Genomic DNA, 72,089 nt, shown 5'->3' with positions numbered 1-72,089 from the left:
CAGGGTAATGTTACAAGAAGGGATATGAACTTGGTCCTTATTAATGAGAAATGCACATTGGTGGCATCTGCCACATGCAAAAGTCCCTTTTCTTTTGACTACCAAGCCCCCTTGTTTTTCTATTTTATTCATGTTTTGTTCAAATATACCCTTTAAATTGATATTTCTTTTTCTAATAAAAGAAATTTGATCTGGAAAAATTTTTGTGAATTCATCCTGTATGGAAACCAAGGGCCATAAATTCTTAAAAGTATTCTCAATAAATACGGCATCCTGAGAATATGTATACACAAAATTGCTATGTCTGTTAACATTTATAGATTCTTGTCTCTTAATTGTTGCTGACCCTGTTCCCAGTATAGGTGGGAAATCCTGTTCTCTTTTATGTATGATTTCATTCAAAATTGTTCGAAACAATGTAGGTGGGTATCCCCTGCTTAAAAATGCATTTCTTAAAAATTCAACTTCATCCAAAAATAATTTATTTGTACTACACATTCTGGGCGCTCTCACAAGCTGTCCTTTAATAATGCCCTTCTTGATGTGCCAAGGGTGCCCACTGTCAAAATGCAAGTATGAATTACAATATGTGTCCTTCCTAAATATTTGTGAGGTGAACGGCATTCCTAAAGTGCACAAGGGCCTTACTCCTTTGAAATTTCACCCTATTGTAGCAGGAGCAGGCAGTGTGACCAAACCACTTAGTAAATTTGTTGATTTTCATCTAAAAAGCTACGTAGCACAATTAAATTTTGTTTGTAAGGATTCCTGGGAATTTTTAGCCAGCGTGAATGAGGAAATTGATAATTCAAATTTATGTATGATTACAATAGACATTGTAGAATTATTTCCCAGTATACCACATGAGCAAGGGCTTGATTGGTTCGGACAATCAATCTGTAAGGAATCGGGATTAAACAGTGATTTAATTAACACTATACTGGAGTTTATGAGAATTGTGCTTTATAACAATTTCATATATTTCAATGAAGAGTTCTTTAGACGGAAGAGTGGGGTGGCTATGGGGGCCCCCTGCACCACTGCTTATGCAAACATAGTTCTACACAAGTGTGAAATGGAATTTATTCATTCTACAAGTTGGAAAGAATACATAATTTTCTACAGGAGGTTCTTGGATGATATTTGCATCTTGTGGTCGGGCACTGAACAACAATTTTTAAACTTTATGGACTACTTAGCAAATACGACCAATTTTCTTAAATTTACATACAATCTAAGTAACAAGTCTTTAAATTATTTAGATATTAAGTTAACTAAAAGATCAAACCAAATGGTTTCACCTCACAAATATTTAGGAAGGACACATATTGTAATTCATACTTGCATTTTGACAGTGGGCACCCTTGGCACATCAAGAAGGGCATTATTAAAGGACAGCTTGTGAGAGCGTCCAGAATGTGTAGTACAAATAAATTATTTTTGGATGAAGTTGAATTTTTAAGAAATGCATTTTTAAGCAGGGGATACCCACCTACATTGTTTCAAACAATTTTGAATGAAATCATACATAAAAGAGAACAGGATTTCCCACCTATACTGGGAACAGGGTCAGCAACAATTAAGAGACAAGAAGCTATAAATGTTAACAGACATAGCAATTTTGTGTATACATATTCTCAGGATGCCGTATTTATTGAGAATACTTTTAAGAATTTATGGCCCTTGGATTCCATACAGGATGAATTCACAAAAATTTTTCCAGATCAAATTTCTTTTATTAGAAAAAGAAATATCAATTTAAAGGGTATATTTGAACAAAACATGAATAAAATAGAAAAACAAGGGGGCTTGGTAGTCAAAAGAAAAGGGACTTTTGCATGTGGCAGATGCCACCAATGTGCATTTCTCATTAATAAGGACCAAGTTCATATCCCTTCTTGTAACATTACCCTGCATGCTAAACATAATTTTAACTGTAATTCATCGGGTGTTGTTTATATTGGACTTTGCCAGAACTGCCCATCATTCTATGTGGGCAAAACAGAAAGGCAATTAAAACGTAGGATATATGAACACATAAATGATATCAAGACAAGGAAAGTAACAAATGCCTTCTATAAGTACTCCCTGAATTGTAAGAATATGTCAATAAAATTTTTTGTAGTTGACAGAGTGTTGCAAGACCTGAGAGGTGGAGACTGGGAGACGGCTCTTGGAATAAAAGAATTAATCTGGCAGCTGAAGCTTAATGCGACAAAAAGTCCAGGATTAAATGATGGGATCAGTGTTAGTGACATTCTCAAAGCTAAAAGAAATAGGTTAAAATAGAATTTTAAATTAAACTATATTACATTATTAAATATTTTTACGTGATATATTAATGATATCATGTGACAGATTTGAATTTTGTAGCGCTACATTTAATTTATGTATGAATTTTAATTAAATTGATGCACGTATTTTTATTATACATGTCCAAGTATTTTTATAAATTTAATTAATTATTTTATTTTCACAAAGTTAATTACCAGAAAAATTAACATAAAACTTATTGCTAAGTGAAAATAGATACACACCAGCAGTGTATGAAAAAATGGCTATCACATTTTCATTCAACTACATGGTTACAGTTATTAATATCATTTTTAAGCAACCAATAAGTTGAACATAAGTTATTTCATATTAATGTTTTCAACACATCGGTTATGAAATAGAATTACTTGTATTGTGCTGAATTATAATTTTAAAACGATGTCTTGCATCAATTATGTAGCAAGTATTATAAGCTTAGCAACTGCATTTGATGGTTTGCAAAGTTGTTTGATATATTTTTATAATGATTCTATCTTAATTAATTGATTGTAATTGTTTAATTACTTGAATCACATGGCAGGGCTGTTTTATTTAAAAGTAGAGTCTTACAGTAACCTAGCACACTTGAAAAAGCCCGTTACAAACGGGCGAAAGCGCTTGTGTTTATCGTGGTGTTTTGTTCGTTGAACTGTGGATTAAAGCTTTTTACATCTACCTTTTCGGCTTTCTTGGTGGATTTATACTATTTTGGAAGTGCATGCCAAAGTACTACAGTGTGATTACTCTATGGTCTGGTCTTACCAGTGAGGGATACACTTCTCATCTTGACATCCAGTACACATATTTCTGATTATCACATCCAGTATGCTTACCCCTCTTGTGGAAGTGTTACATTTTGCATGTCCATTTTGTTTGATGGATTCTGGGAAATTTTCTACAAATGTGTCGGTGCTAGTATAATACAAAGAGTATAGTGACAAACTTCTCAAAAGCTGACTTCACACTTCTTCAGACTGAGATGGTATCCTTTAAGCCCACTGGGCCAGTGGAAACCACAACACACAATGGTGACTCCTTCACAAACGCTTTCTATGGACATCTCCAAGAAAGCATGGGCCATGCAATCACAAATAAAACCAAGACCCTCTCCACCAAGGGAAAGTGGCCTGTCTGGTGGACCCCAGTCATAAACGAACTGTATCACAAAAGAAGGATACTAATGCAAAACAGAGCTAAATCTCCTAAAGGGAAGGCAGCTGTGATCAGCACTAGTAAAAAGCTACATTCTCTCATAAAGACATCCAAGGTCAACTTTGAGACAAAAATCACCAAAGACAATAAAGATAACCACAATGCCTTCTTCAGTTATGTCATAAACCTGGGTGGGAACCCTCAGATATGTTCAGAGTTGGTACACAACAACATAAATTTCAGTGACCCAACAGATATTGGCAACATTCTGGCAGACAGGTTCAGTGCAATTTTCTCCCTCCCTCACCCCCAAAAGACGATAGTTATCACAGCTGAATGTAACCTCACTGTCATCTCAGATGTCCATGTGAGAGCCGCACTCAGCAAAGACAAAAACACAGCATCAATGGGACCTGATGGTATCCCCAGTTGCGTGCTACATGAACTCCAAGAGGAGCTAAACCCGTATATAAAAATGATATTTAACCTTAGCCTTGCTACAGGATATGTACCTGAACACTGGCGTACAGCAACAGTGGTCCCACTCCACAAAGGAGATGCCTCCACAGACCCTGGAAACTACCACCACACAAGCTTAACCAGCCTTGTCTGCAAAGCTATGGAAAGAGTCATTATGGAGCACTTAAACAGAGACATTGGTGACCTACAGACTCTTGATCCCACCCAGTTCAGCTTTGTAAAGGGCAGATCCTGCCTTTTGAACCTAGTTGACTATTTTGAAACTGTCAGTAGGGCCATTGATGAGGGCTAAGTGGTCCACACAGCCTACCTGCACTTGACTAAGGCCTTTGACACAATACCCCGCTCAGGCATCATAGACAAGCTCAACAGCTGAAATATAAATCCATATGTCACAGGATAGGTTGCAAAATGGCTAAAAAACAGAACCCATAAAGTCGACATTGCAGGTGCCTTGTCAGATTCAAAGCCAGTCACAAGTGGTGTCCCACAGGGATCTGTTCTGGGACCCCTCTTATTTGGCATTTACTTTTCAGATGTGAAAGCAAACATAGGAGGGTTGTGGCTGACACAGTTTGCAGATGACTGCAACCTAGGCACCATAGTGAATACATCAGCCGGGACACACATCCTACAGAATGCCCTCACAAAAACAGATAGCTGGTGCCGGAATCATGGCCTGAAACTGAATGCAACTGATGTGTAGTCATCCCCTTTGGGAGGAACAAAGTACCCACAAATTAACACATAGACAGCAACCCACTGAGCACAGAAAAAAAAATCAGACACCTGGGGACCCATGTAGATAGTGACCTCTCGTTTGACACCCATGTTGCCAAAGTGGTTAGAAAGACTTTCTATCTTGCCCACCTTATCATGAAGGGTTTTCCATCCAGATCAAAGGAGGTCATTGTACCCCTATACTTCTCCCTTATCAGGCCCATGATTGAATACAAAGCCCCAAGGTATGTACCTCACCCAGCACTTGCAACAGCTGGAGAGACCCCAAAAGTACCTTACCAAGAGGATCAAGGGTCTACAACACATGTCATATGCTTCCAGACTAAAGAAAATCCAGCTCTATTCAGTAGCATACCGCCTACTTAGAGGTGACCTATGCCTGACATACAAGACCATGTCCAATCAGGATTTGGTGGACATGCTCCATTGCAAGCAATCCAAATCCACCAGAACCATAAGACCTAAAGATTTGAACCTCACCACATACATGTATAGGACATGCTGGAGGGACAGATTCATAACTCAGAGGCTTCTCACACTCTAGCACAGAATCCCAGTTCATATTAGACAGAGTCCCTCACTGACTCTCTTCAAGAGAAATCTGGACAAGTGGATGTGAGATCGTAGGTTTACCCCAGGGGTCCTCCCTGTGTCACTACTAGACAGAGGCACAGTCAATTAATTCGATTAAGTAAAGGGGTCATAATGTGTCACTACTAAGTCAGAGGCACAATATTCGGAATCTATTCTGTACACTTATTACCACTATAAGGGGTGGCAATAGCCACATCACTATGGCTAGGCTTATAAATGCACTAGGGCAGATAGCCTAGTAGTAAACTATGAAACTATGAAACTATGGTGTATGAGTAGGTATTTTCAGTCAAGCAATATAATGTGGTTTGGAGGGCTTGATATCTTCATGTATTCCAACATAGGCCTGGTGCAGTTCCTGCTATTAGGACAGTGGTCTGCAGCAAGCTATATAGTGGTAGGCAGTTTTATCCATTGGTATTTGACCATGGCTAATCCATGCTGCTTCTTGTTGTGGTACCAACATGGGGGTGTGGTTATCCATAACATTTATTGCTAGTCACCCTCGTTTTGTAGCTTGTTCCATGTTTTGCAGCTGTACATCACTGTATGAGGTGTGACCTGGTAGTGTTAGGGTGCTGATGTGGGCTTTGACCCAGTTTTCTATTACAGCACTAATATCTACATTCTCTATACTGTGTGCGTTTACACTGCACGCATCTTGCTGTTTATACTTCTGGCATTGGGTAGCATTACATCTAGGTTCCTATCCCTTGTGGTACCTATGAAGGTGGGTTTGTGTTTTTGTGGTTCAACACCGGAAGTATACCCCTCACTGGTGAGATCAGATCATAAACTAATCTCGCTGGAGGTCCTCATCCCACTCCCACCTGAAATAAAAAAGACCACAGTGAAAAACTTCTCAAAAGCCGACTTCACACTTCTAAAAACTAGTGTGGTCTCCTTTAAGGCCCCTGAGCCAGTGGTAAACATTACTCAAACCGCTGAATCACTTACAAATGCCTTCTACCAGCACCTACAGGACTGCATGGATCAGGCAATCCCAAACAAAACTAAGACTCTTTGTACCAAAGGCAAGCGTCCAGTCTGGTGGACCCCAGCCATAAAAAGCTCTACAACAAAGGAGGAAGCTACTACAAGATAGAGCAAAATCCTTGAAAGGTAAGACACCTTTGATCATTATAAGTAAAAACTAAGAGCTCTCATAAAATCATCCAAGGCAAATTTTGAGAGAAAAATCGCCAAGGACTCAAAAGACAATCATAAGGCCTTCTTTAGCTATGTTAGAAACCTAGGAGGAAACTCCCAGATATGCTCAGAATTAGTTCACAATGATGTGAAGATTACTGAACCTACACACATTGCCAACATACTGGCTGACAGGTTCAGTGCAAACTTCTCCCCCAAAAGGAGAGATATCTATACCAGAGGATTGTAGCCCCCCAAACATCTCCAACGCCCAGGTGAGAACTGCTCTCTCCAAGGCAAAAAACACAGCATCCATGGGACAGAATGGTGTCCCCGGCTGTGTGCTCCATGAACTCAATGAGGAATTAAACCCGCAGTTAGGACAGCTGTTTAATCTTAGCCTCACCTCAGGATACGTCCAAGGAGTGGCGACGGCACTGTGGTCCCACTTCACAAGGGTGGTGCCTCCACCGACCCTGGAAATTACCGTCCCATTAGCTTGACAAGCCTTATCTGCAAAGCCATGGAGAGAATCATAATGGAACTCATAAATAAAGACATAGGGAACTTGCAGACTTTGGATCCAACCCAGTTTGGCTTTGTCAAAGGCAGATCATGCCTTTTAAACTTGGTTGACTTTTTCGAGACAGTCACCAAGGCCATTGATGAGGAAAGGCAGTCCATACAGCCTACCTCGACCTGGCAAAGGCCTTCGACACAATACCCCACTCAGGTATCATCGAAAAACTCATCAGCTTGAATGTAAACCCATAAATCACAAGATGGGTTGCAAACTGGCTAAGTGACAGAACCCACAGGGTCAGAGTTGCTGGAGCCTTGTCAGACTCAAAGCCTGTCACAAGTGGTGTCCCACAGGGCTCAGTCCTGGGTCCACTCTTGTTCGGCATCTACTTTTCTGAAGTACAAGCAAACACAGGAGGGTTATGGCTGACAAAGTTTGCAGATGACTGCAAACTGGCCATAGTCGAAAACACATCTGACACAGATATCCTTCAGAAGGGCCTCACAGAAACGGATAACTGGTGCCAGAGCCATGGCCTAAAGTTAAACGCCAAGAAATGCATAGTCATACCCTTTGGGAAAAACAAGGTTACCCCTAGCTACCATATAGGTGGCAATCCACTGAGCACAGAAGAAGTCATCAGGGATCTGGGAACCCAGGTTGACAGTAGCCTTTCGTTTGATACTCATGTTGCTAAAGTAGTTAGGAAAACCTTCTACATTGCACACCTGATCATGAAGGGATTCACATCTAGATCAAGGGAGGTCATCGTTCCCCTGTACTCATCACTCATTAGACCTATGATTGAGTAAAATGCCCCATTCGGAATGTATCTGACCTGACACCTGCAGCAGCTGGAAAGGCCCCAAAAGTTCCTCACCAAAAGGATAAAGGGTCTCAAAAATATGTCTTATGCTGCCCGACTGAAAGAACTCCAGCTCTATTCAGTCTCATACCGCTTGCTCAGAGGTGACCTGTGCCTGACATATAAGGCCATGTCAAACCCAGATTTGATGAATATGCTTCACCTCAAAAAATCTAGATCCCTCAGAACCACAAGGGTGGGAGACTTAAACCTTGACACGGTTATTAATAGAATGTGCTGGAGGGACAGATTCATCACCCAGAGACTCCCTATGCTGTGGAACAAAATCCCGGTACATGTGAGGCAGAGCACCTCGCTGGCCTTGTTCAAGAGGAATCTTGACCAATGGATGGGAGATCGCAGATATACCCCAGGGATTACTTCAGTGTCACTGCTTGACAGAGGCACAACAAAATAATAGGCCTAGTTTTATTCAAACTAAAAGGGTGGCGAAAGCCACATAACTATGGGCTAGGCTTATAAATGCCCTTGGGCAGATAGCCTAGTATGAACCTATGAACCTATGATTGGTGAGGGTGGATGTTAGTCAGGGTCCTCAGGTGTGCATATGGTACATGGTGTTACATTACTTAACACATGGCATTCATGCCTCAGGTGGTGCTGCAGGGCTGCCTCTGTCGGATGCACATACTTCACTCCCTGTACATGTTTGGAAGCAGGTTGTGTCATGTTAGGCGTCCCTGCTACTATATGAGTGAGTCGGAGGGGGTATCAGTCCCAGTGTTCCTACTGAGCCAGTGTATGTGCTATGCGTTGCCTCTTTGCCAAGGCCAAGGCATACTGGGCACGCCTCCTTCTGCCTACTGGGGCAAGGTCAGGTTGTTCCTCCTCCGAGTCACCCTCTGCCTGTGGTGGCCTTGGCAATGGTGGGGGTATGTTTGGCCCATCCCTATGCTGGTCCTGCTGCAGCTGTTTCCGCAGGATCATATTATGTAGCATAGCACATATCATGATCATTTGGGTACATGTAGTTGGTGTGTAGTGCAAGGCTCCACCAGATATGTCCAGACACCGGAACCGTGACTTGAGCAGCCCAAACACACGCTCTATGACATTACGTGTTTGTGCGTGTGCCTCATTATGGCATTCCTGTTCAGGTGTGTGTGTGCATTTCTGATGGGTGTCATCAGCCTCGGCTCAAGTGCATAACCTGCATCCCCCACTAGGTGTCCGTGTGGGAAGTCCCCACTGGCAAATGATTGGTACAGCTGCGTCAGATGCCAGATGTGGGAATTGTGGTAGCTCCCAGGGCAGCCAGCACACACATTCATTATTATGCCCTGGGCATCACACACGACCTGGCAGTTGATGGAGGGGAATCCCTTGCGGTTAATATAGGCTCTACCCTGCTCACCGGCTGGTGCTTTGATGCTTATGTGCGTGCAGTCTATTGCACCCAGTACCTCAGGGTATCCCGCTATTTGCTGGAAGAGACGCATATTGCTGGCCACAACCTCACGGGCATTAGGGAAATATACATGATCACTGACATGTGCTGACATGTCATCCAGGAACTGGTGCAGTACCCTGGAGGCTGATGCCTGTGATATCCCCATCATATCACCAGTTGGTCTCTGGAAGGTACCTGTTGCTAGTATTCTTAGGCCAACACATACCTTGGTTTCCACTGGGATGGGTTCCCCTCTGTTGGTTCTGTGTGTGAGACGTGGCCTGCACAGCTCAACAATTTGCTGCAGAAGGTCTCTGTCCACTCTGTAGCACTCTACTATCTCCAGCTCATGTAACCCATGGCAGGTGACCCTGGGCCTGTATACTCTTCTCCTTCTCCTCACTCTGGGTTGTCTGTCAGCATCTGCATTGTCACCACCCTCAGCAATTCGCCTATGCCTGATTATAACAGCTATGGCAGTCCCTAGCATTTCTGCTCTGAGTTCAGCTTTTTCAGTTTTCAATTCTGATAGCTTACTCCTTTCTTGCAGTATCTCTTGAGAAAAACACCCTGCACTGCTGTTTGCAGTGTTTTAAGTGCTGGGTTGGGCTTCTAGTCTGCCTGTGTAATTGTCTGCTTCTAATTGTTGTCACCAATTAACTCCAGCAGTATTCTCTGACAGCTTCCTTGTAATCTGGTTGTTTCCTTTTTCCTCTCTGTTTCCTCAGGGGGAGCAATGTGCACACCAGCATAAGCACGCTCACAGTGACTTAAACGCATGCACACATACTTACACGGTTTGGACTTGGCTGATTCATGGTAAAACGCGTGCACACAGCCTTATACATCAGGCAACAGGCTTCCTGATGTTTACACTGCCTTACACACGTGCACGCCCGCGCAAACCGTTTTAAACGGTTTGCGACACGCTCCCACATGGTGAACCTGCCTTACACGCATGCACACGCACGGATGCACATATATCAAGAAAGTTTGAGTGTAGGGATAGTGTACACCCTCTATTTCTTGACTTTCCTAGTGTTCTGTTGGGACACACCTCTCTCCCTGATGTCTGTCTGTCATCTGTCATGTTACACTGCTCTCCAATGTGATACATTTACTTCTATCATTCCCCCCGTGATGTCACCTACCTCTTACTCTATTCCTCCCCCTTCTGTAACTCTTACACTACTCGAAAAGTGCTCATTAGCTATGTGGCAGTGTGATTCAGTATTGTAACCCTCATTTACATAGGATTGCCTAGTAATGTTTAGTTACATCTCTTACACTGAGATTCCCCCCCTTGGCAACCACTACACGGTGGCCATATTGTTTTTGGTCTGCTAGTCCCTGCATTGCCATTCCATGTACTACATAAAACCCACAATTGTGGGCTTATAAGCTTCGGTTTTCACTTTTAGGCAGCGCACCCTGTTTGCATGGGTGTGCGCTGCAGTTAAACATCAAAATCCCCCGGAAAAAAAAAATGTTATTTTAAATAATTTTGCATCACTTTTTAATGCCAATGGCCACATATTTGGCCATTGGCATGCTAGATGACACATATGCAACCTTTATTTGGAGCTGACATAGCTCCGTTAATTTGCAGAAATGTACTCAGTTGTCAGCTGAGTACATTTCTGCAGCTAAAACGTCCGTTACACGGACTGGTTTGGGCTTCCTGGATCACTCAAATACCTCATTTGCATATCTTTGAGCTGCAAATGAGGTATTGAGCATTTCCACGCCCAGTCCGTGTAAGAGACGTTTTAGCTAGTCTTTTACATGGAGGTTTGGGCTGTTCCTGGATCGGGAGGCTTACACGGAGGCTTACACTACTCTTAAACTCCATGTAAGCCTTCGTGAATCCTGCCCAATCAAGTTTCTCACCAGCCCTTACTTTGGCAAACATTGGTGCTGATATAAAATTACACTTAGACCCAGTATCTACTTTAAGCTCCACAGGTTTCCTATTAATCTGAACAGTGCAAAATATTTCACTCTTTGCTGCCAACTGCTAATCTGCTCTGTTAACTGTTTTCATGAATCACAGAGACACCATTAACATAGAAAGTTTGCTCACAGTTCTCTATCTGATTTACTTGCTTCTTTGAATGCTCTCTTTTAATTAAAAGTGTATGCCACCTTAGACTTACAAAGCCTTTTGAAATTATTCCACTTTTTACATTTGCAACATTGCTGACCAAAATCTAAGCACTTATCTCATTTAGGTTCATGACTGCCTTCACAATTATGACAGCTAACAATAAGGTTGCTTGCTGCAGCCCCATTCAGATTATAATTAAGGTAAGATGTGGCACTACCTCTGTTTATATTTCTGTTTGCACCCAACCTTATGTTGCACACTATCAACATTCACACTGGTAGATACTGCATGCACATTTTTTTCATGTGTAAGCATATTCGTGTGCTTTTCTGTAACCTCATATGATTTGACAAATCTCAATGGCTTTGTTCAACATTAAATCACTGTCTTGAAGCAATATCTTTCTCACTGCATCATTATTTAACACCACACACAAGACTGTATTTTATCAATTCATCTCTCAGATCACCAAATCTGCACTTTTACCTTTATTTCCTAAGTCAGTAATATATTCTGCTATAGTTTCACCAGGCTTTTGATTTATTTTATAAAACATGTGCCTTTCCATTGTAATGTTCATTTGAGGGTTACACATTTCTCTAAATTTACATTTTAAGCAGTCAGGGTCTTCCAGTATTTCAGCCTGTATCACAATATGGTGGTTCTCACCCTCCATTGCAAACACGGCAGGTGCATACACAAATGAACATTCCCTCTCAGTGGCTTGTGAGCCAGCTAAATTAAGAAGTATAAATGCTCTTGTACGTGTGCCTTTATCAGGAAAATGCAGCCTGTAAGAAAATATCATATTCTTGCTCAAACACTCTCCAGTTGTCAGCAATATTATTATCAAGTACCAGCGGTCCAGGTCTGTGAAATCCCTTTGCCATAACAAGAAAAGTAATTTAAATATAAGCATAGACCAGGTACTTGTAATTATGCTGAAATGCACAACAATCTTTCTGAAAACTCTTTACTAACACTTTAACATTCCAGACACTTCATATACTTTAAAACGTTTTACTTAATGCAAAAAAGTAGTACATAGTGAAAAAATTTAGTTGTCTTAGCCTTTTCTCATATGTTAACACTTCAGAAATTATTTCAAACACTTTCGTATTTATTTCAAATACTTTTATCAGTATGTCGCAATTTCAGACATTTTGTTTATCTCGGTAATTATTTCAAACATTTTCAATGCTTTGCCACACATTCAAGGACTGAAAAATCATTTAAATGAGTTTAAGTACCTTTGAATAACCTCTGGCTTGTTTGTAAATTAAATCCTGTAAATTACTCCACTTCTAACTTCGTGCCTCATGGTTCGGATCCTACTTCTGTCACCATGTTGCATGTCACATGTATTCAAATGAGACACTGAGGCACTGTGATAGGTTTGAGTTGTTTATTGTACATTATACCATGACCCCCCCCAAAACATGCACGCTGATTGGCCAGCGTGCCCGTTGTAAATCGAGATATACTAATGGAAAAAGGTCTGGTTGCCCGGACTTTTTTCCATTAGTATAACTCGTTTTTTTAAAACACTGTCTCGCTATGTTAAAAGGGTTTAACATAGCGAGACAGCTTTAAAATAAGCAACGGAGATCTCCGTTGCTTATTTTAAAGCTGTCTCGCTATGTTAAACCCATTTAACATAGCGAGACAGTGTTTAAAAATAAAGCAACGGAGAAAGCAAGATCTCCGTTGCTTTTTTTTAGTGTCTCGCTATGTTAAATGAGTTTAACATAGCGAGACAGTTTTAAAATAAGCAACGGAGATGTCCGTTGCTTATTTTAAAACTGTCTCGCTATGTTAAACTCATTTAACATAGCGTAAAAAAAAGCAACGGAGATCTTGCTTTCTCCGTTGATTTTGCCCACAGCCCTGATGTACTGTGCAGGCGCGCAGTACATCAGAACTGCCGCAGATGCCAGACATCTGCAGAAGGGCAGTAAACAGGCATTATACTATGCCATTATTTAAGAAAAGTAACAGTTTCTTTTCTTAAATAATGTCATGGTATAATAGCAATAACCACTTCTGGGTGGGTAATGCTAAATTTACCCACGGTTGGCTTTGTTTGGTCCCTCGGGCTTCGACCTCGGGACCAAACCACGCCAACCGTGGGTAAATTTAGCATTACCCACACCCAGGCGTCGGTTATTGCTATATAAACACATCAGGGGCTGTAACTGGAACATGTACTTAAGCTAACTGACTGACTCATTATTTCAAACACACTCGCTTGTGCATCTCCATTCATGCCTGCATTCACTCTGACTGACTATACAAAATGGCACTGATCTTGCACATGCTCAGTAACTTATATGCACGTGCTATCTAGCTACAGTGGTTGAGTTGAGTACAACACACACAATCATTTACATAAACAACCACAACCAATGTCATATTATTTAAAAAAAACAAATCAACATTATTCATACCTAGGGAAATATAGACCTATTCACATTTCTAAATCTAAGATAGCGTGTATCACCTGACATCATCAGATTTTGCAACTCAGTCTGTTTTATCTCAGGGCTCCTAGCCACCTCAGTAACACACAAATTTAATGCATTTTACCTTCTCAGCGAATATGGAACTTGACACCGATCCCTACCCCCACCCCCCACCCACTGAGTTATTCAGATTCTTTCAGAATTCTAACTGCATTGACTCTTCTTCCACAGTTTTGACAGCTACTCTTATTGCTAAGCCAGACAAGGATAGTTATTTGCTGCAGAATTATAGGCTGATATCTGTCATTAACAGAGAAATTAAAGTATATGCTAATGTACTAGCCACAAGATTGGAAGGGTCATAGGTGATTAATAGGTTAATGGCACAAGAGCCTTTACAAGCCATGCCAATAATACCCGGGATGTGACAATATTATATCTTAATTCCCCAGATATGGGATGGGGTAGTATCAAGGTAGTGAGTCTTTGGGTGTTAGAGCCCCGGGTCATTTTACAGACTGCCTTTGTTGATAAGGAGCATGTACAGTACCCTGGGAGTGTATTTATGGTTCCTCATCCATTTATCGACTTCATTTTGAAGATAGTGAAGGACGGGCTTTGTTTTATGAAGATGGGAACTTTATTCCATAGACAAGGTTGCCTTTAGATATGAATCTGTCTCTCCAACAAGTTTTGTTACAGTCACAAATATCAGTCAGGTCCATGGTACATGTAACCCTCATATACCTTTTCTTGTGAATAAGTAGCATTTTCATCAGGGCTGGATTAGAGGATGCGTTGTAAGTCAGGGATAAGACACTTCTCAATAAACAATATGAGTTGGAGTAAAGGGATACAGCCTTTAGTTGGTCTACATAAGACATGTGCCTTACAATTTGTATTTTATTAGTATGAAACCTCTGGGACTACTCCAGTTTGTGTAAGTGACTGCTTAGATACATTCAGAAGGGAGCATTATGTACCTCATGAGGGCTGAGTACAATGCCCCTATGACTTCCTTTGAACTTGATGGACATGAGCCTTCACATATAAGCTGAGCCATACAGAAGGATTTCCTCACTACCGTAGCTACATGATGGTCAAAGCTTAAGTTACTATCCATCCGTGTTCCTAGGTCCCTCACCATTGGGTCTACTTTTAGGGGTGTGCTATCAATATTATAATTTGCAGAGATATCTGATTTACCAAAAAGTAGGATTACACATTTTTTAGCATTTAGTTTCATACCATGGTTTTGGCACCAGTCGTTTGTCATTTTTAGGCCTGTTTGTAGGATGTCAACATTGTCTGGGGATTCAGTGATTGCTCCCAACTTAAAGTCATTAGCAAAATTGGTGAACCAGAGGCCCCCAACACTGGCCTTCATTTCAGAGAAGTATATATCAAACAGGAGGGGTCCCAACACTGAGCCATCTGGGATACCTCTAGTAACAGGTTTCTTATCAGAAGTGGATTCACCTATCTGGACAACGTGTCCTATCTGTGAGCCAGTTTGCTATCCATGTGATGATGTAGGGGTTTATATGTTCATAAGTTGGTAGTAGGCTATCGGCACTAGAGCCTATACAAGCCTAGCCAAACAATTCCCCGGATATTTCTTCACACAATATTTACTTTCCTGGACCCCTGTCTAGCAGGGTGACTGACATGATCCCAGGGGTGAATTTCCTATCTCCCATCCAATCGTCAAGGTTCCTTTTGAAGAGGGCCAAGGAGGCACTCTGCTTGACATGTATGGGCAGTCTTTTCCAGAGTATGGAGAGTCTCTGGGTCAAGAACCTATCCCTCCCTGTTTTGTTCATTATGATGACAAGGTTTATATCCCTGGAGCATGTGGCTCTGAGGGATTGGGATTTCTTTAAGTGGAGCATGTCCAACAGCTTAGGGTTTGACATGGCCTTGTGTGTTAAGCAGAGATCGCATCTGAGTAGACAATATGCTACAGATTATAGCTGGAGTTTTTTAGATGGTCAGCATAGGGCATCTGCTTTAGGCCTGTGATTTTTTTAGTGGGGTATTTCTGCAGCCTTTCTAGCTGTTGCAGATGTCTTGTGAGGTACATACCAAACGAGACGTTGTACTCTATAATGGGTCTAATGAGGGGGGAGGAGTACAGTGGGACAATTACCTCCTTTTTAGCTTCATACGTTCATAGTTTAGTACTAAGCTGACTGCCCTTGCGAGCCATTCTAAGCCTAGCCAATTATCCCTTGTGAGACTCAAACACTGCACCTTGTGTTTGTAAGGCAAACACCTTAGCCATTAAGCCACCCTCCCAACTCCCTTTTTTCTGGATGAAAAGTCCTTAGTGATGAGGTGTGCCACACAGAAGGATTTCCTAACTGTTGTGGTGATGTGGTTATCAAAGCTGAGACCACTGTTCACCTGTGTCCCTAAGCCTCTCATCACACTTTCGGTGTTTAGTGTACTGCCACCTATGTGGCAATTCATGGGTACATGGTTTTCCCAAAGGGGATAACTATACATTTCTTGGCATTAAGCTTGAGCCCCTGGCTCTGGCACCAAGCATCTATTTCTGTAAGGCCCTTTTGTAGAATATCCACATCATTTGGGGATTCAGTAATGGCTCCCAGTTTGCAGTCATCTGAGAACTTTGTTAGCCAGAGTCCCTTAGTTTTGGCCTGTACTTCAGTAAAGTAGATGCCAAACAAGAGTGGTCCCAGGACTGAACCCTGAGGTACTCCACTTGTCACTTGTCTGGAGTTGGATTTGGAGTCAGCTACTTTTATTGTCTGGGTTCTGTCAGTAAGCCAGCTGGCAACCCATCAAGTGACGTAGGGATTTATGCCCAGCTTAGTAAGTTTATCTATGATTTCACAGTGGGAGATGGTGTCAAAGGCCTTGGTGAGGTCCATATAGGCTGTGTGGACCACCTTACCCTCGTCCACAGCTCTGGAGACTGATTCAAAGAAGTCAATCACATTCAGGAGACAAGATCGGCCCTTCATGAACCCAAACTGGGTAGGGTCCAGTGTTTGAAGGTTGCCAGTATCTTTGTTTATAAGTTCCATGATAATGTGTTCCATGTCCTTGCAGATCAGGCTCATCAGACTGATGGGATGGTGGTTCCCAGGATCCAAGGTGGATCCTCCCTTGTGGAGTGGGATAACTGTAGCTGTGCACCACTCAGTGGGCACGAAGCCTGAGGTGAGGCTATGATTAAACATGACACTTAGATGAGGTGCCAGTTCATTTTGTAGTTCATGTAGTACACAGCCCGGGATGTCATCTGGTCCCATGGATGCTATATTCTTAGCTTTGGAGAGTGCGGTTTCTACCTGTGTGGCCGTGATTACTGGAATTTGGCAATCTTTTGGTATTGAGATGGGCCCTTTAGGGGGTGAGAGGGAGGGTGAAGTTGGCACTAAATCAATTTGCCAGGATATTGGCAATATCCTTGGGATCAGTATATTTAGTGCCATTCTGTTGTAGCTCAGAGCAGATCTGGGCATTGTCATTTAGATTCTTGACATAACTATAGAATGCCTTGTGGTTATCTTTGGAATCTTTGGCAATTTTATTTTCATAACGAGCTTTGGAGGATTTTATGAGGGATCTCAGCTTCTTACTGAGGCTGGTAATGGAGTTTTTTGCATCCTGGGATTTTCCTCTATTCTGCAACAGTTTCTTCCTTCTGTTGTATAGTTTGTTTATGGCAGGGGACCACCAGATTGGCTTTTTTTTTTTTGGAGGAGAGCATCTTGGTTCTATTTGGGATGGCACGATTCATGCACAAGTGGATGTGCTCATACAGTGCCTTAGTGTAGGATTCAGCAGTCGAACCTTCAGCTCTCGTCTGCATGGGTGCCATCAAGTTTGTCACATCTGACTTAAGTAGCATGAAGTTGGCTTTGGAGAAGTTTTTTACAGAGGTTTCCTTACTGGGGGATGGGGGTGGGATGTGGATGTCAAGGGTGATTTGCTTATGGTCAGACCTGACCAATGAGGGGGTGACCACTTGTTTGGAGCATCTATCTCCCATGTTGGTGATGACCAGGTCTAGGATATTGGGGCCCCTGGTGGAACAATGGATTAGTTGAGCCATGGAGTTGGAATTTATGAATTCCAAAAACCGTTGGGAAAAGGTGTTGGTACCCAAGTAGTTTTCCAAGTTAATGGCAGGGTAGTTGAAATCACCCAGTATTAGGGTGTTTGGTTGTATCTTAATATTTTCCAGTATGTTTAGAAAGGTGTAGTGAGAATCTTGGGGCATGGTGGGGGATCTGTACAAGCTACAATTTGCATTGCATCTTACCAAGTGTTAGTTGCACCTGGAGAATTTCAGATGCATTGTGTTGGGCAACTAGCCTGGAGGTGTGACTATCCTTGGTGAATATGGACACTCCACCACCTTTTGTGTTTCGGTCTTGGTTTGGTGGCCAAAACGTGTTGTAAGAGTTGTAGCCTGGTATTGCAGGGGTGCTCTCTGGAGTCTTGAACTAGGTCTCAGTTACTGCACAGATATCAATGTTCTACATTTTTAGGAGTGCCTCAAGAAAGTGCATTTTGAGGTTTAGACTTCTAGTATTGAGTAGCATTATCTTCAGATTTTGCATGCTTGTATCTGTTACAGTAGTGGTGTTGTCCTTTGAACCTTGTCTAAAAAAGGCACTATAATGGTGGCAAGAGCTTTACCCAGTAACCTGAATCCCAGGGGTGACAGGTGCAGACCATCTCTGGCAAAGCATCGTGGTTTGTCAATCATATCGTCCCAGGCGGACAGATACTGGATCCCCTTTGAATGACACCAGAAGCTTAGCCAATTGTTGAAGTCAGTCATTTTTCCCTTATACTGTAGTATCATTCTGGGTGAAGGCAGGATGCTACTCAGGGCTAGGGTCATACCTGTCTGGGTCACATGATCCAAGAGCTCTTCCATGTCCCTTTTCATGTAGTCCAGGGAGGTACGTATCAGGTCATTCACTCCAACATGGACAATGACAGAGTCGTATTTGTACTTGTTGTAGATTGACTTGAGTGCATGCGTTATGTGGCGGATCCTGGCACCCAACAGGCAGCTGACTGTAATTTTCTCCTTGTTCAGTCTGGTGAGTGGGACATCAGTGTGCCTGACTATAGAGTCACCTATGACTAAAGTGCTGGGTATGTTGTCTTGCCTTAGGGGCTGTTGTTGGATGGCACACTGGTGTTGTGAGCTATGTGTCACTTTGGTTGTGACTGGTGTTTGCCTGCATTTCGGCTTCAGAGGTCTGTGTTGCTTGGGCAGGTTAATGTTAAGGGCCTCTGCATATGTGGGTATAGTGTTGCTATGTGTGGGTGTTGATGGTGTGGGTTGTGAAGGGTTATGTGTTGCTTGAGTTGTAGTGCAGGTGTTAACCTTAATAGCACAATCTTGGCTGGAGAGAGCTTTGCTTCCGGTTTGGCTATTATGCCTGACTCAGTAAGAGCATCTATAATTCCTGAGTGGGAGATTGTGTCAAAAGCTTTGGCCATGTCTAAATAAGCAGTGTGTACAGTTTTACCCTCATCCATGCCCTGGTGACATTCTCAAAGAAGTCCACTAGATTGAGCAGGTATGACCTCAATTTGACAAAGCCAAATTGGGTTTGGTCCAATGTTTGGAGATTTCCTATGTTGTTATTGATTAGGTGCATGATAATTCTCTCCATGGCCTTGCAAATAAGATTTATCAGGCTTATGGATCTGTAGTTCCCTGGGTCAGTTGATGGGCACCTCTTGTGCAGAGGGATGACTGTTGCAGTCCTTCATTCCTCTGGGACAAAGGCAGTCTAGAGGCTGTGATTAAAGAGAATTTTTAGTGTCCCTGACAGATTCTGTTTTAAGCTATTTAAGAAGCATCCTGGAATGTTGTTGGGGCCCATGGAGGCTGTGTTTTCGGCTATAGTGAGCAGAGTAAGGAGCTGTCCCCCTTATAATGTCCAGTAGGGGGTTAGTTCCAGGTATTTTTGGGTGGTAGGTGGTGATGTGGGGAGTTTGAAATGAATATGTTGGCCAGCAGGTTTGCCATAGTTTCAGGCTGGGTGTAAGTGTTGCCATTCATGATTAACTCAGCAGATTGCTGAGCATTTCTCCAGGAGGTTACAAACATAATTAAAAAATCTTTATGGTTATCCTTCACCTGAAAGGCTATCTTTGCCTCATAGTTTGCTTTGGCAGATTTGACTAACTCTCTAATTTTTATTTATTTTTTTTTACACTGGTGAGTATCTTTTTTCACTGTTTTGTCTGTTTCTTCTTTATTTTTAGAGAGGATTGTTTTTCCTTTTGTTGAATAGCCTAGTCATGCTAAGGGTCCACCAGAGTGGTTTATTTTTGCCAGTAATTGCAAGTTTGACTCAGGCAGGTACTGCCTCTTCTATGCAGCTATGAATGGGGTTGTACAGTGCTTATGTTTAAAGCTCAGAGTAGGCCTCAGTGTCATCCAGGGTCAGTGGGGTTTGGAAGTTTAATAAGCTGTCACTTAGTTTAAGGTAATTGACATTAGAAAAGTTCTTAACAGGTTTGGAGTTTGATGGTGGTCCTAGTTTAGTTTTAATACTAAAGGAGATAATTTTGTGGTCAGATCTTATAAGGGAGGAGTCAATGCATGGGAGGGAGCAGCATCCCCCTATGTTCATGAATACTAGGGCATTAATATTTGTACTCATTGCACCTGGGTGTTTGCATTGACAAAGTCCAAAAACCTCTGAGCAAGTGAATTATGGCTCATATAAGTCTCCCAGTTTATGGAGACGTAGTTGAATTTACCCATAAGTATGGTGTTAGGCTGAATGTTAAGAGATTCCAGTAGGTTTAGGTAGGAGGTGTGGTTTTTTCCAGACTCATGTTAGGGGATCTATAGTTAGCAAGGATATGATGGTGTTCGCACCTATGGTTAGTTGGGCATGGAGCAGCTCAAGTGAGTCATGTTGGTGGACCAGTCTACTAGTGTATTTGTCTTTTATTAACACTGAGACACCTCCTTTTATTTTATCCTGAGAGGAGAGGGATCAAAATGCAGGAGTGCCAGAAGCTACTGAAGGCTGTGGGGGAAAGGCAAAAGGAGCACTTAGTAATCTAAAACAGCAGGCAGTGGTTTAGCTGTCTAATGCCATAAAAGAAGCATAGCCATGACACAAGATGTATGTAGTGTAATAAATATGAGTCACATTTGAAATGACTGCACAGAAATTTCATAAACATTACAAACGAACCTCAGAGGCAGTAGCGTAGCTAGTGTGGAACAAGAGGGGCAACTGTCCTGGGTGCAAAGTTTTGGGCGGGGGGTGATCAGCCAGTATCGATCTCTAATGCAATATCGTCTGTTACAGCCTATATTGCATTTGTGGTTAAACCTGAATGCTGCCACACTGTATGTGTGGTGTAAACTATAGTAATTGCATGCTACATTGTAGCAAGCAGCATATCTCTCAATCTGGAAACACCAAAAATCTGGACATAGGCCAATGAAAAGTAGGTACAACTGGCCAAAAATCGGGACACTACATAACATAAAATTTGCATACATAATCATGGAATCCCGTCCACTCCATTGGAATTGTGGGATACCAACATGAAGATTGAAGTCACTAAATAATAATAAATAATGGCAGAGATTTGAATTTCAGAGTTCATATGTCTCAGAAAATACATAATAATGCAAAACCTGTTATTCTAGCCACTATCCGAGTTTACAGTATAATATTTAAAATCCGTCCCTATTTTGGGTCTTTGTCCCACAGCAAGGCGATTTGTTAAGAAAAGCCAAGTAAATCCTATGCATATTAAGTATAAATATTATTGCGCTTCTGTATACAATTCACTTCTTTCAGGGTTGGACTTGCAGCTCACAGTTGTATTGACTATAAAAGAATAGTCGCTCTTTTCTTTTCTTTCCAACAAGTGTGCATGCTCTCTCCACCCCCTCTCTGTCTCTCTCTGATGTTTTAGTATGTAAGAAACTCCAAGACGTTTCCACATTGTATATTAAAAGCTACTATTTATTTAAAATTTTCACTGCTTCTTTTTCATCATTTTGTAGTTTCGATTTTAAAACCAAACACAAAGTAGTCAAAAGTTTTAACATTTTCCAAACTTTCTGCTGGGAACAATTTTTCTGCAATATCTGGGGGCTCCACATCGTCCTACATGTTTTTCAAGAAAATAAACAACAGTAGAGGGCTCCTACCATAAACAAAACTAGCTGATTCCTCTATTATGGCACAACTAGCTGAAAATATTTAAAAAAAATTGTGTATTTTTTCTCTGCTTAGCATAGTATTCAAGATCAGTTAGCATTCAAGAAGCAGTCCACCCCCACCAATTTTTTTTTCACAGCAAGGGTTTTTAGAAAAGAAGTGTGGGGTCTATTCAAACATTACCCCTTTACAATTGCTCAGCTATATGAAACATATCTTCCTTGCCTTGTTAGAGTACTCCCTGCACCTAACTAGAGCTTTGTTGCAAGACTTCTTTGCTGGATTTTTGAAAAAAAAAAAAAAAGCCTCAGTTGAACCCCATCCCCCAGTCACCCATTATTTTGACTATTTCATTCATTACTCAATGTAATAATATCTAATATGACAACTGGATGCTGCCATTTATATTGAAACACCTCAGAAATGCCTCATAGAGGGGACTTGCAGTGGGTGGTAACAGCCTCGGATTAGATGAAAAGCAAGTGATTAAAAAACAGAAATAATCAATTAAGACAATACATAATAAAATTACACTGCCAGAACTTACAAAATAAGGAAATACACCAACGAACATTCAGTGATCAAACAGCCTTTACTTTTTTAAGGCTTATTGATCACTGAATGCTCGTTGGTGACTTATTTAAGAGAAGACAGACTCAGTAATAGGTTAGCAGACAGCATCCATTATTCCAGATGCAAATCAAGACTGAGAAAACTCATATTCCAAGATGGCCGCCGACTAGTCTAGTCCTTACTCTCTGAGCTCCTCACAGCTATTTAACTTTTGTTTTTTTTTACAACTTTATATCAACCTTTTTCCTCAAATTTTTATACTAAAAGATTTTATAAATCTTTTTCTACGCATTTGGATTATTTTTTCTTCTGGACTTATTATCCTGGGATTTATTTTACCTCAGAACATTCTTGGTCTCTCTGCTGCTGGGACTCCTACTGCTCCAGTCTGTTCCTGGTTCCTGGTATCCTGTTGACTGCATTCCATTTCTGGGCATGGCTACAAAATCTGACTCCATTGAGACTCAGCCTACAAAGGCCAAATATACTTCAATGCTCTCTCCTGAAAAAGATTCAGGTTCAAAAAGACTGAAATCATCTAGACAACCTACAGAAACTATTAATGTAAGTAATAAAGATTTAAATGGCTCAAATTTCCTTTTAGAAGAACTAAAAATAGCATTAAAACCAATCCAAAGTGCTATACAAAACTTTTCAGAACAGTTTGCAGACTTTAGTAAATCTTTAAAGCAAATAAACAATAGTATTGTTACTATTGAAACTAAAATCTTAGCTTTGGAAGTTAAAACAGACTTATTGGAAAGTGACTTTAAATCTAGAGATAAAACTATTTCAGATTTACAAGCTAAAATATTGGATCTGGAAGCCAGGAGTCGAAGAAATAACATCATTATTCGTGGTTTACCTGAATCTTATGACAATAAAAACTTGTTATCTGTGACTAAAAATATCTTTGAAACACTGTTAAATTGTGAAGCTTCTTCAAAATCTATAATTGTAGAGAGAGCACACAGAGCACTGCGTACAAAGCAAAATTCTTCTACACCAAGGTTAATTTATACTAAGTTACTAAACTTTCAAGACACTTTCCAGATCCTAGAAACTGCTAAAACAAAAACAATTCATATGGAAGTCTCACAAACTATCATTTTCCCAAGATCTTCCTGCACAGATCAAATTAAATAGACAAAAACTAGCCCCCTATTGTGCTGACTTGATAAAAAGAGGGATTAGATTTCGAATGGCTTATCCTAATACCTTGTCTTTCACAGCTAATGACAAAAGATTTGTATGTTCAGATCCTAAAGATGCAAAAGACATTTTTCTTAAAACATTTAACAAGCTTCCTGACACTGTATCTTAATATTCTACTGTTAAAGAACTACAATAAGGTTTGATTTTTTCATTTCTTTACTCTGACAGTATTTGTGTTACATGATTTGTAATTCTGGTGTGACATAATTATATTAGCTTAAGAACTTGTCATGTAATTTACACATGATAGATTTGGTGTGACAGTGTGCAGTGACAGAATATATGCTTGTTAGATTTGTGTGGATTAATAGAAGCATTTAAATTGCTGTATTTACTTTTTTCTCTTTCTCTCACATATGCTTGCTGTGTAAATAGATAATATGTTAATTTTACTACAAGCTTTTGAGTTACAGCCTTCTGTGTAAGCTAAATGATTTTTGGAAGGAAAAACATTCCATCTCAACATTCTAGCAAGAAAATCTTCCCCTCAGAGTTCCAGCTGATGCTCTGCATGAACATGCACACTACAGTCTCTCTGAGATGGATGGTGATGTCATCATTTGTGAGGAAAGAAGGACAGTTTCAAATACACAAGTCTGCTTGTTTTCAACAAGTATTCAATAGCTTAACTTTTAATAGATCTGGCTATTATTTAAAGTGTTTCTCTTCATAAATGAAGGTTGCTTTTTAAATTTAAACAGATTCATGTCACATAATATATTCAGTGACTTTTAATGTGTCTGCATGACTTCAAAGCAAGCTGCTACTTTCATAAAGCAGAGTGAAAATGTTTCTGGAAACAAATGAACAGGTTAGTTTTATATATTAAAATTCTAAAGGATGTGTAAAGAAATGAACATATTTTCCTATTCAGAATATTTTTTCATACAATATTTTATATTATACTGAAGTGTTTAATTTGACAAATGTTACAAAGTATACCGTTCATATGAAAGTTTCATGTTCTTTCTATTCTCTGCTCTCTCTCTTCTCAGAGGCTGGATGTGATATTTATGATTATTAGTTTATGTTTAAGAAAGCCTTTACTTATTTGAAAGGTTTGAAATAACTATCTTTAATATGATTAGCTGAATCTACCTGTATATATTTAAGCCCTTAGATTTACTGCATTTAGCTTGCTTGTTTCTGTTTTAATTAGATGTTCAAAATGTTTACTTTAAAAGCCTTGTCTTTTCATGCTGTTTTACTATGTTACATCTATAGCTTAGAAGAATAGTATGGCTACATAACCTAACAGAGTCATTAGTAAAATATTCAAAAAGTAGATTTAAAATTATATGTATGCACATTGTTGTACATTCAGTTCAATATATATGATGCTGTTTAAGTTACTATTTAATAATATAATTATACTTTATTCATGTATATTAACTAGTGTTAAAACCTTACAGCTTATAATATTTCATTTTGAATAGTTCCTGTACTACTATTATCTAGTTAATAGATGCATCTCCAGACTGAATTGTTTTTCATTTTGAGATATGGTTGCTTGGTAGTTGTTTTTGCTTTATTTGAACTATAACTAAATACTTATTCTACAGGTATTAGTGCTTTTATCATACTAATGGTCATGTTGATTAATGAAATTATCACTAAAATACTAAAGAAGGTTCAGTAGATAGTGCATGACTATTATCTTTAGTTCAGTAATGCTATGCTTATTTACTTATATTATAATGTTACCAGTTGGTTTTGTTATACTTATATATGTTATCTTACATATCTTTCAGTTTTAATTGTATTACTTCTTATGATAGAGTGTTCTAGTTAAACAGAGTGTGATTTATTTATTATTTACTTGTTTCTCTTTCTCTTGAAATACTTGAGGAAATACAGTTAATCACTATAAATTTCAATTTAAGGATAGGAGCTTTAGATTAGTATTAGAAGTAGGGATTAAGCATGTTGGACGTCTTGAAATTAGTTAATTTTGTATATATTTTTAGTAGTATTACTCGGACTTTATGTTATGTTAGGCTTCCTTTGAGTAATTTGTATTCTAACTTGAGGTTATTATTATCTATAATTACAATTTTTTTTATGTTCTTCTGCTCTTCCTTTATCACAGGGGGATTGGTGGGTAGGCACTAGGGTTAGGATAAAGGTTATTATTATACATTTCATGGTTCTTAAAAAAACTTTTTTCTTTTTTTCAACAAATGTTATTTGATGACTTGCTTGAATACTTAAAGACTGTTTTTTCTTTTATTTTTTTCTTCTTCTTTTTAATGTTGTGTTGGATTTGCACCTTGAGTTCACTTTTATAGCATCAATAATGATTATACTTGTAGAATATGTCTGTTGACATAATTTTAGATTCTTGGAATGTTAGAGGCATTCAAGATAAAGCGAAAAAGTCACTATTATTTCATATGATCTTTAAATCACAGGCTAACATTTGTTTTATTCAAGAGACCCATATTTCACGTATTGATTGGAATAAAGAGTTAAAAAAATGGATCAAAAAGATTATAGCTTCAGGTGACTCATCTAACTCCAGAGGTGCAGCTATAATCATTAAACAAAAATTCATTGGGAATATTATTGATGAGAAATTTGATGATGAGGGGAGGTGGTGCTTATTTACCGCTTCTATTGCTGGTTTGGACAAACCCTTATTAATTTTAAATCTATATGGCCCATGTAATTCACAACATTTGTTCATTTTAAAATTTACAATATTCTTGCATCCTATAAGGATCATCATATTATAGTGGGTGGTGACTGGAATGCAGTTATAAACCCTGTAATTGATCGTTCGCTCCACTGTCACCTATAATCTTCAATCTACTCTGGCTATAAATGATTTGATGACAGAATATAATTTAATAGATCCCTCCGACTGTTAAAAGTATAAACAAGAATGATATATATACTTATTATTCTAAGTGCTATCATTCGTGGTCCAGATTAGACTTCTTTCTAATTTCAGATTATATTTCAAAATATATTGTGGACTTTACTACAGAACCCAGATTCTTTTCGGATCACTCAAGAATTTCACTAAAATTGAACATAAAACCCAATATCAAAAATAAAACTATGTTTAATAAGTGGACCTTAAATAATAACTTATTGTCAAATGAAGATATTTGCAAACAAGCTTCAGAAATCCTAAATGAAATGGTGAATAGTCTTGAATCATCTAACATTCCTTATGACATACAATGGGCTGCATGTAAAGCAAGATTAAGAAGTTTATTTATTAGTAAAGCTGCTTTTTTCAAAAACAATACTTTAAGAAAGAGGAATTCTTAAAATCAAGAATTTCTTCGTTGGAAAATCATCTTAGTCTGAACTATGATGCTACTTTAGAAAAACAAATTTTTGATTGTCAGAAAGATTTAATTCTGCTTCACCAAAATAACCTCTCCTTAGCTGAACAAAAGCTACTTGCTTCATATTCAGAGTGGGCCCAGGTTCCATCTAAATTGTTAGCGAGAATTATTAAAGTTAACTTCAGAAATCCAAATATTACATCTTTATCTTATAATAACAGATTATATAATACTGATGAAGAGATTATTCAACTTTTCACCTCTCTTTACACTGAGTTATATTCAGGTTCTTCTAATTCTGTTAAAGATAATCACTCAAAACTCTTTTAGACTCTTTGCAGTTCCCTAAACTTAATGATAATCAGCAAAAACTACTTTCTACCCCTATATCGATACAAGAAATCTCGGATTCAATAGATAATCTTAAATTGGGTAAATCTCCGGGACCTGATGGTTTTACTCCAGAATTTTTCAAAACTTTCAAATTGGTAGTTCTTCCCTTTCTATTTAAAGTTTACAATCATATAAGAGTTAATGATATCTCAGATATTCATTGGAACACATCCAAAACCATTCTAATTCTAAAAATAATAAAGATAAATCTGACCCAGTAAATTATAGACCCATTTCTTTAATTAACGTGGATATTAAGATTCTGTCATCTATTCTGGCTAACAGATTGAAACGGATTTTACCCTCAATTATCTCGTCAGATCAATCAGGTTTTATGTCTCAGAGACATGCTTGGGATAATACTCTATCTTTAGAGACTATACTTCATCTCATTAAGAAAAATCCAAACCCTATATATGCTTTGATTATAGATGCATCAAATGCCTTTGACAGAGTATGTTGGAACTTTCTATTTCAAACTATGTTATGTTTTAATATTCCCTTATTCTTTATAAATTTTTTAAAAGTTTTATACATGAATATGTTTACTAGACTATACATTAATGGTCAATTTTCTGCTCCGATAAAGATCACTAAAGGAACAAGACAGGGTTATCCATTGTCCCCTTTTCTTTTCAACATTTATTTAGAACCTTTGCTATTGTTTATCACTCAAAATACTTTTCATAACATCCCTAGAATTCTTAATACTAATATTCATTTCTCTGCTTTTATGGATGATTTAGTAATCTACTTTCAAACTCCATTATCTGATTACAGAAAAATAATGAATTCTATTGATTATTTTTCTTTGGTTTCCAACTATCTTTTAAATTCTACAAAAACTCATATTTTTCCCTTAAATCATTTAGCACACAAATCTTTTTGTTTCCAGACGATCATTTTCAGTTTACTTATAATATAAAATATTTAGGAATCAATTTAGAACACAATAATAAATCTTCCTTTCAAAATAATATTAATAAATTATGGAACTCTATATTGTCTGATATGGACAGATGGAAGCATCTAAACCTTTCATTTCTTTCAAGGGTGGCCATTATTAAAATGAATATTCTGCCTAAATTTCTTTACCAATTCTCATCATCTGATCAGATAATTTCAAAAAAATTTTTTGAGTCTGTAAATAAAGCTTTGGCAAAATTCATATGGTTCCCTAAATCTGTTAGAATTTCTTACTCTAGATTGGCATTTTCGAAGGACAAGGGAGGTTTGGGTTTACCTAATCTTTATCTCTATTATTTGATTGTCTCATCCAATAAACTTCTTACTATCTCTAAATTCAATAACACTTCTTATCCAAATCAATCTTTATGGATAAAATTATGGTATAATTATGTCATTTCTAATAATTTAAATCCTGAAGCTATTCCCTTTATCTCTCTGGATAGTTTATTTATTAAAAATATATCTACAGTATTTAAACAAAAGATTAGAGATTTCCAAACCTTACTCAAAATGTGTAAACTAGAAAAGATCTCGCACCATGTTCAGCCAATTCATCTAAACCCAAATATATTATTGGACAATAAACTTTTGAACTTAACAAACTATCCTTTAATTAAAAATCTAAAAGTAGGAGATGTTTTGAAATATCTTGACTTGCCTTTATCTGACTGGCGTAAGTTATTGAAAGTAAACTGGAATTACTCACCAATTCTTACACAACTAAGAGCAATAATTAAAAACAAATTTGTATGTCTGGTCCCCATAGACTCACAATTGAAAAACCTTAACACGATTATCAAAATACTTTCATCATCTGATAAAATGCTCTCAAACTCATATAAATTAATTAATTCTTTAATGATGGACCACAACTGTCTTTTATCCAATGTTTGGTTGAATTATAATTCCCAATTGTCAGAATCTCAGAAAGTCCTGGCTATTAGACACACTAAGGAATTTATCCCTTTTAAAAATTAGCATACACACAATTAATGATTAATAATGATGCCTACTTTACCCCAATCAAATTAAACAAATTTAACCCAAATAAGTCCCCTTCGTGTTCATGCTGTTCTCATCCCCAAGCAGACCTCCTTCATATTCTATGGTATTGTCATTTTTCTCACAGATTGTGGACATCTTTGAAAGTCAGACTGCAGAAAATGGGATATCAAAATCCACGTTGACGTGGGAATTTGCTATTCTACATATTCCATTGATTCATCTTTCAAAAGTTGATACTCATGTTATCATTTTTATTTGCTCATTACTAAAACTTTATATAATACAAAATTGGATTGATCATTCTAAATTAAAATGGGTTACTTTCCAGAAAATGGCTTTTAAATTTATTGATGCTCAAAGATACTTAGGTGGGAGTCCAAAAAAAAGCTATTAGAAAGGTTGTGTTAGAAAAGGTTCTAAACATATTAAATAGTTAATGTTAAATATTTTTTTTTTCTCTCAGGTTGCCTAACTTGTATATAGTGTACATATGGTGTATGTTTTATTTCTAAATAATTTATCAAAATCTCAGGAAGGTTGTTATCACTAGATGAATTGTTATATGTTCATTTATGCCTTCTTGTTATGTATAATCTTTTAATTGTCTTGCTATTCATATAATTAATAAAAAATTTTTTGAGAAAAAAAAAGACAGAAAACTCAGAAAACACAGACATACCGCTTCCACCAGTGTTCTTTTGTCCAATGCAGTACATCCAGTCGCTGATTAACGTGGGGTGGGGGGGTGTTATGTAGAAACACATATACACTACCCTGGAACTGTAGGAAAAAATAACTGCAATGTTACTTCTGAAACAAGTAACTATAACAAAAATGTTGCTAACAAAAATAAAATAAATAAAAATAAAAAAAATCTACAATACCGAGAAGTCTAGAAATAAACTGAAGTATGTTTGCAACTGCTCTGCCTTTGCTGGATTTATATATTTCGAATTAGGTAGCCCCATTTCATGTGTCAGTATATCTGGACAGGCAGCCATACTCTGCCCCTGATTTTGCAAAATGTAACCGATTATGCTTCGTATGCTTGCCCATTCATACAAAAGCATGCTCAGTCACATACTTGGAAAAACTGACTTGTACCAGGTCCGGCAGCATTATTTCAATTAAAATGATAATCAGAAATGTACTGGCGAAGCAAAGACTCAGTTCCCCAAGATTCAATTAAAAATAAACCTGGATTTTATACAGTAGTGCAATCAACCATTAATGCAAAACACAAAGCAGCATTTCATTTTTCACAAATTAAAACCAGCAACACTTAGAATTCAGTCAAAAAACAAATGAAATAGTTGCATACATATTGAAAAAGTAAATTACTCACAGCGGTCCATGTAATGCACTGGGAATCATTAAAAGAAACGAAGCCATGCTGCCTATAGTACAACAATCCAAGCAAAGAAATGAAAGTCTCACATTACTGAGCAGACAAATATACAACTACCAACTACATCACCACCCACAGTTTGAAACTCATGCCCCAGACAATCTCCAAGTCAGGCACTGCCTCACTAAGGTGATGTCATCATGCATGCCCCTGCATGTTTATGACATCAGCCATAACTTAAAATTGTAAAAAAAAAAAAAATCGGAAATTAAAAGGGCCACTCCTAAATTTGTGGCACTCCATTATTTTGTCCTCAAAATTGTTAAATACTGAGGAATGTGATATGGTTGAGAGGTATGGCAAGCAGTTTGATACAGTTTAAAGAAAAAAAAATATGTATTTTTTTAACTAAAGCCTCAGTACTGCAGAGCTCCATGCAGGCAGGGTGTAAACTGTAGCACATGCAGCAAACAGTTTGCTTTAGCTTATATGAAGGAATTTTTTTAACTAAAACCTGAGTGCTGTAGTGCTCTTTACAAGCAAGGTATAAACAGTTTATACCCTGCCTGCACAGAGCACTGCAGCAGTCAGGTTTTCATTACAAAAAAATAAAGGGGGATTTTTTTACACTTTTAAACTGTAGGAAACTGCTTGCTACAATGTAGATCTCTGGCTTAATTTGATTATTTCCTGCTCATTTATTGTGGTGTAGTCATGAACAGTTAGCAAATACTTAAACAATCTAGGACAAAACTGAAGTGTACAACAAAGTGTGAGAAAACAAGAAAAAAGTAATCTAAATGATGTGGCAAGGCCTGGATGGAGAAAATATGGGACAGTGGACAGCAGAGGGTCTATGGAGTCATTTTCTAATGGTTTCATTTCACCAAAGGTCAGAGTAAAAGTGTTCAGTACTTCCAGAGTCTACTTCTTTTAAGTACATCACGTAGCTCATTAACAAGAATTGTTACTCTTCATAAAACATTTTATAACACTGTAACTCCTGAAAAAAAGCATACAGTATACTTGGTTTTCAATAATGCCTTCACTGTAACTATATTTGCTGCTACATATCATAATAATGTTAAACATGCCCTTGTAGATGCTCCTCAAGCTGTTTAACTTAAGTTTAGCTACTGGCTTTGTCCCTAATAAGTGATGCGCTGCAGTTGTGATGCTCTTTCATAAGGGTGACCTTACAACTGACCTGGGTACCTAAATCCTATCAGCCTTACAAGCCTCATGCTCTTTCATAAGGGTGACCTTATAACTGACCTGGGTAGCTAAATCCTATCAGCCTTACAAGTCTCATCTGTAAATCATGGGGTGTATTTAGCTAACCTTGTAAACTTTGACATCAAGACTTGTTTGACTTGACCCAAGACTGTAGATGGTGGCCATGCAGACTACGTGTTGTATCTTGACCTAGTGAAGGCTTTCAACACCATTCCCTGTGCTGGTATCATTCAAAAGCTTATTGATTTAAAAATTGACCTCTATGTGGTAGGATGGCCAGCAAAATGGCTGAAAGACAGAGCCCATACAGTGTGAGTCGCAGATGTCTCATCAATAAGTATGAAAATGACCAGTGGTGTCCCTCAAGCCTTGGTAATGGGACATCTCCTTTTTGCTATTTACTTCTCAGATCACAGAAGTAGAGAGCCAAGACCTCTGGCTTACAAAGTTTGTAGATGATTACAAACTTGAGGTTAAGTCACTGTATGATACCAAAACTCCCCTGAACAAAACTCTGCCTAGTAAACCCTTGGTGGACTAAAAATGAGCTCAAACTAAATGCCAAAAAGTGCAGACAACCCCAACTCCCTCACCATACTGTATAGACAAAACACCACTAGGAAATGACAATTTTATCAGAGATCTAGAAACTTGGGCTGATAGCTCCCTCTCTTTTAACTATCATATGACAACAGTTTACAGGAAATCTTGTTATTTAGCCTACCTAATTACCAAAGGGATATCAGCACAGTCTAAAGAGGTAATCACTTTCTTATATTCAGCACTGATCATGCCAGTTATCAAGTACATCACCCCCCATTGAGTAAACATATCAAACAATTACAAAGACCCAAAAGTCTCCTAAGCAATAAAATCATGGACCTAAAGTCCCCAAGCTACCAACAGAGGCTGGAAACTTTCTCTCTCTCTCTTTATTTAGTGTCTTACAGACTTTTGAGGGGAGATCTATCTTGCTTATGCACCAGTAGAGACACATTGTCCTTGACCTCCTGTTTTTTCTGCAAGTCCAATATTTCTACAAGTATTAAAATCAGAGGCTTAAATCTTCACCAACAGATAAATACAGCACAGTGGAGAGGTGTGCTTCTAAGGCAGCACCTTCTAAACCTTTGGAATAAATGTCCCCTACATGTTAAACAGTGTGATTCACTATTTAACTAGTAACTGAATGAGTATCCAAAAATGTACCCTGGGTTTTACTGGTATGGACCTTCTGGAGAAAGGAGGTGTTGCCTGAGGGTGGGTACTGGCAAGTCATAAATGGTTATAAGATTCATTGGTCTTGGGATCTCTATGAGTCTAAATTGTTTTTATGGCTTACTCCCAAAACTCATTGGAAAATCTCTGCCTATCCTCATAATGATTATGAATCTAAGAGAATGAATGAATAATTAAGCACTGCAACATGATTGCTACCAGGAAGTGAATCTAGCTCCAGTAAAATGTACCTCTGTGACAAAGTCTACCTAAAACAGGCTATTAACCAGGAGAGCAAAAGCCTATCCTGGCAGTCAGTGGGTGAAAGGCAGTACATGCACAGATCTGCACCAACTTTTGGAAATTAAACTTTACTTGTAAAACATACCTCTCAACTCTGCAAAGTGCATTTATGAATGTACTGTCTTATTGTACTTTTGTAAAGTGCTGTGTTTACTGTTATTGATCTCCGGGTTGTGTCTGAAAAAGATCAATAGACCAGCCCACCTACCTGGTAAACAAACAACAGTCAATCCATAAATAAATAAATTATCCAGAATTTTATTTAATGATTAATTAATCTATTTATATATATTTATAATTTATATTTGTTTACTAGGGTAGTGCACTGATCTTAATGGACCATTTGCAGGCACAACCTGGGTGAATAGGATCACATAAGAAATGAACAAAACATATTTACAGATAAAAGGATATGCTAAAAGCAAATATAAATTACATATCTACAGACGCAAGAATAAGCTAAAACATTAAGTTCAAGAAGCAGTTTACAATATCAAAACACGATGTAAACATGGGATTATGCATAGCTGTGCTTTATGGATAAGCCATAATGACTTAGATGACTAATGCTACAGGATTAGCAGGATATTGTTATATAGAGAGGTATAAAGACATTAGAAGAGGCAAGTGAGAATAGCTGCAAGAAAGGATCTTGCAGAGCATCCCTGATTTTGCTTCATATTTTTGCCCTGTCACTTGTACAATATTTGTTTTTCTGGTAAATCACTCAAGATCATACTTCTCAACTCTTCAGAGTTTTGCAGAATGTCCAGATTATTACCTCATGTTTGTGGTCTATTCCTCATAAAATCTTTGGTTTTCTGACAAACCAATGAAGATTGTGCTCACTAAATAATGAAATACATGAGTCAGAGACTTTATTTCCTTCAGAAAATACATGCTAATGCAAAACCCGTTCTTATAGCAGTTTTCTAAGTGTATAAGTGAAATATTTAAATTCTGTCCCTAATTTTAGCCCTTTATTCCCCATTATTATTAGCTTTGTCCACAGTTCCTAAGTAAAAGTTGAGAGGTATGAAGAGAATTACAGTTAGTCAGTAATGGCAGACATTAAAGTTTCATACTTCAGTTGTCCAGAAAATGCATATGATGCATAGTCTGTTCTGTTAATATTTTAAATGAGTAAGTACTCCTAAAAATTTATCCCGGTTTTCAGCCTTCATTCCCCTATTATTTTTGACTTTATTGAAAATTCTTGATGAAAGAAGTTGATTGGTATTCCTCAGGAACACTCACATAGGGGGGCATGACAAAGATGCCAAACAAATAGCACAAAACTCTGGCTCTGCCTTAAAATACATTTTCCAAAAGGATTTTCTTACTTTTTTATTAAAAAAAACTTCAAATATTTTTGTTTTGACCTGTTACCACAATAATGTGGTCATTTTATTGAGAAGAAACTTAATTCCTAGAGGATTATTTAGGATTTTATTTTGTCAAAAGTTCTACAGACTGTAATAGCTATGAGTCACTCAAAGGCTTCTCTCCAAGATAATTCTATGAAGAAGGCATTACAAACAATTATAACCAGTATACAGGACCTCTGCATAAAAATGGATAACTTGGAAAATATTATGGACAATATGAAGAAAGAAAGTAATAAACAAATAGACATACTTAAGAAAATCATCACAAAACATTCTGATCAAATCACAGCTATAGAAGATTATCTTACTGAGCTAGCTGGAAGACAAACTAAAAATGAAAGCCAGATAGGTTTCCTATTAAAACAAAACAACATATTGCTGGAAAAAAGTGAAAGACCTAGAAAGCAGATCAAGAAGGAATAATATTAGAATTTATGGAATCCCAGAAAGAATGGAAGGTAATAACATGGTCCATTTCCTAAATGGCTGGCTTCCTACGGCATTAAATTTACCTGAATCTCTACCATTTGGAATAGAAAGAGCCCACAGGTCCCTGTCAAATATTTCCAGTTAAAAAAACTCATCAGCTTCGAGATCTATAATTGTAAAATTTTTTGTCAACACAAGATAAGGACCTCATCCTAAGAGCTGCCTGGTCGGGAACTCCAGTTCAAATAAATAGGAAAAGTGTCAGATTTGATAATGATTATACTACTACAGTAATGGCTAAAAGAAAAGTGTGCATTCCCTTAATCAAGAATTTGAAGAAATCTGACATCAGAGGACAAATTATATTTCCTGCCAGGATAAAAATATCTCTACCAGAAGGTCAAAGAATTTTCAGTACTCTAGATGAAGCTCTGAACTTTGTTAAGAAAAATAATCTGTTGAACAGAGTTGAAAAAATGGCCCCATCCTAGAGGATTATTTAGGATTTTATTTTGTCAAAAGTTCTACAGACTGTAATAGCTATGAGTCACTCAAAGACTTCTCTCCAAGATAGTTCTATGAAAAAGGAATTACAAACAATTATAACTAGTAAACAGGGCCTCTGCATAAAAATGGATAACTTGGAAAATATTATGGACAATATGAAGAAAGAAAGTAATAAACAAATAGACATACTTAAGAAAATCATCACAAAACATTCTGATCAAATAACAGCTATAGAAGATTCTTTTACTGAGCTAGCTGGAAGACAAACTGAAAATGAAAGCCAGATAGGTTTCCTATTAAAACAAAACAACATATTACTGGAAAAAGTGGAAGACCTAGAAAGCAGATCAAGAAGGAATAATATTATAATTTATGGAATCCCAGAAAGAATGGAAGGTAATAACATGGTCCAGTTCCTAAATGACTGGCTTCCTAAGGCTTTACATTTAACTGAATCTCTATCATTTTGGAATAGAGAGAGCCCACAGGTCCCTGTCAAATATTTCCAGTTCAAAAAACTCATCAGCTTCGAGATCTATATTTTTTGTCAACACAAGATAAGGACCTCAACCTAAGAGCTGCCTGGTCAGGAACTCCAGCTCAAATAAATAGGAAAAGTGTCAGATTTGATAATGATTATACTACTACAGTAATGGCTAAAAGTGTGTGTTCCCTTAATCAAGAATTTGAAGAAATCTGACATCAGAAGACAAATTATATTGCCTGCCAGGATAACAATATCTCTACCAGAAGGTCAATGAATTTTTAGTACTCTAGATGAAGCTCTGAACTTTGCTAAGAAAAATAATCTGTTGGACAGAGTTGAAAAAATGGACCCATCTTTACCCAGTCTGAAAAGACAAGCTACTAAAAGTATAATAGTTACCAATGATAAAACTTGCAAGAAATTCAAAGAAAAGTAATCTGACCCTTATTCTATTATTGAGTCTTCACTGAGAGGAATATCCCCAGATCATCACTGATGGAAACACATATAAGGTAATCCCCCCTTTTTTATAACAAAACATTGCATTGCCAATATAAAGATTCACACACACACACACACACACACACATATATATATATATATATATATATATATATATATATATATATATCAATTTGGTGAGCATACTTGCGCAAAAGTGCTGTTCACCAAAGCAGCACTTTCAAGTAAGTATGCTTGTTGTTCCAGTCATACTATGGTACAGTAAGAAGCAAAATAAAGACGGTTCACCTCACCATCACAGTTAGCTCTGAGAATCAGCGTGCAGGCTATACTCGAATAAGGCAAGGCAGAATATAACTCCCAAAAATATTTATTAAAGCTTACAAGAAGCTTAAAAGTGAATGAATAATACTATATGCAATACTGCTGTTAAGCGCTTTCATTTGCAATCCGCAAACTTCATCAGAACAGCTGTTATGTTCAAACTTAGACCTTTTAAAATATTTTTGGCATCATACCCAGTAACAATTTACATTTAAAGTGCCAGTGCTCATATATTAAAATAAAATAAAATAAAATACATCACTCGGATGTATCGGTCTTTACGTGAGGAAGTAGCTCACCTGGTTGAAGTAGTTGGACTGCTACATGCAGGCAGAATGAAAAGAAAGGAAGTATGTGATGTTTATGAAACTTCAAGTTCAGATTTAAAGATGTTTACACAGCAGACCATACCCAATGGACAAGGGGAACCTGGTATGTTTGACCACGGACGTTCACATAATTTGGTCAACATGAGTCAAGAGACTGGAAATGTCAGTGTGACCTCAGAGAAAGAATTTACATTAGATTTTTCTTTATTTCAGCAGGATGAGGACAGTGAGCACTTAGGAGATCACCCTAAGCATCAGTTACCAGCTAAAACATATGCTGCTACAACCAAAACTAACAACTATTCATCTAAAGGTACTGTAAACAAATCATCGAGTCCAAGAGTTAGAAATGGAGCTGTTAATATGAATGACAATGGCCAAATTAAATTGGACAATTTCCTAACTAGTAATATTGAATTTAAAATGATGGATAAATGTGGAATTACGTGTGGCTGATAGGAAAGAAAAAAACTTACAAGTTGTACCTTAAAGGAAATGATTTTTGAATTGGGTAATTTGTTGCAGGTTGCTAAAACTATTAAAGTAGACTATGCTTATTTAACTAAATGTATATCTCTGGAAATAGTACCAATGGGACTAAGATTTTTTAAGGTGCCCATGGGTATCAATTTTGGTCCAGATACAAAGAAGGAATTTAATGTTTTATTCAATTCATTTGGAGTAAGTTATATGAAAGTATTGGTAAAAAAGATTGCCGAGAAACTTAGTAGAACAGTGTTAGAAATTGAAAAATTGAATAATAATGTAGTGTCGGATTTATTGTTTGAACAATGGCGTATGTTGTATGACAAACAATTTAAATATGCTGAGACTACAGCTGACAAATTTTTTGAAAGGAAGTACAAGAAACTTAACAGAGATCTTATACAATATAAAGAGAATAAAGTATATAAATGGAATTTAGAGCAAAATATTAATAGGTATAGTAAATGGGATGAACACATAGTAACACAAAAGGATGAAAATGTGAATTTTCAAGGGGGTCGATATTACACCCCAGTGAAAAAACAAAAGTATTGGGGGAATCGATACAAGCAGTATTAGAGTGTATGAATGATTCTGTATCATCGGCCATTTATAATAACAGTAAAGGTAATGGTGAAGGAATGTGTCCATAACTGAAACAGTAACAGATAAGGAACAAAACATCATACATTATGTTAAGGATTTAACAATATATAACTATACTAGTTACTGCATTAAGGAAGAACTAGGTACTCTTTTCATTAAAGGTATGAAATATATACTAGCTTTCAAATTTAACTTAGTAGACACCATTGTGGATGTCAAGTTGTATTGTAGGAAATAAAATTTAAGTTTATTATTTAATAAAAATAAAAAGGAGGTACAATTGAATGAAAATGTTAAGCTTAAGAAAAAGAGCACATTTATACCACCCCTGAATAGAATGGTAGAGAATTTTGAAAATAATATTTGTTCTGATATTTATCAGTACAATAAAAATATCAGAAGACAACAGTTTATTGATAATTTAACAACAAAAGAAAGGGAATGTTTAACAGATCTTTTGAATAATAAAAGTATTAGAATAATGAAACCAGATAAGGGAGGTGGAGTAGTGTTATATAATACAATTGATTATGTAAATGAGATTCAAAAGTTATTGATTGAAGCAGAAAATTATGAAATTACATCAATTAATGAAATAAAATTAGTTATAGGAAAATTGATTTAGCCTTAGATGAGTATTTATTGGATCAGAGAATAACTGAAGAAATATATGAATTTATGAAGATGGAATTTCCCACTCTGGCAACCATAATAGGCATACCTAAGGTTCATAAAGATATTATCAGACCTCCTTTTCACCCCATAATATCTGGAAGTAAGTCTAAAACTTTTAATATAGGAGTAGTGATTGATCATTGGGTCAAACCTATATATAGGAATACAGTACATCTTATCAAAGATTTGTGGGTATTCCTATCTCAACTTACACCAGATAAATTGGAAGAGAACTTAACATATATAACGATAGACGTGGTTGACCTATTTTCTTGTATTTCTAAAGAACAAGGATTAGACTATTTTTGTAATAGTCTTAGAAAATATTTAAATCTGGGATGGGATAGAATCAACCTAATAGTGGACATGATGGATATAGTGTTAAACAACAATTTTATATATTATGAGGGCGAATATTACAAACAAATATGAGGTGTGGCAATGGGTGCATCATGTGCCCCAATATTTGCCAATATGGTTATGCTAGAGTGGGAAAACACTTATTTATTCAATAGTAAATTCTATCAATATAGTTCCTATTATACAAGGTTCCTGGACGATGTGTTTATTTTATGGAGGGGACCAGTGAACATGATAGAAGAATTTCTCGAATACTTGAATAGTACAAGTGATTTTTTGAAATTCACTCATAGTATTAGTTAAGATGGAATACCTTATTTAGATACGTATATAAGGCACACTGAACATGGTTTCCAGTCCGAGATCTATAGAAAGAAAACATTCTCAAATGCGTACATGGAATATTCTAGTCAACATCCTAGACATGTTCTAAAAAATATTTATAAAGGGCAATGTATCCGAGTAGCTCGAATGACATCAAATATGAAACTATGCTTAAAGAAATTGAACTAATTAAATCTATGTTCCTCAATAGAGGTTATCCGGAAGCCATATTAAATGATATTTCTACATTTGTTATAAAAGAATGAGGTAAAAAATATAACCCTATACTAGGAAGAGAACAAGATATAGACCAAAAGTATAGTAAAACCCATGATAATGTAATAACTAGCAGAGCATGTATTTTAACATATTCCCCTTATGTGAATGAAATTATAACAATTATAAATAGATATTGAAATAATCTTACACAAGTTGATGAAATCAAACAAGTGGTGGGTGAAAAACCAAAATTCATATTTAAGATGGATATGAATATTAAGAGACTATTACAAGTAGAAATAAAAGAAATAGATTGTCATAAGGTGAGGAGAGCTATTACTAAATGTGGAATGTGCAGCCAATGTCATTTAATTAATGAAAGTGAAGGTATAAAGTTGCAAAATGCAAATAGAACATATATTAAATTTAAAAAAGGAAATTGTAATTCTAAAAACATTATTTACATAGCTGTATGCACTTCATGTTCCGCTTACTATATTGGCAAAACTGAGAGGCATTTTAAAAAAAGAATCTATGATCATGTATATAGAATTAAGGTACAAGACACAAAAAATGCCTTATATAGACATATAGGAAAGAAAGGTATTCATTATAAGTTCAGTTTTGCCATTATAGATCACGTTTTAATAAACAATAGAGGAGGGAATGTGAAAGCAACATTAAGTAAAAAAGAAAGCATCTGGCAGGTTTTAACAGATGCAACAAAAGAACCAGGTATTAACGAATACATTTCTATAAAACCTTTCTTAATGTTGTGTTGATAATATTTATATTGTTGCATGAGTTGATTATATCTGTACATATACAAATATGTAGCTCATTTTTAGGATGTGTTTTAGCTATATTACTAGAAAGGGTTATATATACGTATAACAATTTAAAGTATTTTATTATAGGAGTTAATATATCATGTATTAATGTTTTATTGTATGTTGCAGATGGTGCTGAGTGATGTATTTTATTTTATTTTATTTTAATATACGAGCACTGGCACTTTAAATGTAAATTGGTACTGGGTATGGCTCCAAAAAGATTTTAAAAGGTCTGAATTTGAACATAACAGCTGTTCTGATGAAGTTTGCGGATTGCAAATGAAAGCGCTTAACAACAGCATTGCATATAGTATTATTCATTCACTTTTAAGCTTCTTGTAAGCTTTAATAAATATTTTCATGAGTTATATTCTGCCCTGCCTTATTCGAGTATAGCCTGCACGCTGATTCTCAGAGCTAGCTGTGATGGTGAGGTGAACCATCTTTATTTTGCTTCTTGGTGTGGTTTCCACTGTTTGAAAAATTTATGGTGCAGTAAGGGAAAATTCCCTTTTCCCCACTGTAGTGCAACCTCAGAGTGAGAATATTAAAGTAGGGGGGTGTGGGGGGCACAGACCCCCACATCGAGTGGTGCAGGAGGGCTTGCCCCCTGCATTCAAGTAGATTTTGTGGGGGGTTTTTTAACATACTTTAACAAAAGCACTTTTTCGATGAAAGCGATTTTGTTAAAGTGTGTTCGGTGGTAATGGATTCGGGCTTTTGAACTTTTGTTCAAAAGTCCTAGATCCATATATATATATATATATATATATATATATATATATATATATATATATTTATATACACACACACAATAAGAATACTGAAATAATATACAGTAGTAGCCTATGTCTTGTTGGTGTTAATAGACTCTGTTGGGGGGGGGTAAGATTTTATATTGTTAAATATTTTATTATTTTCTTCTGCCTTTCTTGTATTCTTATAACAATGTTGGGTTCATGTTCCTTCCCTTTGTTTTCTCTTCTCATTTCTTATTTTATAAAATCTAAACAAGGGGATAAATGTATCATATTTAAAAAGAAATGTTGTCATTAAATAGTTTATTTAATAATTGATTTCCTTAGATTCCAGAGTGGAAGGGGGTTTCGAAAAGGGGATTAATTATGTTTCTGTTACTATAATATGTACTGTATTTAACTCTGAATTAATATCTGTTTACTTTTTTTCCTGCCGTTTATTTGCCTGGGCTTAAATCTTTTTATTTTGTCTCTCATTCTTCCTTCTTATATAATAATTAAACGAGGCAATAAATTTATTATTTATTGTTTTAGGTATGTTAGTAGAGTACAGAATATCGGGAAATGGTTTTGTGTTTCCCTGGTGGGAGTGGGTAGTGGAGTTTAGTTTGACTGTTTCTTTCCTTTATTTTAAATTATGCAATACTGTCCTTGAATTAAAATCTAATTGTTTTCTTCCTTATGTGTTGTCCACTTCATTCGCTATATGTACTTCATGGGTTGCTGGTGGTTGTCTCCCTGAACATCATGAATTTCCCACTAGATTTAAAGAAAGCTTCACTTCTGTTTAAATGCTTGAGCACAATCATCTCTGAGTAGTAAAGCAGCTAGAAAGAAAGTGTGGAAGTGCAAGAAACTGCTTAAGGTGACCTTTGAACCTTCTGCACTGCTGAACGCATGCCTGAAGTAAGCTTCAACAAACCAAAACAAAAAAACACTGAAGACGTACGGGGACTTTCCTGTTATAAATTGAATTTTTGATTATTCATGTGGACTATATATATATATATATATATATATATATATATATATATATATTGTGCATCAGCTCGCAAAGTGTGTCTAAAAGCAAATCTGTTGAGAAGTAACATATGGACAAGTAGACTGTGCTTACATAGGTAAATAGTTATACTGTTAATATGTTTACTTTGTCAAGGGAAAAAAACACTGTTCCAGCTCTTAAATGAATCAGAAAGTCTCTTTAGCATAAATAAAGTAGAATTGTGGGAGATATGCTTAAAAGTCACAATGAACACTTTTTTAGATAGATATATCCCTGATTTTCATATATATAATTAAGGGTGAGGGAACAGACAGGAATATAGGAGAGGGAAGAGTGGACAGGGAAAGAGAAAGACAGAAAGATGAAGAAGAAGGCTGGGGAAGAATGCAGAAAGCAAAGAGAAATAAAAAAGAAGGAAAGGAGAAGGAGGAAGTGAAGAGAGAGAGAGAAAAGGGGAAAAGAAAGAAAGAAAGAAAGAAAGAAAGAAAGAAAGAAAGAAAGAAAGAAAGAAAGAAAGAAAGAAAAAGAAATCAGAAAAGAAAGAATGGAAAGGAGAAAGGAATACAGAGAAAAAAAAGAAAGATATAACAAGAACAGATGACACAGAGGAGGAGAGAAGGGGAGATGGAGGATGACACATATTTCTGCCTATACTATGTAAAATGCAATGATGCAACTGTAAATAGTCTAAAAGATGAAATTATTTTTCTTTAGCTCACATTGCTTGCTTGGAATATAAGATACCCAGGAATTCATACTTGACATTTAAAAACACTCAAAAACATTTTATGTAACACAAGATATAATAAAACAGTAAGAAGTATTTTCAATTCATTAATAATATGTTATATATCTCTTATTTAATGTTGCTGTAGTACATTTTCTAGTCTGTTTTGGTAAATGTGGATCCTCCATTGATACTGTTCTCCTCACTTATGTTTCACACCAGAAATGTATTAGCTGTTATAGATCACTGGCAGCAGATGGTTACTGAGAGACATGAGGTTATCTCTGTGGTCATGGTTACATAGCTTATAGATTCGACAGTTGGAGTTTGTTTATATTGTGACACATATCAGATTATCTACTATTGAAATATTTACAGTAGTTGGAACTTTTGCACCTAATCAGTGATGCCCTCAGGTCCTTATTCTTTATCTCTGCTATAAAGATTATGACTGTGCCAGCTATGTGGGAGTGAAACAATTTTACAAACTAGAACATTTTATCATGAATACTCCTAACATTAGTAAATATGAGAATTGCATAGAGGGTCATTATATGGGGACAGTAAGATTTTTGACCTGATTGAGATTCTGTAAGGTGTTTATCAAATGTTTCAAAAGATTTATTATGGATTATTAAGAAAATATACTAATGTTTTATCTCAATTGGTTTGATGCAAAATATGAAATGGGGAATATACATACTTAACACTGAGTCATCGAAATGACATTTTATAATGCCTAAATGTTACAATACCATTGCCTAGTGATTTTGAATTTTCTCTCAGTTCTATAAGAAATAAGGCAATATAATAATATAGCAATAAAACATATAATTTTGGTATTGAAACATTAAATATTAGGTTGAAACTTACTCAATTATAACTTTATCAGTGTAATTTTATATTGTTTAGAGTTTAAATAAGACTTAATAAACAATTACTCTCAAATAGCAATGAATTTTAGAGATTAAAATAGAAATCTTATGATGCTCCAAATTTTAGGGTCTAGGGTTAAGAAATATTAGGATTATATGCTTAAATTAAATTACTTATTATGTATAGTTGTTATAAAGGATCTATATCACCATATCGAAAAGTAAAAATGTCGAACGGCACAAAAGCGAAAGTGCCGAAATGTCGAGGGTCCGTTTTTGAGATCACTGTACAGTGAAGATTGGGATATTTGCCTTTTCCTCACTGTAGTGTGATCTCGAAGTTGGAATATATATTTAGCAGGGGGTGTGGGGGGCACAGCCCCCCACAATAATGAGTTCGAATTTCAGCATTTTCACTCTTGTGAGCGTTCGACATTTTGCGTCTTCGATGGGGTGATATAGATATGTTATAAATAGTAATTAGTTTGTAGTTTCATAATGATTTCCAAATGCAAAACAAAGTAAAACAGTTATATGTTTAATGGTTATATAAACTGAATTAACTGAATGATAGCTTTAGTCAGAATAGGTTTACTCAAATTTCAAAATAATATGCAGTTATATTACTATGCCTGGAAACTTAACATATGCTTAGATTTATACAGTTGTTATTTTGTGGTAATTATGCTTCAAAATATTGGAGTGCAGATATTTATTACTTCCTTCTCATATTTAGTTTGATTAATAGGCAGTAGCACTAGAAAAAATAGATTATAGAGTTAGCGAAGGAAGGGACTGGTTTTGATGATTATATCATTAAACCAGGAATTAAGTATTCTGTGATTAAGAATATATATAGTTTTAAAATTATATTTGTAGTGATTAGTTCAAGTTATGTGTCCATAGCAGAACCTAGTGTATTCAAGCACATTTTCAAAAATGTCTTTAAATGCATATCATTTAACATAAATGGTCTTAATAACCCTATAAAGAGAGGAAGCTTTAATTAAATACTTAAAAATAAGCAAAGTGGATTATTCAATTCTTGTGGAATGACATTATCACACCAAGAGAAGAAGCACTATGATCTTATGGAAGAAATAATTGTCAATACCTAAAATGGTTAATGCATATTCAGATAAGAATGGAATGTTGAGTGTAGGTTTCTTAGAGATAAATAAGAAATATTTCACTTTCATAAATACATACTGGATACCTGGTATTGCTGCAAAAACTGCACAAAAATATTTAGCATTAATCTCACTGTTTTCAAAAGGTGAGATTATTATAGCTGGTGATTTTAATTGTATTCTATCTGTAAAAGATACTACCAAAGTTGGAAATCTTTCTTTATCAGCTGCACCTAAAAATTTGAATAACTTTATTGATTCAACAAACTTAAAAGATATATTTGAAAAAAGTTTCAAATTCATTGAATTACATGCATTATTAATACAGATTTGGTATGCAAATAACTATTGCTAAAGTATTTACATCTGACAGATTATTTCCTAAAATAGAAGAAGTCTCAATAATTTCATGTCCACTGTCTGATCACATTGCTATTGTCTTTAATTTTAACATTAAACCTAATTATCTAATCTTCTGGCAAAGAATTCCAGCTTATAATGTTAAAATAAATGGTTTTAAAGATTGTATTTTTTAAAGAATTAAACCTGTTTCTAGATCACAATGATAATAAATAAGACATCTGGTGCTATTGTATGGGATACACTAAAAGTTTACATATTTGGTAGAATCAAAAGTTGATATTTAAATACGTGGAAAGAATGGGATAAAGAATTACTAAACTTTCAAACAAAAATTAATCATTTAAAGTGCTATCTAAAAACTAATATAAACAGAAATGCTGAACTGAAAAAGTTAAATATGTTGAAATACTGAATCACAAACTAGCAATAAATTTAGAGAAGCTTAAATTACAATCTTATTTGGTGAATCCAAAAAAATTGCACAGTTTTGCAATTAAATCAAAAGGACTAAAACTATTAATCACATTAAAGATATTTCATATAGTGTTAGAAGTAAAACTAAAACTGCGACGGATTTAAAAGAAATCTTAGAAATCTTTATGAAACACCATGAAGCAGTTAATAAGACTAATATTGCTTTAGATAGTTATGATCTGATAGACAATTTCCTAAAAGAAAACATGAACAAGAAATTGACAGAAGAGCAAAACATTAAATTAAATAGGCCCTTTAAAGAAATAAAGGAACAAATCAAAAATCTTAAAAACAACAAAATCCCAGGTTTAGACAGACTAATACCAGAAATATATAAAGTATTATCAGATAATACATTAAGAATTCTTATAAAAGCATTTCAAGAATTCAGAAATAACTTTAGTAACTTTCCCTCATGGAAATACGCAATAATTTTCCCCATCTTAAAATTTATAAGATTATTATATTATGCTCTTCTTATCTCCCTATATCCCTCTTAAATGTTGACTACAAAATTTTTATGTCCGTTTTAATGAAAAGACTAAATCAGTTGATGCCAAGACCGGTAGATGATGACCAAGCAGGTTTAATTTTAAATAGAAAAGTTCAAGATAATGTCACTAGACTTTTTTATCTGATTGATATTGCTAATAAGAGGAAAAAAACTTTCAATCATTAGTTTAGACTTAGACAAAGCATTTGAGTCCATTAACTGGACATATCTGTTTACAGTTCTAAAACAGAATACCTTTTCAACAGATATTGTATATTAAAACTGGAGCATTTTTGTCAAGGCCTCTAAAAACTTTGTAGGGTACAAAGCAAGGTTGCTCATTGTCACTGCTATTATTCTCAATTGAACCTTTTGTGAACTTTATAAGAGCAAACTCCAAAATAGAAGGTTTTCTTGCTGGAAAAAATATTGTTCAAAGATACAGCACTTTGCCAGCAATATGTTATTGACAATTGGAGACACAGACTTTTTTACAGGACATATAAATAAAGCAATAAATTATTAAATTAAATTATAAATTATTCAATAAAGCCTTTTGAGAAAATCTCGTGCTTAAGATGTAATCATAATAAAACTGAAACACTATTAATAAATACAAAAATGAGAATTTTACTGGAAAACTAGAATAAGTTTAATTGGGAAAATGTTCTGTTTGATTCTCAGCTAGAGCGTCTTCTGTGTGGAGACATGCGTGAATGGGCGTACCTTCGTTGAAGGTTGTGCGTCTGGGCCACCAACTTGGCACGTAAAAATCTACTGCCAATCATTAGCAGACTGGAGTTCCGCTGTGGCGACCCCTAACCGAGAAAAAGCCAAAAGATACAACAACAACAACAACAATTTAAATATTTGGGTCTAATTATAAAATTTAATTGGAAAGAATCAACAAAAATGAAATATAAAAGTTTAATTAATTTAATAAAAAAACAACTAGAGGACCAGAATAAAATGTTTTTCAACATGGAAGATAGATTATCATTGATGAACATGATTATTTTACCAACATTTTTTTATACAGGCATTAATCACTTCCCCTTCTAAAAATTACTTAAACAAATAAATTACTTAAATTTTTATGACATCCTCAAAAATCTAGAATAGCCTCTAATTGGCATTGCAGAAGTTGGGAAGATGGGGAATAGCTTTTCCAGACCTTGGGTTATATGCTCAGTCAGTTATTCTTAATTTAATGAGTCAGTGGCTGAACTCTACCTACACTTCAAATTGAAAAACTATTCATAAGTCAGTCTTACTCTTAATTAATACTACAGAAATTAACAATAATATGTTTTCAGATTCAGATAGACTATGCTTGGTTATAAAGGATTTAATTGTTAACACCAAGAAAATGTTAATTTTACCCCTTTTATTACAACTTTAAGAAAATAGTGCATAGTAATAACCATATTAAAAAAATATTGTTCCTAATGTTCCCCATTGCTTTCACTAAAAGTTGTCTAGACTCATTTAATTTAAACAAAATAAAGGAAATGGAAGATAATGGTTTAAAATTCTGGCACCAGTTTTTGAATAATAACAATATACATGAGGTAAAACTCCATATGGCTAGGTACAATGTAAAACAAAATAATTGGCTAAATATACAAATATTTAGAGAATTATTATTAATTATATTAATGAGTTAAAACTAAGCTTAAATACAAATTTAGAGACAATTCCCAAGATACTAATTTTCTTCTTTGAAATAAATGCCTTTGATAACAAAAAGAAAACATCTTTGCCAATGGTCTATAAACGTTTGAGATCTGAATTCTCAAACATTGATGAATCTTTTTGGAACTATTCAACAAAGGTAAACAAAGATATCTTTTCAGAGGCCAATAAAACTTTAGTATTTAAATCCATCAATAATACAACCTCATTCCTTTTTGGAAAATTTTTACATGGAAGTTCCTACACTGACGTTTCTTAACCCTGCACAAAATTGCCTTAATTTATAAAAAAGACAATTTCAAATGTTGGAGATGTTAGGAAATGTTAGATGCAGATTGGATACATATGTTCATAGAGTGTAAAATGATAATCTCATTTTGGATAGATTTCGAAAATTTCACTAATGTATTGTGTTCAGACAATTGTGAAATAACAGATTCATTATTATTATTATTTAATACACCAATACCAGATTCCACTCTGAGAACACAACTGCATCTTCTTTGGTTTCTTCTTGTGATCACAAGAAAAGTTGTTACATTAAATTGGAAATGTAGGAAAATCCTCTCATTCTCTGAATTCATTTTTTTTCAAAGACTGTATGTAATAGGGAATTACTGACTGCTTATGCAAGAACATCAAATATTACACATAGACAATTGTCATGGTTAAAACTTAAAGATCTTTTAGATAAATTGGAATAATGATTAAGAAATCGTCTATGTTATGGACCTTGCATATACTTTTGTTTTTACTTTCTTTTTTGTTTATTCCAGATGATTATGTAAATATGTTATAGTAATATTTTAATCAAAATCAAATAAAAAGGTCTGTGCCCCCCACACACACCCTTACTAAATATATTAACTCCAAGATTGCACTACAGTGGGGAAAAGGGCAAACTCACAAGGATGCCAAGCGATTTCGTTCCCAGGGAAAGAAATCGCTAATTTGGTCATTCACTGTAATGGGACTTCCCTTATTATAGGTTGATGAAAAGCCATTCGATGGATGGCTTTTCATTGACATAATACAGACCCCTAATTTATACCTGTTTTACTTATATATTTTGCAAGGCAGGTTAATTGTTTGCCATTCTTTCTCTGATTTCCATCTTTGCTTATTGTACATAGTTAATGTTTATCTATTTGCCTACCTGGCTATTTCTACAGACTTAAAGATACTTGATATGCCACTTATAGATAATGGTTGCTGAGATGTAACTTTTTTCATTTTTTTTTTTAACAAGAAACATCTCTATTAAATTAACACTTATAACCCAGGCAATCATATATTTGTATAAATGGAAACAAACCATATTGACATATTTTTAGTTGCAAACATTATACATAACATGTGATCTATCTAGTCATTACATAGCTAATTCAAATCCTTCCTTGTTTTAGACCTCATTCCTCTTTCAGAATGTTATTTTGCATGTATTGTTCCCACAATTCTCATTTTTGTCTATGTAATTTACTCCTACCGTTCTCTAAAGATCCCATTTCCAGATGTTTTATCTCTGTTAAATAAAGTGTTATAAAACCCAAAGTTATTAGCAGCTCTGGGTGACAAATAATGAACATCGTGGCAACTCAGTTCTGCTCTGACACTGGTTAACTCTCAAAATGCCCAGCTTCTAGTCACACAAAATAACACTGAGCTATTTGTAAAATGAATTGTTTTTTTTTTTTTTTTACCTTCTGCCTGCTGCCAATAAGCTTTTTGGGGGATTTATTGACCCATTCAGTCCTTCACATGGCAAAAGAACTTCCTGGCTCATTCATTCTTAGTAAAGTGACAGCTGTTTAGTAGGACATTAGGGCTTTCCCTGCATATGGCCCCAAACCCACCCCTGGTGGTTAATGTGAACTCCTATGTCACCACAAAAAGCCCTGTTATGACATCCACAAAACTTCATGTCCTTCCACACATATGCTACAGAGAGTTACTATCACCAGCTTGACAGGACCAATTTACATTCCTAGTCTATGGCCATATTTGGCATCTGCAAACCTCTGCTTGCATGACAGCAATTGGCCAACCAGGGCCACTACTTCTTTCTACCAGCATAAGAAAGTTATTATTTAATTGAATTGTACTCATCTGAAAAGTTAACAAATCATTTTCTGAGGTTAAATAGCTGCCCTATATTTGTGCAGTTAAGGGCACTACAACTGGTGAGGATGTTTCTGATAAAGAGAAACAAGAGTTGGAGAAAATGAAAGTTTGTGATACCAAACTTTATGGTGTCATGGTTGCTGGTACCCTGTTCATGACCAGAAAGCAAACTCTACATTTGACTTAATGGTGAGACCAGAGCCTTAGGAAATCACCATGAAGTACAACACAGTCCATCAGGAATATCTATATGCCAAACAATTGAAATGAAAGAGGTCACAGAAAAGTTTACTGTTAGTGTTGGCAAGATACAAGGGTATTAATCAAAAGCAGTTCAAAGCCTTTCTTGAGGATTTAACTCTGGAGTATTATAATATGATTTACTTGAGTCAACTTCATTTAATGAGCAGGACTGACATGGTAGCCAGATTCTGTTTGCTGTATCCAGCCAATTGTGCTTAGTTTCTTACACTTCTACTTTTTCTTTTTATTAATTATGTTAAGGTATGAGGTATCTCAGTGATTGCTCTTTGCTTGATTCTTCCTTTCAAAATACATCCATCTCAACAGATACATTCCCTTTAGGGTTAGCCTACCCCATTACAGTGGTGAAACAACATACACAGCTTTACTGTCATACAGTTATTAGAAGTCCCTCATCTCCAAGCTCTCATTTCTGAACAACATATGCATTGGCACCTACCTTTTTTGCATTCACTGCAAGACACAGACCTTGACTAATTAACTCCCAGGACAATTGGAGTTCTGTCCTCCTTTGCACTCCTACCACTCACATTTTCCCAGCCACTCCACAGACCACCCAAAATATTTCCTCTGATCTCTGCTCACTTTCACACCCTGAAGACATACCTCTTAAAAGACACCACCATAAAACCACATAACCCATCTCACTGCCTTCATAGTCAATACTAAAATATTACTTGAAGTCTCAAATCCTTCTTGTAACTTCCTGTACATACACAACACACATCTGATCAGTAAAACATTTATCTTTCCACAACTTACCCTGTTCTACCACCTTCTTTTTTTTTCTATACCTCCCTCATTCCTACAACCAATCTTCATAAAACACTTACACAATCAATTATCATGTCACTATATATTACCTCTTCCATAACTTCCTCACCAGAAAACTACCCCACAAACAACCCCACAGTAATCAGACCAAACCTATACCCCAGCTGTCAGGATCACTCTTCTATATGATTACTAAGACTCAGAAACATTTTTTCTCTCTGCCTAAATACAGGGAAGACCTTCTTCAGACTATCCTCCATAATCTTTATACTCCTTCTTAAGAGTAACATTGAACTCCTTCTTAAGAGTAAAATTGAACCCAACCCAGGCCCTACAGCTCCCTTTCCTCAACAACTCTCTTTCTGCACTGACCTGTGCCGTCCTCAATGCAAATAGCATCAGAAACAAGCTAGACTTCATAAGTGTTTTTATTTTCCAGCACAATCCAGACATTCTAGCAGTCACAGAAAGACTCCCCAACTTCCAACACTTTCTAACCTCCTACAAATATAGCAATCAAGTGGAGACTCTCTAATTATGTACAGAAATAACCTAAACCCAAAAGACATTCCTCAATGAAAGTCCTCCTCAAACTCCAGTCCTAACTGGATTCTAGTAAAATTTCCAGCTCAAAAAGGCAAACTACTACTGATTCACTACAGCCTATCTACCACCCTCTGCTTTCCCTAAATAAATTCAAATCACTCATCACTAACATCCTTAATAAGTGTTAAAAAAAATAAATAAATAATCATTCTAGGTGACTTCAGTCTTAATTATCTTGGCCCTTTTTCGTCTGACATGGGTACTTTCTTAGCAGACCTAGGTTTCCATCTCATAAAAGAGCATGACCTAACCTGAGGTTCTCCAAACACTCCATACTTGACCCGATAATTACAAACCTTCCAAACTCCATCTCCAACATAAACATTCTGCCACCATTACTAACTGCCACTGCCCTATCACCTTTACATTTGTCAACCATCCTATAAAATTGGCATCAATATCAAAAGCCTTCAGAAACCAGAGTACAAATGTAAACATAAACCTTTCTCACAGCCATAACCATATACTCTCCTTAAATTACCTTAATACAGCAGCTGTAATCCTACCCAGCTTTCTGCTTCAGCTGCAAAACAAATTCTTCCCATTTATCCACAGGCTTTACCTACCCACCAAAACTGAATGGCTATCCACTGAACTCAAACATCCTTTTACTCTAAGAGGTGAAACGTGGCAAAAATAGAAACAGACCCCCACAAATGACAACCACACCAATTTTATAGAATTCTGTAATCTAGCCATGAAGTCCAGCAGAAGACACAAAAGAAATCTTCAAACAAAGAAACAAATTACCTTCTTACATTGAAAAGAGATTAATATACTTACAGGAAAAAAAACTCCTCATGATATCATGTCAGCAAACACCATTCTATGTGGTACAACAACATTTTCTCTAGGACATTTCCTTAAAGAATTAGCAATCCCCTTTCAATAAACTCCACACCTCCCACACATCATGCATTGTCCAACCCTCTTCCACTATAAATGCATATGTCTCAAAGAAGTCTCTCTTTGACTTGAAAATATTTCCACTGACACTCCTGCAGAGAGCATCTGTGTCTTCCTCTCATCAACATATATAATCTATGTCTCACACAAAACATTATGCCACATATTTGAGAAACTGCTTAAATTAAATCCCTCCCAAAGCAAACCAACCCAAAAGATACCTCTCACGTCTGTCCAATATGCATCCTACCAATTCTTGGCACATTTCTTGAAACAATAATCTACATCCAACTTGCCCTCTATATTTAGCAGTACCACCTGCTCTCCAACAAAAAAAGATGGATTCTAGCCTGGACAAAGTACTATGACAGCACTTTGGTCCCTAACTGATGACATCCTGCTAAACATTGATAGTGACCTTCTTATAGGTGCCCTATTTATAGACCTGGCAAAGACATTTGATCTCATTGACCACTGTCTTCTCTAAAACAAACCAATTGAAACTGATATTAATTCAGACTCCACTCCCTGGTTTAAAAACTTCCTCACTGACAGACACTTCAGAGTTAAAATAGGATCCTCACAATCAGAATCTGCACCTATTGCCAAAGGTGTACCATAAGGAATCATTTTTGCACCCACTCTTCTCCATATTTATTAACAAACATCCTTGAGACGTCTCCCATCTCCTACTTATTCTTTATGATGATGACATGGTCATTTACCAGTCAGGTCACTTTCTCACATGCCAGCATCCACTGCCAACTCCAGTCAGACTAAGATGATCTCCAACAATGGATCATAAGCCATAAACTATTTCTCAACCCCACCAAGACCAAAACTATGCTTTTTGGAGCTCCACAGAAAATTCACCAAGCACCTAACTCTTTAACTATCTTTGACCTATACAACCATTCCACAGAGACAACCCCCACCTTCAAATACCTAGGACTATGGCTTGAGAAGTCACTGAACTTCCATGTCCATGTAGACAAAGTGAGAGACAAGATAAACTCCTTCCTCTTCTGGGTAAAAAAAAAAGATCTTCCCTTTTCTATCCCAACCAACCAGAACAGCCACTGGCAAAGGAGTTCTCCTTTCTTGACTTGAATATTGGCTCCCAACTTTTGCTTCTGCCTCCAAGAAAAACATTACCACACTCCAGACTATCTCTAACATCATCTGCCAATTCATTATAAACTCATCTCTCTGTTAGCATCACTATATCACCCTAGAAAAAGTCAAATGGCTACCCATAAAACAAATATCTAATCTACCTTTAGGATCTCCACTCTATGAACTACTCCATCTCCATGCATTTATTCCCCTTGCAGGTAGACTTCATCAAAAACCCTCCTCATACAACCTGAGACTACTCACACACCACACCATCACTCATTACCCCCAGAACCAAACCTCACAACACTGCACTTGCTTTCTCCTGTCAGGCACCTACTCTTTGGCAAGGTCTCCCCATCAACATTAAAGAAACCAACACTTATTCCAAATTCAGAATGTAGCTCAAAAATGCTACTTCATCCAAGCCAAATCCTCCTTATTCAACACTGGACATATCACCTAACTATCTCCTTTCTGAGCCTATTCTCCTGTCTCAAGATTTACTGAAGATTGGCCCATTTGAGAAACTAATGTGTATATTGTACATTACACTCTGCTTGATTCAACATTGCACTGTGCTTGTTCACTACAATGTATATAAACAGTTTTTTCTATGTAATTAGTTTGAACTACTGCGATATTGCTTACAGTTCTGGATATTTTTATAATTTTTTAAATGTTTTGTATTTTACCCAGGCTGTACCAGATATTGATCAATACTGATCAGTGTACTAATCCAGTAAAAAGAAAAATAAAATAAAAATGAAATAGTTGACCAAATAAAAGGGTTGGGAGGGTGGCTTAATGGCTAAGGTGTTTGCCTTACAAACAGAAGGTGCAGGGTTTGAGTGTCACAAGGGATAATTGGATAGGCTTAAAATGACTCGCAGGGGCAGTTAGCTTAGAACTAAACTATGAACTATGAACCTTCATGAACAAATTAATGAGTTGTGGCTAAATTATCTGGTATTCCGTGATGGTATCACTTTTTTTATTTTTTGGAAATGCTAACTATTTGTCATCCAACTGTTGATCAGGCCCATTCTCTCGCAATATGAAATTCAAAGCAGACCCTCAGGCATGCTGCCACCAAGGCAAATATCAGTCTTTTCTGATTTTATGCTTATTTTGCCCATGAGGTAATTTGATATGAATGCCATGTAGCAATCTTTATGGGTGCACTCAGGTCAATAAACCAAATCCCACCAGCTGTAGACATGCCATGTTTCAGACTTTTTGTGACACTGTCAATACAGCTTATTGGCATCATTATACCCATAAAGACTTAAAAAGTTAAAAGTCATTGACATTCAGACACCATGTAGCTGAAACACTGGTATGTCCCTAATGGCTCATTTTCATATTTCCCACTGGCCTCCATTACAGGAAGTTTAAGGTATTCCATAGTGAAAACTTTAGCTTTATTGAGTCTTTCTTGCAGTGGTTATTATACAGTCTCACATGAAAGCACTTAGTTGAATGAACAAAATGCTGCTGACATCATATGTCTGGCTTGAGGAGTAACCTAGATTTTATAAGTTTATGCACCACTTTGCAAAAGTTGATATTTACTGTATTTTGTTACTTAAATGATCCAGTCTTAGAACTAGAGTTAATGAATTGGCCAATATTAGTTTATACTGAACTGGTTGTTATATACAGTTCTTATACAGTTCTTTAGTAAGGGTCTATATTACTTTGTCAAAAGCCAGCTTCAGTGAACAGTCATTGATCAAACACAAATCAGCGAACAGCCATTCATCGAATGTTCACATCAACAAACGTGCTTCCCAGGAAGTGAGTCAGTTGCCCAACATACAAAGCAACACACACACACATACACACACACACACACACACACACACACACACACACACACACACACACACACACACTGCAGAATATCAAACCCACCAAAAAGGGGTTATATGCCCCCCACACCACCCAATGTGGGGGCTGTGTCCCCATAACCCCCTATTTATATATCCCAACTCCTATTCTCTGCTGTGAACGTTCAATGAATGGCTATTAGCTAATTTGTATTCGATGAACAGCCATTCACTGAAGTTGGGTTTTGATGAAGTAATATAGACTAGCAATATGAAAATTTATTTGAACTGTGGGGTTACAACTTGATTTCGCAAAAAGGCTTAGGATGTCTACATTGGAATCTACAGTTTGGAAATTTGAGCAAATGAGTTACGAATTTCACAGTGAAATACCTTGTGTGCATATAATTTTAGTTTAAACTTTATCTCTTGCCATGTTTCATTCTATGCTTTCTGCAAATTACCTGTAAGGTAGTTTCCTGTGTGAATTTGGTTTTAGATAATTTTATATTGACTGAAAAATACTTTCAGCATGATTTGCATTCAGTACTGAAGTCTGACAGTATGTTGTGCTACTTTCATTTATCTATGTATGTATGTATGTATGCATATATGTATATATGCATGTCTGTATGCCTTATTTATTTGCTTTTATTTTGTTAGCTAGGGAGGCAAGTTCACTTGCACATAAGTAACAACTGTAAGGGTTTTTAAGATACTGTCCTAATTCCATCTCTTTAGTATTTTGATGCAAGCAATTTTAGCCATTACCCAAGCTACAGACAGATAGCCCTGTCAACTGTCCTTATTTTGGGAGAACATTCCTATTTTCAGGGGTGATTTACTCTAACACATCCTTACCTGTTTTTGAAGGTATTTCCCTATTTTTGATTTACCCCATTTTTGTGAATCCCCCTCATCACATGTGATTTTTTTAAGCTTTTTAGTTCACAGAAAACCACACTACATGACCAACATACTGGTGGCAACAATAATTTACACTATTCTTACATCTACCTTTTTCTGAAGCAAAAATAAACTACCTTGTTTGGTAGAATTAAACAATAACCCACAAGTCAGTGTGGGTATTTCAGGATTTACCCACAGTTGGCATGGATGGATCATGTGGGTGAAGCCCAAGTGATTAAACAAAGCCAAACATGGGTAAATCCTGATATAACCACACCCATAAGTGGGTTATTGCTATTATACAATTACATTATTTAAGAAAGAAACTGCTTACCTTTCTTTTATCTTTGTATAATGGTCCAATAGAGTTCCTCCTTCTAGTTTCCTGTTCTTCCACTGCTTTTGATTTACTGTGCACGCATATGAGAGTTATATTCCCACACTTGCACAGTACATCAGTGTTGTTGTGTTGTGTTGCAGAGTAATGTCTTCCTGGTTTGCGAGGGATGACCTGCCTCCCTATTATTATTTAATGAGTTCAACCCCAGTGGGTTGCAAGAAAACATTTTTTTTTATGTTGAAAAGTGTAAAACTGTGAGGCAAAAATCTAGACATTCTAGGAAGATGTGGACAATTGAGAGGTATGAGATTCTGGTGAGATTTAAAGACGGACAGCACAAAACTGAGGGAAAATCAGGTACATTATTGTTTCTTTATTTTTGAGAATGCACCTGATTTTGCTTCTATTTTGCAGTGACCCTCCATAGCATATTCCAATAGAAAAGTCTGGCTGTTAAATGGTACTATGGTATATGCTCAATTTACAACATACACGCTGGTTGAGCTGTCCAATCAACATGCTCATTTTTAAATAGCAATAATACATCATTGTATAATTCACAATACAGTTTGAGTCAACAAATTTTACACTGTTTCTTTGATAATGTTCTTATATTTTTCCATTGGTTTTGTCACTCTTTGTTTTTTAAATATGTGTTTCTGAGTAGTGTAAAACATTATTACTGGAAGCAGGAAGAGTTATGTGATATATATTTAGTATTCAAATCTTATGCTAATAAAATGTTCAGAATTCTGGCTGCATTTGCCTACTTTTCTAGCACCTTTATACCTATTGTCGATGAATGCAGATGAAAAGTATAGCTGCAGCTAAGAATACAACTTTATTTATTTATTGACATTCGATTACCGGGAAAGTCCGACTGGGCAGGTGCCAATTATCAGTGGAGGCTCAGGGAGAAAAGCCCCAAAGTTTTGCAAAACATTTTAAGAGCAATAATATTACAGTCCTTCAAATAATAGAAAAACAAATACAGTTTAAATAATTATACCAAATTAGATATGGAAAGGCTTGCACAGACTCTACTATAGTTTGCTGTGAGGGAAAGGTTAGTTTGCTTTTTATTTGTTGTGCCTTTTTCTATTTTGTATACTGTGATTTGTTTTATTTACACTGTGTTTTACTTGTATTCTCCTTTTTACTGCATATTAAAACTTGAAAAGACACCACAGCTCTGTTTCTTGTGAGTCAGACAGAAATTTTTCCCACCCTCCCACCTGGTTACTGTTGTGTTCCTAAACAAACACCACTGTCTTTCTATTTATGTTAATTTGACCATATATCTCATTTCCCCTCTGCTTTTTCTGGTTGGTGTGCATAAGCACAAAATTATAATTTTATGAAATCACTCTCCTTCAACTATTTAAATTTATTGGCCATCCTACTGTATTCCATAGTACCAGAATAAAAAGTGACCACCACCTTTCAATCTATCTTGCTGTTTTAAAAAATAATGACTCTCCACTAAAACCTAAATTTTTAGACAGGTAAAGCTTAGGTTACCTACTTTCACATCTAACTCCTCTAGTGCACATTGCAGTGTTTAGAATAACCATTTTTTTTTGCTTATGGCATATTTAGTGAGAAAGCCAGAGGAGAGAAGTTGATAGAAGTAAGGATGTGAGTGAAGAAGGGAGAGTAAGGAGATGTGAGGTATGAATAGGTATTTGTTCACATTTAGAGATATAATTAATTGTAGTGTTGAGCAAGAACAGAGACAGCTTTTGACTAGGAAGTCTTTCAGAATGGTTTTGGAGGATGGTTGGGAGGGTATTGACCTGATGGATAGAGAGAAGGAGTTCCAAGTATTAGCAACATGGATCAAGTGCAGACAATGCCCAGTAGATCTGATAAGCTTGTGGACAGACAGAAGTTTTTGGTCAATGGATCATAATGACTAAGAACATAGTGGTACAGAATATTATTTTGTGCTGGACAAGCAGATGGATTTTGGATAATCTTATAGATGGTAAGAAGCAGTGAATATTTTGGTTGATGGGGTAGTTCTAACCAATTTAGACTTTTAAGTGATATACAGTTATGGGTTTGAAAGGGGTGTTGGCTGCAAATTTAGCAACTTTGTTATAGCATCATTCATGTTTTGATTTTTGTAATGTCTGAAGGTTAGTAAAGATGGGAGCACCATTAAAAGTGTGGGGAGGAGATAAGTAGTGGCAAATGTAGCTTAATTGTGTTAGTGAGAACGATTTTGGCTCTATAAAGCATCATTAGTTTTTGATAAGTTTTTCTGATGCAATTTTGTACATGCAGGTAGAATTTAATATTATTATTATTATTAACCACTATCATCCCTAATAATTTATGTGAAATGACTTCAATGGTTATATTATCAAGAGAAAGTACTTTGCATTTTGTTTTTTTTTTCATGGCAGAGAGAGTTGGGGAAAAAAGTAATAGTTTTTTTTTTTTTTTTTTTTTAAGGTTGAGTATAAGTTGTGAATTACATAGCCATGTTTCAGCTACTGTTAAGGCTTCCTGCATAATTTTTTGGAGGTGTGCCACATTGTCAAATGTGCAAGTGAGTGTGGAGTCATCTGCGTACTACATTAGGGAGGCCTGTTGTGTGGATATGTAGAGGGTGTGAATGTTAAAGAGAGGGGACTAAGAACAGAGTCTTGTGATACACTGATGTTGAATAGGAGGTATGGAGAGAGGGTCGAGTGTCACTTTACTGATTGATACCTATTCAATAGACAGTTTTTGAACCATAGGAAGATGGGCTATGAGAGACATACTAAGGACATTTGAAGTTGAGGTTTGCTCTGACAAACTGTGTTTGAAGGCTTTAGACAAATCTAGAAATAAGGTGGAGACTACTTTGCTGCTATCTCTAGCTTTATTGACAGTATCTATATAGGTTAGAAGTCCAGTGTTAGTACTATGGGAAGGACAGAAACCATATTGTGTGGGGGAATAGGAGTTCTTCCTGCAGGAGATAGTTTCAATGTATTTTTCAAGAGGTGGGATAAGATTGCTATACGTGTAAAGTTAGTAACATCTGCTGAATTTCCTCCTTTGTGCAGAGGGATAATTTGTAACTTTTTCCAGAAACAGGGAACATGGGATTACTTGATTGACCTATTTATAAGGTTTGAGACAGGGTAAGCAGTTTTTAGCTGATATTTTAAGGTATTCACTTGGAAAGTCATCAGCTGAAGTAGATAATGGTTTGAGTTTGTTTAAGAGTAGTTTTATATAGAATGTGGCCACAGGTTGAAGGTAAAAGCGAATGCGGTAAGATGTGACTGCTGGGCAGGGCTGGAATTAGATGTTGGGGAATCCTTGGTTAGAGATGCTATACTATCTATGAAATAAGAGTTGAATTGTTTGTAGTTTTGAGTGATGAGTTATTGGGATAGAGGTTAGGGTTAAATTTATGGTCGGGATGCAAGATCTCTTTAATGGCTGTCCAGAATTCTTTAGGCTTGTATACACTATTATTCTGAAAGTATTGTAGTAGAGGTTTTTGTCTTCATTAATTTGCTTTTAAGTATGACTTAGAAGCATTCTGAAGTTTTCTAAATAGTGTGATGTTTTTTATTTTCTCCATTTGTTCCATACTCTTTCTCTATCCTGCATTAGTAAATCACTCTTTATGAATAAGCAAATTGCATTATTTTTTTTTGGTCTTTTCCTTCTATGAGGTGCAAGTCTATTCAGAATATTCAGGAAAGTTGTACTGAATTCATTTACAGCATCATCTAAAGGGAGGATTTTTAGGAAGTTCCAGTTAGTAGATGATAAGTTAGTAGTGAACTTTTCTAGGTTAAACTTGGAAAGGTAACATGTTGTTTTACAAACATGCTGTTTAAGTGGATACATGCAATGTCTGTTTGCATAGATTGGCAGATGATCACTGAGAGAATCTGACATTGTACCTGAAGTGGTGTATTTGCTAGGTTCTTTTACTGCTTGTATTAGGATCCAATCTAATCGGGAATTTGATGTCTTGTTATATAATATGTTGAGCTATTAATAAGTTGTGTGAAACCAAAGAAGTTCAGGCTAGATGTAGGGGGGCTTGAGTTTATGTCTAACAAATTAATATTCACATCACCTAGTAGTATTATTTCTTGTGGAACTCTTATGGATATCTAGTGAAGGATATCTTCCAGTATAGCCGTCTTGTCACCAGAAGGGATGTAAAGAAAAGCAATGTATGTTTCTTTACAATTGTTTAATTTCAGGAAAGTAATAAGAAGCTCTGTTGAAGGGCGGCCACGGTGGTGCAGCGATTAGTGTTGCTGCCTCACAGCAAGAGGTTCTCTGGTTCAATACTTGGCTGGGGTGCCTTCTGTGCAGAGTCTGCATGTCCTCCCTGTGGTTGCATGAGTTTCCTCTGGGTGCTCCGGTTTCCTCCCACATCCCAAAGACATGCAGTAGGTGGATTGGACACTCTAAATTGGCCCTAGGTGTGAGTGTGTGCATGTGTGTGCCTTCTGTGGAAGGTTCGGTGCTGGGCTGGCAACCCAACACAGTAACATTCCACTTCCAATCATGAGTGGACAGATGATTTGCTGTGGTGACCCCTAACCGGGAAAAGCTGAAAGAAGAAGAAGAAGGATAAGAAGCTCTGTTGAACTGAATTTTGGTATTGGTTTGTTGTAAGGGGAAATATGGTAGTTGCTGGGAAATATTAAAGCAATTCTACCACTTTTCCTCTTTTTATGGTCATTATGGATGATATTATAGCTGGAAGGTATAATTTTGAAGTCATGTATGCTGGATTTAAGTCAAGTTTCAATTACAGCCTGAGGTAAAATTGTAACAGACAGTAATCAGCTTATAGCCGATAGCAAGAAGTTCTCTGGTTCGATTCTCGGCTGAAGTGCCTTCTGTGCAGAGTCTGCATGTCCTTCCCATGGTCGAGTGACTTAAAAGACATGCAGGTAGGCGCGTGCATGTGTGGATATGCCTTCTTTGAAGGTTGGGTGCCAGGCTGGCAACTTGACACCATAAAAATTCACTGCCAATCATTAGCAGACCAGAGTTCCGCTGTGGCGAACCCTAACCAGGAAAAGCTGAAAGACAAACAAAAGCATAGCAATTAGCAGAAGGGTACAAACTAGAACAGGTTTCCTTTCATTTCTTGAATGCAGAAACCTGTCAAGTCAGGAAGCCTAAGTAACTGGCATATACAGTGCAATCTACTGGTCAAGAAAAAGGACAGTGGCTAACTTAATTAGTGGTCCTTAAAGAGAAGGGGGATGATAAAAAGTAATAATTTCCAGCGCAGGTAGACACATATTTGACTAGATTAAGGTTCTTCAAGTTAAATTTGCTTATATTTTACAAAGACAAAATTCTCAGTCAGAATGTTTGGAAGTGGTCCTTGTGGCAGAGCTTATGCAGTATCGGGGTCAGATATAGTGACCAGAGGCTCTAAAAGGAAAGAAAAAAGAAAACCTGTACTAAACTGTCATATTATATTGAGGCAATAAAGTTATTACTTATTATAAAAAGAGATGGATGAAGGACCACATTGAGTCAGAGCAAGGGAATATGGGGAAATATAAGACTAAAGAGATAGAAAATAGTTATGAACATAAGCTGAAAGTAGATTAGTGAAGGCAAACTGAGAACCACAGTAATACAGTGCATATGTAGAGCTGTATAGAACAAGTCATCATAACGTACTACACTGATAAGCACATAAAACCACCCCTCACACCACTCAGTAACATTAATGGCATTAAACAGTATATCAGAAGAGTGTGTTGTATATATATACATATATATATATGTATATATATATATATATATATATATATATATATATATATCAGAACAACAGGAACTGATATTTCATACTTTGTAAAGGCCACAGGCTGTACGCAAATAAAGCTTATTATGATTTGAGTGAAACTGATTCATTCAGGGGATTCATCAAGTGGGTACAAGTGGAAAGCTTGTCCATTTAACACATTTACAAGACATTTTTACATTTTATTATATATGAAGAGGAGCAGACACACAGTCAATTTAGTATAAAAGGCCTTACTACATTCAGAGAGTACTATGACTACAATATACCAAGTAGCATAAGAAACTAAGTAGTTACAGGAGTGAAGATACTGCTATGTAATAACGCTAACTTATCTAAAATTTAAACATATCAGGGCCCTTGTTTCATCTGTATATAGTTATTAAGTTCATAATTCATAAGATTGACAGGTAAATTAATTATATAGTTGTGCGTTTTATCACAGTCATAATAGAGACTTGTATCAGATTTTAAACAATGAAAGGGAAGAAACACCCTCTTGAAACATTTTGAATTTTCATTCATGATGTTTTCATTTTTTTTTTTGCCTCCTGCATACCTTATATCACATTTAATTTGTTCCATTCTGTTAATTTTAATTGTGAGAACTGAAGCAGTTCAGTGCTACATTCAAAAAATGCTTCCAGGTGCATTAGTCTTTAAAGAGATGTTCACTTCAATCGGTCAGAGATGAGCACAATTGTGTATTGATTAGCCATTGATGCCCCTCACAGAGGCTCAAACCACCAGTGATTCAAGTGATTAGTCACTGTGGTCCCTCATAAAAAGAATACATCTTTGGAGGCATAGTCACTGTAGTCCCTCACAAATTATGCAAAGTGTGTGATTTGTCACTGTGGTGGCCCATTGTAGAAGGTGCACACCACCAGTGACGCTTGTGCGTTATTAATCCCAGGGGTTTGTCATAGGAGGCTTAGAGAACTGATTGAAACCTCTGTTTTTTTTTTCTTTCCTCCTTGACTATGAAGGAATGTACCTCAGTCTTGAGGTAGGAATGGAATGCAGTTGTACTGATGGATCAAATTCATGTGCCCCCCACCCAAACATATCAAGACTGATATGTGACCTGTGTCAATATAGATGAAGAATTGTAGCTTCAACTATGCGCCAGATGCACTCAAGTGAAGCATGCATTTCATATTGCACATGGGAGTGTGCACACACATACACACACACACACACACACACACACACACACACACACACACACACACACACACACACATTAAGGGCTAAAATTTAAATAACTCCCTTAAATTAGTATCCTACACTGTCAATATCAAAAGCATGCTTATAACTTTGGAGGATTTGATACCTTGCCAGTGTCTTCAGAATAGCTTTATGGCAGGTTGAAGCATGATGGTGTCAGAAAGCCAACTTCACCAAAAAAGATAAATAGCACATCTAAACGTTGTTTACACACATTTAATAAACTTGTATGGTATCACACAACAGCTGCATTACCACCAATCATTTTTTAAGTAGCAAGTGTATGATAAGCCGATGGTTGTTTGTCTTTTCGGCTTTTTCCGGTTGGGGGTCACCGCAGCGGAACTCCGGTTAATAATTGGCAGTCGATTTTTATGGTGCCGAGTTGCCAGCCCGACGCCCAACCTTCAGCAAAGGCATGCCCATTCACGCATGTCCGATGGCAAAAAAGATTAATAGGAAATACTAAAATGCATAATGTGCAATTAGGATGTTAAATTTCACAACTTATTATGGCACATAATATTCCTTGGTTTCTAAAAAGGCTTCAGTTCCAACATGTCATTAAGATGAGGAGATTAAGGTATGCAGAATGGAAAAAGCTAGAAATCCTCTTTGTTTTAAATTTATTTCCAAATCAGCATGTTTATTTTAAGAGTGAAGTTTAAAGAGCTAAGTCCTGTAACATCACAAAAATGTTTCAAGAGGGTGTTTCTTCCCTTCCATTGTTTAAAATCTGATAAACATTCAGTGATGCATTTTCCTGAATGGTATTCATGTTTTCCTGCACAATGCCCAACATTGCATACATTAAAAATAACAAATTCTTTTACAGTTGATAGACGTTTTAATTTAAAGAGCATCTGGTATTCTCAAAGAAACAGTATACCTTGTATTATACTTTTCTAATGAGAACAGGGACTACAAAGGAAAAAAATTATATTATTTAAAGCATTTCTATTTCTCCTGGGAACAGACATAAATTGATAAATCATCCTTTAAGCCACAGTGTATAGTCAGAAATTTCAAAATACATACACCAAACTACTGCATTACTACCCAGCTTTGTCCAGCTTCCCTTCATGCAGTTCTCACCTCCAGCCTTGAACCCCTGTCACTTACATTTTGCAAAAAGACAGTACAGCAAATTCTCCAGATTTGCAAATCAAGGTATTCCAAATGTTCTTGTCAGCATGGCACATGTGCTAGTTTAGTTTCAGTGCATTGACTGGGACTCCAAGGTAGCTAGGCCCAAAAATGCAAGTCTGTCGACACCACTGTTTACTAAATGATTAAGTGCCATACATAATACATGCCTTATGGGTGGAAGAAACACTTCTACTGAGAGCATCAGTTGCATACAGTATCTAAAATCCTCTTAATTAAAAATTTGATGTAATGAATGTGTAAGAAAACACACTAAAACCATTGTGTCCCAGTAGATCTGTGGCTTGATTCTATAAATGATCCACTAACCACTAAGTCTTTCACATTTGTCACTATTAAGATAGGGGATATATTCACAGCTACAGTTCTGGGGTAGCATACATAGTGAACCCTGCTAGAGTTTACTTCTGAGTTTGTAATATGGCTAGCAATATTTTAAAGAGACCTGTTTTGCTTGTTAACATGCTAGCAATCAGAGTGTGTAACAGCTAGTCTACATGGGAAGACTGGTGCCTGAGGAATTAAACATTTTGGACACTCTTGCATATTTGCAACAGCATACAACCAGATCATGGAAAATTCTAAATGGAAATTTCTCTTCATGCTTTTCCCATCCTAGAATGTTTTCACAGCAACAACTTGAAACAGCTATACTGACAGGGTACAGTGTATGTTCTAGATAATGGTGCAGTCCCATTCTTATATCTAAGGGGCACCAGAGTGTTTCCAACAGGCACTTGGCTTTATAATCTTTTTGTTGCAGTTATGATGAGAGCTTATCTATCTGTCTGTCTATCTATCTATCTATCTATCTATCTATCTATCTATCTATCTATCTATCTAGCTATGTATTTATCTATCTATCCATCTATCTATCTGTCTTTAGTGTTCTGTATTATCTGACTCCTTTTCAGATACAACTTATTACATATTAAAACAAAAATATTTGAAGTAACACAAGTATAAATACACCAGGGCATAGCAATTAGCTAACAAACATCATCTGCAACAAGACCAGTCAGTATCTAGCATGCCAGGTAGATAAACACTGTCATGTTTTAACAGGTTATAATTGTAAGACTTAAGTACCCAAGCCATTTCTGCAGTCTTGAGCGGAGCAGACACATCTGCAGAGAATATTAGTTAAACAGAGTAGTAAACCATATTTAAAAAGGATACTGGAGGGTGAGTTTCTGACTTGGAAAGGTATGGAGTTCTAAATTTTGTGGGCAAGGATAGTTAGCCAAGTTGTGCACTTCAAGGAATATAGCAGTTAATGAAAGTGAAGGAGGATAGAAGTGGATATGTGTAGCATTCAGTTAAAGGGGTTTTAGCTTCGATAGAGAAGCTTATATGGGGCAGAATTTTAAATTCAGTAGTTTTGTATATTAATAATGTGTGACTGGAAGTAATTTGTCTTTGTTTAGCTGATAAAAAGAACAGTTTGTAATCTTTGGTTAGACCAGCAAAAAAAGAGGCTTTTAGAGTGGGTAGGAGATACTAATATTATAAATGCAAGCTGCACTTTATAAACAAAAGTAAGGGATTTTCAGCTGTGTGTGTGTGTGTGTGTGCGTGTGTGCGTGTGTGCGTGTGTGTGTGTGTGTGTGTGTGTGTGTGTGTGTGTGTGTGTGTGTGTGTGTGTATATATAATACACGCGCATGTGTGTGTGGGCATCAAAGCACTTCATCTAACCTTACAGTCTTCATTATTTCTGCCAAGTTGGAAGAACACTGATAGCCAAATATCCAATGCAGCTGTGAACAGCCAGAGGTCCTTAATTATAACATAAAGGGTTTTATTGTCCTTTATGGCACAACATATTATAGAAACTGTGCAAATAGTACACAGACAGTATTAATTCCATGGTCATGGGTAAAGAAAGTTCCAGTTTGTCATTCATTTTCCCCAACCTGATACATAATTTACTGTGCACAATAATGTCAGCACCATACAGGAATCACTTCTCAGACTACAAATTGTGATACTTCTAGTGAGGAAGGCCTGTAATGTGCAGGAAAAAAATGGTTGTTTATTTTTAGAATTAACCCTGATAAAAATGCAAGTCTTCCACATGCAGAGCTTGCCATGCTGAATTTAAAATTAAATTTAAAATTAAGTGTATCTGTTACAGTAGCTTCCCTCTTGCCTAGTATTCATCCTTTCAAGCTTGTGATGATGTCAGGAAGTCTTCCCAGCTCCTGATCCTATTCACTCCATCAGCAAAGCAAGCTTTCTTTTAATCCTTTTGTTCTTCAGAAAATGAAATCTCCTCAGCTCAGACAAAAACAGACTGTATGCTCCCTCCTGAGCAATGCTTGGTAGCCACTCACTCACGTCATCCCATCAAATAATAGGAAGGAAGAAGGGAAAATGAACCTGAAAGAGCACTTCAAAGTTAGTATGCATTTTTTTGTCAAATCACAAAAGTCCACAAGTTTTGCACTGCCAAAAGATTCAGTTACGCTAGATGTTTTGTGTAAGCTGCCGCACCTGCAGAATAAGCACAGAGCAGTGGTATATACGAAAATGACTGAATAACATAGTTGATTAGAATTAGAAGCAGAATAAACAGGTTTCCTTCTGACTGCTGCCTGATTTTAAACTTGCTGGCTCAGACTTGAATACGTTCTAATATTTTTGATACACTATCCACTGAGTGACAAATTTATTTATTTGTTTATTTATTTATTTATTGACATTTGTTGACTGGGAAGGTCTGACTGGGTCAGAAACCCATTTTCAGTGCAGACCCGGGGAGAAAAGCTCCATCAAAAACATTATATATCACAAATAAAAAAGTATTTAAAGTACATACAGATTCTAAAAACTACAAACATACAGTGTCTAACTATATATATTAAATAGTAGAATTACAGAGTAGGTACATGTCATTTACAGTATTGTTGTTTGATATTTTATACATAGCAGTAGGTATAAGAAGATAGTTTATTTTCCTTCTATTTCAGGAAATAGCAGGGATATATATTTTTATATGGCAGTTTGAGGCAAAAAGGATTCAAGGAGTCAGTCAAATATATGTTTTTGTGGATAATGTCTCCTATATGGTGCATATGTATCTGTCTTTGGACAGCCACCATCCATTTAAATGGGTATCGATCTCAGAGGAATTCAGTTTATTGAGTGTACTCACAATAATAATAGTTCTTCAGGTTAGACAGTCCTACAGTAGAAGTCATAATCTGTGGACTTCTCTCCATAAATATGAGTCATGATCTCATCATTTCAACATCTCCATGCTTCAGGTCAACGGACGAGACCTGCTGAAGCCCATATAAGGGTACATTGTTCAGTGCTAACTTCATTTATTCTAGTGAAGAACTCTCAGGAAAAGTTATGCTGAAATAGTAATAGTTATAATTACTGAAGACAGTACATATTCTATAAGTACATATGGTTAATAATAAATTGTTTATTTTAATTCTCAGTTCATTTTTAAAGGTATTCACATCCTCATCTAGAGCTAAAAGGATATTGGTTGAAAGAAAGTATTCACAGTGACACAGAAGTCTGTCTGCCTCTCAGTCTTTCTTTCTTTCACAAAGGTGTGTTGTTAAGTATCCTCACATTTACATATAACACACTCTGAATCAACACCTCCATGTTTTGGTAGGTAGTAATGGCCTAACAGCAAAAGCAGCACTCACTTTACCGTGCTACTAATGGATTCTTTTCTACCTCCTCATCCTAACCAACACTTAATTGTTTATTTCATCTTTATTGTCATTCCATAACATTCTAATATTTATCAACTCTATCTTCATGTCCTTAATTTAGTCCTCCTCATCTCATCCTATAACTCTGTTTAATTTCACATCAGAATATTCTATTATTTCCCAACTCCATATATTATTAGAAATACAGTCAATATTTTGAATAACTGTATTTTATCTTACTCAGCATAGGCTATCCACTTCTTCAAAGTGTCTTGATACTTGCAGTACATCTTGTATTTTTGATCACAATCTCTCCTAGCAATACTCTGTAAATGCATTTCAATCTGTCATGGGTGCTCTTATCCACTTGTATATAAGGTACACCCCAATCTGTTGTAAAGAATGTAAAAAATACTTATCAGCTATTATAAAATGTTTTATGTGTGTTTGTGTAGCCTTTCTCTACAACTCTGAAAAATATTTAATGTGCTATGGGGTCTTTCTCCCCTTGTATATAATACCTTATTGACTATTGCTTAAATCTTATTTGAATCTGTTATGGAGCTTTTCTCCCTGGGCCTCTGCTGAAAATCTGTAGTAAAAAAATCCAAAGCTTTTGGGATCAACCCTTCATCAGTGTGTAAAAAAAGAGATTGAATACCTTCATTTAAATAGTAAATTCAAACCATAAAACTAATCACATGACACAGTTGTATCAAGCACTTCATTTTAAAGACATGCAGGTAAACTGTTACTGAAAGTCAGTATAGCCATAAAATGAGTAAAACATTTAACTAAGACCCATCCACACAAGATGTTATTTCAAAGTTAACTGTTTTCTTTTTAAAATAGGTTTAATGCTTACTGCTGTATTTAAACCTGGAAAACAATCAGCTTCTAAAAGTGTGATCCATGAATATTCATATACTTCTAACTCATTAAGATCCCCCTTTTTTCTTCTGTCTGATGTCAATCATTCTGAAGTTAAATGTGTGTGTGCTTCCTTTCTCCCTCATATGCGTGCCCAGAGCATTAGCTGCTACCTCTCTATGTATTTCACATTTGTGTCCAATAATTCTGTCCTTCAACCTTCTTCTTCATTTCCCTATGTAGAATGCTTGACTCACCTTACAGCACGCTATATACATGATGGCAACAGTATTACAAGTTGCAAAATACCTGAAAGTATATTTCTTATTAGTGTTAGGATGCATAAATTCACAGCTTGTGTTTATATCATCACAGCATATGCAACTATAACAAGGAAATGTACCCTGTTTTCTACTTATGTTCAACTTTGTATTATTTTAGCATAATCTTTGTTTCAAATTCAGACAGGTATGATATGAGAACATGGGGGCCTCTCCAACTATTCTGATTATCTCAGGCATGTTTTTAAGTATACCCCAATTATTTCTAATAATCTTCTTAACACTCTCTGATCTAAGATTGTATGTCATGACATAGCATATGTTATTATTTTTAATAGAATTATGACCAGAATTGTCATGGCTAATATTACTAGAAAAGTGGGGTCTTGCTTTGCCTGTTCTTTCCATAATAAATTCATCTGCTGTACGTTCTAATAATGAGTTATTATAACCACAGCACTGATGAAGGGTTGATCCTGAAAGCTTTGTGATTTTTTTCCTGTTTGGAATAAATGCTGCATTTTACCTCAGCGTTTCCAGGCTTTACTGTTTTGCATTTTGTATCCTGCCTGGTTTACCTACATGTTGTTCTTGTTTCTTTGGACCTCTGCTGAAAATCCACCATTGGCTCAGTCAGACTCTCCAGGTTACTAAAGGACAAGTAAATAAATACAATCATTCTTTTGCAAGGACTTGTGTAGCAGTGGTCATAAAAACACAGCAGAGCTCCAGGCAGCTGAACTACCAATCTAAAGTGATTTATAATCTGAACAGCATCCTTCACTCCATGACATTGTTCATCCAAAGTCTGTCCTAACTGTAAAATTGGCACCCGACTTGTAATTCTTTGTGGATCTTTGTTCAGCTAGCCTCAAGTGTATCCAGTATTCAAATTAAAAAACAGAAAAGCCAGTCTGCATACTGGAATGTGCTATGCCATGATACCTTAATATTGTGATATAGTTATCATAACAAAAGACAGAAGAAAGGAACCAGCCATTTGGGCAAAATCTGTGTAGGTCACGTTTCATATGAAAAAATAAATAAATAATTAGTTTTTCTGATATTAAATTAACAACTGCATTCATCCAAAGCACAGAGTAGCCCCTCACTATTGTATTCATACTTAGGAAAACACTGGCATATGAATACGTTGAGGGAAGCAGTAGGTATACCCTATGCATGAAGTAAGGATTTCTATTCATAGAGGCTATCTCTTTATGAAACAATGCAAATGATTTCTCAGACATTAATTGCTACCATTCCAGAATATTTACTAAGTCACCCTCACCAGAAAAAAAAGTTTTTCCAAGACAGCAGTTTCAAGAATATTGGATTTGTAATTCATATAGAAACAAAGTCAATCTTTCTATGATACATTTTCAATTTCTAGGTAGACAGAACTCTATGATGGGTAGATTTCAGGTGCAGACTACCACTTACTAACATACAAATAGAAGCTGCAAAATGTTATACGTTTCAATGAAAAATGAGACAAGCTTTTCTAATAAACAAGGGGTGCAACTACTACACCACTTTAATATCCATGCAATAAGTCTGTATAAACCACTGTTATACACAGAAGGAAAATAACTTCCATTTGGAAAATTCTATTATGTCATTTACCTTCTTTCTGTGTTGGGGATTAGCAGCAAGTTTTTCAAGCAAACATTTAGGGCATATGAAGA

Source organism: Protopterus annectens, chromosome 1.part1 (assembly GCF_019279795.1).
Source record: "Protopterus annectens isolate FY-2018-M chromosome 1.part1, PAN1.0, whole genome shotgun sequence".
Classification (NCBI taxonomy): Eukaryota; Metazoa; Chordata; order Ceratodontiformes; family Protopteridae; genus Protopterus; species Protopterus annectens.
This window is presented reverse-complemented; position numbering follows the sequence as displayed.